At 34.0% G+C, this 72,089-nt stretch overlaps 5 protein-coding genes across 6 annotated transcripts; 4 read left to right on the top strand and 1 right to left on the bottom strand.

The window, feature by feature from the left end:
• The first annotated feature begins 23,668 nt into the window (after window positions 1–23,668).
• LOC131615695 (uncharacterized) lies at window positions 23,669–27,350 on the top strand. Of its 2 annotated transcripts, none has more exons than XM_058886844.1 (6): window positions 23,669–24,162; window positions 24,826–24,911; window positions 25,022–25,327; window positions 25,467–25,550; window positions 26,450–26,947; window positions 27,042–27,350. In XM_058886844.1, exons 1-5 carry the CDS (start codon window positions 23,788–23,790, stop codon window positions 26,910–26,912), a joined length of 1,314 nt encoding a protein of 437 aa, XP_058742827.1. In that variant the 5' UTR covers window positions 23,669–23,787; the 3' UTR covers window positions 26,913–26,947; window positions 27,042–27,350. The 2 variants fall into 2 exon arrangements, with proteins under 2 accessions (XP_058742827.1, XP_058742828.1); XM_058886845.1 differs by having other exon boundaries at window positions 27,019–27,350.
• A 3,618-nt stretch (window positions 27,351–30,968) lies between these two features.
• On the top strand, window positions 30,969–32,117 carry LOC131619644 (F-box/kelch-repeat protein At3g06240-like). Its single transcript, XM_058890719.1, has one exon. It carries the CDS (start codon window positions 30,969–30,971, stop codon window positions 32,115–32,117), a length of 1,149 nt encoding a protein of 382 aa, XP_058746702.1.
• A 1,697-nt stretch (window positions 32,118–33,814) lies between these two features.
• Window positions 33,815–34,807, top strand: LOC131619643 (F-box protein CPR1-like). Its single transcript, XM_058890718.1, has one exon. The coding sequence runs from the start codon at window positions 33,815–33,817 to the stop codon at window positions 34,805–34,807; it is 993 nt and encodes a 330-aa protein (XP_058746701.1).
• Window positions 34,808–35,451: 644 nt separating this feature from the next.
• LOC131617768 (red chlorophyll catabolite reductase, chloroplastic) lies at window positions 35,452–37,119 on the bottom strand. The gene is made up of 2 exons (XM_058889021.1): window positions 36,745–37,119; window positions 35,452–36,177 (listed from the first exon to the last, which is right to left on the bottom strand). The coding sequence occupies exons 1-2, from the start codon at window positions 37,105–37,107 to the stop codon at window positions 35,566–35,568; spliced, it is 975 nt and encodes a 324-aa protein (XP_058745004.1). The 5' UTR covers window positions 37,108–37,119; the 3' UTR covers window positions 35,452–35,565.
• Window positions 37,120–44,021: 6,902 nt separating this feature from the next.
• On the top strand, window positions 44,022–44,760 carry LOC131619642 (TPD1 protein homolog 1-like). Its single transcript, XM_058890717.1, has 2 exons — window positions 44,022–44,121; window positions 44,429–44,760. Exons 1-2 carry the CDS (start codon window positions 44,022–44,024, stop codon window positions 44,758–44,760), a joined length of 432 nt encoding a protein of 143 aa, XP_058746700.1.
• Window positions 44,761–72,089: the final 27,329 nt, after the last annotated feature.

Raw genomic sequence — 72,089 nt, 5'->3', positions numbered from 1 at the left:
TAATATGCTGACATTTTGAGCCACTTTCCAGGGTCTAATTGTAAATCTTCCAAATCAAAATATTTGATTAGACAAGAAATCACAAAGTAAATCGTAAAACCACACACGAAATTGATACAAAATCACAAGTGGAAGCATGAGTGAGTATGATGCACTGTTGCAGATGGAGAATACCGTGTGAGAATGAAAGGAAAAAACTAAGATTGGAGGTGGTGGTGTGGGTGTTCCGTTATCGACAATGGTGGTGTGGAAGTACTTAGAAGCGTGAAAGAAAATGAGATGAGAGAGTCAAGGGTTAGAGAGAGAAGGCAAAAATTAAATTATGAGAGTAAATTTGGGAGTGTTGGGCCTAAGGTGCAAAAAAAAAAAAAACTCAAGGTGGTCAAAATATGAAAATATTTTGATAATGGTGCAAATTTTAAAATTTTAAGGTGTGCGGGTGCACACTCTCATGCTACACTAGATCTACCCTTGTCTCTAATACCAAATGCCCATGGTAGTACACAAATATACCATCAACATCTATATAATACAAAGGCATAATTAATGTGGGGTCCCTAGGGATAGTATCCAAAACTCGAATTGCCTAAATACTTGCTCTAATAGATAGGTGTCATACCCCAATTTTTGACCCTAAGATCCTATATCATTCATATCCCAATCACTAATCAAGAGCTTCACTTGGAAGTTTGTTTATGGTGTTGCACTCACCTCATCAATGAGAGGGACCATCAAGCACCAATGATTGTTTATCTTTTATGCATATTATACTAACCCAAATACCAAAAATATTGCTTTGTTCCTTTGTAGGCTTTTGTTTTGTAGGTACCAAGCCAAGACATGCAATGAACAAGGCATTTTTCACTTTTCTGACTGATGAAATCGATTTCCCTACTGGGTAAATCGATTTCCCTGCAGCAATCTTCACCAAAATCACATTCTGGACAGCATGAAATCGATTTCCCTCCTGGGTAAATCGATTTCCCTAGTGTATTTTGCGCCAATTTCTCTTCTGGAACAGAGTGAAATCGATTTCCCTCCTGGGTAAATCGAGTTCCTTCAGGCAAAATTCAAAAAATATAAGGAGGGAAGCTTGACATCATTTTGGCACCTTTTTTCTTTGATCATTTTACCAATTTTCCACCTCATCAAAAGTAAACCCCTTCATTAAACCCACTTAAACCTCATTTTACCTTTTCTTATCATTTAAACACCACTTTAATCACCAATTAAACACAAGCTAATTACCAAATGCAAAAAGACCAAATTGCCACTACTCTTGCTCCAATTCTATAAATAGAGGCCTTGCCTCTCTCATTTCTCAAGCTTTGGAGAGCCAACAAATCCCTTGCAATTTCTCTCCTCATCCCTACCAAATTCACCAAAGCTCTTATTCCTTTCATAAAGTTTGTGAGTCACATCTTGAACCTCACAAACTTTGAGCTAAACCACCATCCATTTCACTCTTTTTTCTTCCATTGTTGAGAGATCAAGATTTGTGTTGGTGATTCTTGAAGTAGATCCAAGTTTGTGCAAGATTTGGTAAATTTTCTTCATCTTTTTTGTGTATCATGATGTAGATCCTTTGTGGTTTGTGTTCTATGCATCTTTGATGCTATATTGGTGCTATTTGTTGTTGATTTGATGGAAAATTCGTGCTCCAATTGATGATTGATCATAAGGTGTTTGTACATTTGTTCAAGTCAAGTTTTATGCCTCTAAATGCTGTTTTTGCTGGATTTTGCACTGAGGAAATCGATTTCCTTAAGGCTGAAATCGATTCTCCTGCTGAACGCAACTTGTTTTTTTTGAAAACTGCACTATGGAAATCGATTTCCCCCTGCATGAAATCGATTTCCTGCTGGCAGAATGTGGTTTTTTGCTTCTTTTATGCTTGTTTTGGTCTCCTACTTCCTCCACTTCATTAATATCATTGGATCTAGGATGTTGATAGGTTTGAAATGACCTAATCCATAATATTAGATGAATGCTATTAATGATAGTGTGAGTGGATTATCTTTTGTGTTTTCATTTCTTATGTTCATCTTATTTTTCTTTTGATCGATGAAAGTCTTAACATCTTGAGAATTCTATGGATTCCTTCTTGATCGAAGACTAGATCAATTTGTTTTCATTCTTATGATTATCTTTTGTGAATTTTATTCTTATTCCTCCATTTCATTAATATCATTGGATCTAGGATGTTGATAGGTTTGAAAGAACCAAATCCATAATATTAGATGAATGATATTAATGATAGTGTGAGTTGATTATCTTTATGCATTTATCTTCTCCTTCTCCTTTTTTTCTTTTGATCGATGAAAGTCTTAATACTTTGAGAATTCTTATGGATTCTTAGTGAAGACTAGATCGTTACCTATTTTCTTTTCGTGCGGTATTGCTTTCGGAAGGCGATCTACATATCGTTCTTCTCGCATACATTAGCACATAAAAGTTTTGACCGCGCCTCGTTTGTAGGGTGATTTCTACATAAATCACTTGGCGATCTGCTTAACATAGCGCAATATTTCGTGTCCCGAATCAAAAAGATCAAACATGGAAGAGAATTGTATGCGGTTGATTTAAGACTTGTGGAGGTTTTTATCGTGTAGTCGCTATGATTTTATCAAGCTTCTGATAAGCCCCATTGACTTTAAATCCGAGTACATCATTCACTCACCATAGATCTTCATACTAACTTTGATAACATACTTGACAAGTTTCAAGATGGTTATCTTTAACATTTAACAACTAACTTTAATTTCCGCACCTTTACTATACCGCTCTTTATATTACCGCTCTTTATATTTCTCGCTTTATCGCTTTATTTTATCATTTCATCATATTTACTTTCCGTCATTTTTCTTTTGTCCACTTGGACCATACTCTATTTTTCTTGCTAAAACACTAATAAATAACAAAAATCTAAAAAATACATAAGGCTCTCTTTGGACTATCAGTTACTATCCCTAGCGCTTTGGAGATTCGGACTTATGGACCTAGTACCTCTGGACTCATTCTATTGCTATCCTGTGATTGTTCTGTCTGTCTGGCATTGTTCTGTTGTATGTTTATGTGTGCAGGTATTTCCTTGAAAGCCCTTGATGGTGAATTCCAAGGCATTGAGATAAGGATTTTACCCCGAAAACAGCCGTTACTCTGCCCGATTTTCGTCAGAATCGTTAATATGTTTAATGCAAAAATGGTGCTAAGACAATAAGTTCATCTGGATCCCCAAGTGTTAATGTGTTGGTACTGATAAATCCAAAGGATGGGAAAACTACCTTGGCTCTTAATGTCAAGTGTTGCGCTTCTTATTTGGTTAGACCGTTTCTTTCCTTAGCTTTTATTTTATGCATTAGGTTAGCCTCTTCATCTCCTCCCATTCTTAAATTTTCAAAATCTTCTCCCTTTTTCCAAAACATTCTTATGTTTTGCAATCTTTTCAAAACCTTTTTCTTAAAAATATCTTTCGCCCTTAGTGGCTTTTCTTCAAAAGTTTAGACACCAGTAAATTGTCGAAACGAGTGGTTATACCCCACGATTTTGAAATTGATTGATGAATAACGAGATCTTTTCCGCGGTGAGAGAGCTAGTGGCATACTCGTTGATTTTATCCGAGTTGGAGCCCTTCTTTCATTTGCGATGCAAAGAACTTGTTTGTTCTCATGCTCAAGATCAATGGCTGAGTATTTCTCTCTAACGACAACAAAGTGTTTATTCGTTTTTAAAAACGTTTTTCCCAAAAGCGGAACTACATTAGCTCTGACTTCTCCATTGCACCGAGGAGGTATGTAGGCCCAAAGCTTAACGCTTTGCCGAGCTTATTTTAAAAATAAAACAAACTTTTTTTTAGCACCACACAACACAGATTTTCAAAAAGGTTCCCGTGGAGTACCACGGATATGAGGGGTGCTTTAAACCTTCCCCTCATATAATCAACACCCGAACCTGAGTTCTCTTTCTTGTTTTAAAAACAAAACTTTGGGTTTTTCGTTCTTTTCCCTTTTCCTTTGAAAAAAATAAAGCGCGGTGGCGATTTCAAAACGGAATATTGATTCGAGTCAATCCCATGGCTTCGATATTCAGATTTTCCCCGCTACAGAAAAATGGCGACTTCACTGGGGATCCAGTTTTAAGTGTGTTAAGCCTATTTTTGTTTATCTGTGTGTTTTTATCTGTATATATTGTTGTGTGCTTTGTTTGTTTATCTTCTTTTTTTTCTTTTTGGTGCTCGATGGTTCCTCTGTGATGAGATAAAGTTCTAACCCGAACTTTGGTGAGTAACTTGAGATAGGAGGTGGTAAGACCAATAGTCGCATGTCAGGAGCAATCCTTACCATGAGCGTCATATGGTGGAACCCCAATCAGTGGAGGGCCTCATGGAAGGTAGTAGAGGTTGTTACGAACCATCGTGATAACGCTATTACTTTCAATAGTGAGTGTCCGTAGAAGCTGAATGACCTAGAACCCTTTTAACCAATCTAAGCCTTTTTAGGATGTAGTGCAGAAACAAGATCAGAGTACCAATTTGAGCTTGTTGTCATGCGATACTACGCTCAGACGAGGTCTTTTTAGGCATATTATTGGCGCCCATGAGCAATTGTGCGTGCCGGTAATATCCGATAGAAGATTGAAAACTCTGGCAACCTTTGTAGAACCCGACTGGCAGGTACAAAATTCCCCTAGATCACTCCTTGTGGGATGGGTAGACCCATGGCTCCATGCTCGTGACGTCGAACCTTTGAACCTGGACTGTGTGATTTTGTGCGATTTGATGTGATCTTGTGTGCTCTTGATTGTGATTGGGTGCATAAACCATGCATTCATGCATTCATAAAAATGACATTCACAAATGGTTTTCAAGGAACTTAGAGACATTTTTTGTAAACATCACAGGTTCCATGGATCAAAAGAGAAGCATCAAGAAGTACACTTTCAGAAATTCAAGTGCAAAAGAATTGAAAGAGCTAGCAACTTTGGTTCCTAATCTTGACAACTTCAAAAGCCGTTATGGGAAATTGATCTCTATCTTGAAGACTAAAGTGGAAAAAGGGATTCTTGAGACTCTTGTGCAGTTTTATGACCCGGTTTATCATTGTTTCACCTTTCCTGATTATCAGCTTATGCCTACTTTGGAGGAGTATTCTTATTGGATTGGTTTGCCCGTTACGGATGATATACCGTTTAGTGGTTTGGAGAAAGAGCCTCAGGTTGATGAGATAGCAGAACTCCTTCATTTAAAAAATATCAGATGTAAAAGCAAACATGACCAAAAAAGGAGGAATTTGGGGGTTGACTTCTAAGTTCTTGATTGGAAAGGCTTCTATGTTGGCTAGTAAAGGAAGTATGATTGCTTTTGAGACATTTTTGGCCTTGCTCATCTATGGTTTGATACTCTTTCCCAACATTGACCACTTTGTCGATGTTAATGCTATTCGGATTTTCATGATTGGGAATCCTGTGCCTACTTTGCTGGGGGATACTTATCATTCTATTCACCATAGGAATGATAAGAAAGGTGGACTTATCAATTGTTGTACTCCTTTGCTCTATAAGTGGTTTATTTCGCACTTACCTCAAGCTAAGAGTTTCCTGAACAATCCTGATGGTCTCTCATGGTCTCAGAAAATCATGCCTCTTACTAATGGGAATATCCATTGGTACAATCCTGCTTATGACATTGGTGAGATTATTGGTAGTTGTGGAGAATTCCCTAATGTACCTCTTCTTGGTATACAAGGAGGGGATTACCTACAACCCCCATTCTTGCAAGGCGTCAATTTTGTTATCCTATGAAGGAGAGACCCGCTAGTATCCTTGTGTCAGGAATCTTCTATCTTAATCAAGATGGAAAATTCGGATATGAGAAATCGGTTTGTGCGTGCTTGGCACCATGTTGATAGGAGGAGACATTTAGGAACGAAACAATGTGTTGCTCTCAAAGACTACACTGATTGGGTTCAAGCTAGAGCTCATACTTTTCAGATGCCTTATTTGCTTGAAGAGCCTTCTCTACCCATTGTTCCATCTTTGCCTCTCACTACTCCTGTTGAAAGTAGTGAAGAACATCTAGAGCTCGTGGCTAAGTTGAGAGCGGAAAGAGATGCTTTGGAGTTTGAGAACAAAGAGTTGAAGATACACTTGAAAGAAAAAGATGAAATGCTTGATATCCAAGATGGTTGGTTGATGGAAAAGGAAGATCAGATTCGTCATCAAGAAGAGTTGCCTCAACAACATGGTGAAAAGCGAAAGAGACCACAAGAAGATTCAGTCGCATGGAAAGAAGTTGCTGATAAGCTGATGGTCGAGAATGCTCATTTGAAGGCCTTTTATGAAGATGAATTGGAGAAGCTCCGTAGGAAGCTGCAGAGAGGAGTTGGATCTTCATCAGAAGTGTTCCCCTTCTAGTTTTTAGCTTTTCTCCTTTGTTTTGTAATTTTGGATCTTTGAATCCTTTTGTATGCTTTTCCATGATTAATGAAAGAATATTGTTATGTTTTATGATGTTTTTTGCTAATGTTTACAATTAATGTCTTGAAAGTTCCTTGAAAACCAAAAATAAAAATCATTTGCATTGCATTTCATGCATCATTCTGCATTTTGGTCCTGCTTCCGAGAGTATTCCCGAGGTCTTATTCAGTGTTCTTCATACAGAATCAAGCTGTCTCACCGGTATAATACTCGAGCTAACTGCAAGAAGAAGATGGAAGGTCTTGAACAAGAGAATCGTGAGCTACGTGAAGAGGTTGTTACTTTGAGATCTGGTGTGGATCGTCTCACTGCTCTGGTTGAGACATTGATGGCTGCTCAGAATCAGAATCAGAATCAAGTTCCTCCCCCCCAATGCCCAAGCTCAGGGTCAGACCACTGTGATTTCTGAAATTGCTGCTACAACCATTCCTGCTATTCCTGTTGGTGCTACTCAGCAACGTATGCCTAATGGATACCCCTGGGGGCATGCCTGAAGGTTATTTGTCTGTTCCTGAGATGACTCGCCCATTGACTCCTGTTATGGTCAACACCTCTCCTATTGTTCATACTGGTCCTTTTGTCCCAGAGCCCATTTATGATGCTGCTCCAAGTGAAATTCATGACAGAATGGATGGTTTCCAAGATCAGTTTGAAGAATTGCAGAAAGAGATGAAAGCTCTCCGTGGGAAAGAACTGTTTGGAAAGAATGTGCATGATCTTTGCCTTGTTCCCAATGGTGAAAGTACCTGCTAAGTTCAAGCTGCCTGAATTTGAGAAGTACAAAGGAAATTCCTGTCCTCAGGCACACCTGGTGATGTATATAAGGGAAGATGTCCACTCACACTGATGATCAACGTCTGTTGATTCACTATTTCCAAGACAGTCTGACTGGAGCTACTTCTAAAGTGGTATATGGGCCTTGATAGCACCCATATCCGCACTTTCAATGACTTAGCTGAAGGCGTTTGTGAAGCAATACAAGTATAATGTGGACATGGCTCCTGATAGGGATCAATTGCGAGCTATGATGCAGAAAGAGAAAGAATCCTTCAAGGAATATGCTCAGAGATGGCGTGAGGTTGCCGCCCAAGTGATTCCTCCGATGGAAGAAAAAGAGATGACTAAGATTTTTCTGAAGACTCTTGGTCCGTTTTATTATGAGAGGATGATTGCTAGTGCTCCTGTAGACTTCACCGAAATGGTGGGTATGGGTGTCAGATTAGAAGAAGCTGTGCGAGAAGGTCGTTTGGTTCGAAATGACAACTCATCTGGTGGTGCGAAGAAGTACGGTTCTTCATTCCAGAAGAAGAAAGAGTCAGATGCCAATGCTGTTTCTCATGGGGAGGAATAGTCGAGTCAGGAATCAATCTCAACAAGTGGCGTCCAGTAACTCCTGTTGTGAATTCAGTGCCTGTAGCTCCTGTTAATCAACAACCAGCAAGGCGGAATCCGTATCCTCGAGTTAATGTTGATCCTATCCCTATGACGTACACTGAACTGTTATCCTGCTCTAATTCATAAGAAGCTGGTTCAACCAAGGTCACCACCTCCTGTTCCAGAGAAACTCCCTTGGTGGTACAAGGCTGATGCCAGCTTGTGCTTTTCATCAGAATGCTCCTGGGCATGATTTGGAAAATTGTTGGCCCCTGAAGAATGAAGTTCAGAGATTGGTCCGTTCTGAATGCTCTCTTTCCGTGATATTGGCCCAAATGTGAAGAACAATCCGTTGCCAAATCATGAAGCGTCTGCTGTGAATATGGTGTATGGATGCCCTGGGAAGTATAAGATTTATCGTGTGGAACACATCAGAGGATCATTGGTAGAGATGCATGCCACTCTGTGTGAGTACAGTCATTATGAACATAATCATGCTGCTTGTAGGATTTGTTCAGTCAATCCTCGAGGATGTTACATTGTGAGAAGAGATTTACAAGAGATGATAGATCAAAGGCTCATTGAGATTCTGAGGGATAGAGATGAAGATGATGTCAATGTGATTGAACCATGCTTTGAAATCCCGGAATGTGTAGAGATTGGTTATTATGGCAAAGCTGGCTGTGGAACCTCTTGTGATATGTTTGCCTGGATCTGTACCTTATAGTTCTGATAAAGCTGTACCTTACAGATATAATGCCACCATGTTGGAAGCTGGAAAAGAAGTTGAGATTAAGCCTCTGTCTTCTGTTGAGAATATAGCAGATGTCAGTAGAGTGACTAGAAGTGGACGAGTTTTTACTCAGCCCCAAACAGTTGTGGATGTCCAGAGGAATCCTACTCAAGTGCCTGTGAACAATAATGATGTGACAAAAGTGAATGCTGGGTCATCTTCAGAAAAGGAGATGGATGAGATTTTAAAGCTTATCAAGATGAGTGATTATAAGATCGTGGGATCAGCTGCATCGCACTCCGTACAAGATTTCTATAATGGAGCTGCTGGCGAATTCTCCTGCTCATAGGGATTCTCTGATGAAAATACTTGATCAAGCCCTTGTGTGGATCATGATGTGACGCTGGATCAGTTTAATGGGGGTTGTGAGTAATATCACCCGCATGTAATAATTTGAGCTTCAGTGATGAAGATTTGCCTGAGGAAGGAAGAAATCATAAATTTGGCTTTGCATATCTCTGTTAGTTGCAAAGAGGACTCAATGTCCTAATGTGTTGATTGATACTGGATCATCTCTGAATGTCATGCCAAAATCCACTCTTGCTAAGTTGTCTTATGGTGGCACACCAATGAGATTTAGCAATGTGATTGTCAAGGCTTTTGATGGATCGAAGAAATCAGTGGTTGGAGAGGTTGATTTGCCTATTGGTATTGGACCATTTGTCTTCAAGATTACTTTTCAAGTGATGGATATTTTCCCTGCGTACAGTTGCTTATTAGGACGCCCGTGGATCCATGAGGCTGGGGCAGTTACTTCAACTCTTCACCAAAAGTTGAAATTTGTGAAAGATGGAAAGATGGTTGTTGTGAATGGAGAACAAGCTTTGCTAATTAGTCATCTCTCTTCATTCCGTACCATAGAAGCTGATGAAGTGGTCATTGGAACTGCATTCCAAGCCCTGTCTGTTAATGATGAAATCAAAAAAGATGAAGCTTCCATTGCCTCCTTCAAAGATGCTCAACTGGTGGTTCAGGAATGGGGACATTCAGGAGTCTGGGGACAAGTGGTGAGTCTTCAAGAGAACAGGAATAGAGCTGGTCCTGGGATTTTCTGCCTCAGACAAGTCTGTGATGAAGTCTGAATCTGCTTTTCGTCCTTATCAAGAGATGTTTCATAGTGCTGGGTTTCTACATCCGACTCTTCCAGAGGTGAACGCTATTGTTGAAGATGAACCAGAGCCAGAAGTGCCAAGCTTTGTGACCCATGGAAAGATGATTAAGAACTGGATCACCATTGACATTCCTGAGTGTACTCATGTCTCAAAGTAATTTGCTTTTATGTTTTTCAAAATCCTTTCATTCTGCCCAAGATGAAAGTGAAGTTGTTGGGGCTGTTTTCTGTTTGTTTTAAACATTAAAATCATCAATAAAAGTCATTTTGTTTCTGCATATAAATGCTTTTTATCTTTTTGCTTTTTTCTGGAAAGTGGTAACACAAAAAACCTTAAAAAATGTTTTCAGTTTCCATAATCTGCACGATTACATGTTTGCATATATCTTTCCTTTTCCTGAAATAATAATCATTTGTGCAGATTAATCAATAAAACCGTTGAAAGTAATGACCCTGCGCCCTCTCCTAACTTCGAGTGTCCTGTGTATGAGGCGGAAGAAGAGAGTGATGAATGTATTCCTGATGAGATTTCCCGACTGCTTGAGCACGAGGAAGACACTATTCAGCCATATAAAGAGCCATTGGAAGTCATCAACTTGGGTTCTGAAAAGGATAAAAAGGAAGTCAAGATTGGGGCACTGCTTGGTCAAGATGTTAAGAAGAGGATGGTAGAGCTTCTTAAAGAGTATGTTGACATTTTTGCGTGGTCCTACCAAGATATGCCTGGGTTGGACACCGATATTGTGGAGCATCGTTTGCCGTTGAAACCAGAATGTCCTCCTGTCAAGCAAAAGTTAAGAAGGAGTCATCCTGATATGGCAGAAAAGATTAAAAAAGAGGTTTTGAAACAGATAGATGCAGGTTTCCTTGTCACTTCTGTATATCCTCAATGGATTGCCAATATTGTGCCTGTTCCGAAGAAAGACGGAAAAGTTCGCATGTGTGTGGATTATAGAGATTTGAACAAAGCCAGTCCGAAAGATGATTTTCCTCTACCTCACATTGATATGTTGGTAGATAGCACTGCAAAGTTTGAAGTTTTCTCCTTTATGGATGGTTTTTCAGGATACAATCAGATTAAGATGGCACCTGAAGACATGGAAAAGACAACCTTTATCACACCATGGGGGACATTCTGTTACAAAGTGATGCCTTTTGGGTTGAAGAATGCTGGTGCGACATATCAGAGAGCCATGACTACTCTTTTCCATGATATGATGCACAAAGAAATTGAGGTTTATGTGGATGATATGATTGCCAAGTCCCAATCAGAAGAGGGGCACATGGAGGATCTTTTAAAGTTGTTTCAGCGTTTGAGAAAGTATCGTCTCCGCTTGAACCCAAACAAATGTACTTTTGGTGTCCGTTCTGGAAAGTTATTGGGTTTTGTTGTCAGTCAGAGAGGAATTGAAGTAGATCCTGATAAAGTCAAAGCAATTCAGGAAATGCCAGCACCAAAGACTGAAAAACAAGTGAGAGGTTTCCTCGGACGTCTGAATTATATCTCCAGGTTCATTTCCAATATGACTGCTACCTGTGAGCCAATCTTCAAAGCTGTTAAAGAAAAATCAGGGATGTGTGTGGAATGAAGATTGTCAGAAAGCTTTTGACAACATCAAAGAATATCTGCTTGAACCTCCCATTTTGCTCCCTCCAGTTGAGGGAAGACCTCTGATTATGTACCTCACAGTGCTTGAAAACTCAATGGGATGTGTGTTGGGTCAGCATGACGAGTCTGGTCGAAAAGAGTATGCAATATACTACCTTAGCAAAAAGTTTACCGAGTGCGAAACAAGATACTCGCTGCTTGAGAAAACTTGCTGTGCTTTGGTGTGGGCTGCTCGCCGACTGAGACAGTATATGTTGAACCACACCACCTTATTGATCTCCAAAATGGATCCAATTAAGTATGTATTTGAGAAACCTGCATTAACTGGAAGGATTGCTCGCTGGGCAAATGTTGTTATCAGAATATGATATTGAATATCGAGCTCAGAAAGCTGTGAAAGGAAGTGTGTTGGCAGAGTACCTCGCTCACCAACCAATTGATGATCATCAGTCTATCAAGATGGACTTCCCAGATGAAGATATAATGTATTTGAGATCTCAAGATTGGGATGAACCATTGCCAGAAGAAGGGCCAGATCCTGAATCCAAATGGGGTTTGATTTTTGATGGAGCTTCTAATATTCATGGCCATGGAATTGGCGCCATTATCATCACTCCACATGGATCACATGTTCCTTTCACTGCAAGGATATGTTTTGACTGTACAAATAATATTGCTGAGTATGAAGCTTGCATCATGGGACTTGAAGAGGCCATTAATCTGAGAATTAAGATTCTTGATGTTTATGGAGATTCTGCACTTGTGATTAATCAGATTAAAGGAGAATGGGAAACTCGTCATCCTGGTTTAATTCCTTACAAAGATTACGCCAGAAGGTTATTGACATTCTTCAACAAAGTTGAATTCCACCACATCCTTCGAGATGAGAATCAGATGGCTGATGCATTAGCCACATTGTCTTCCATGTACAAAGTGAATTTCCATAATGAGGAACCTCAAATTACAATCAGGCGTCTTGATAGACCTGCTCATGTATTTGCAATTGAGGAAGCAACAGATGAAAAGCCTTGGTATTTCGATATTAAGCACTTCCTCCAGACTCAAGAGTACCCACTTGGGGCATCAAATAAAGATAAGAAAACTTTGAGGAGATTGGCTGGCAGTTTCTTCATCAATGCTGATGTTTTGTACAAAAGGAATTATGACATGGTTTTGCTCAGATGCGTGGATAGACACGAAGCAGACATGTTGATGCATGAAATTCATGAAGGTTCTTTTGGTACCCATGCCAATGGACATTCGATGGCTAAAAAGATGCTTAGAGCAGGTTACTATTGGTTGACAATGGAATCTGATTGCTACAAGTTTGTAAAGAAGTGTCACAAATGTCAAGTGTATGCTGACAAGATTCATGTGCCTCCGACACTTCTCAATGTTATTTCCTCTCCATGGCCTTTCTCTATGTGGGGTATTGATATGATTGGCATGATTGAACCCAAGGCTTCGAATGGGCATCGATTCATCCTGGTAGCAATCGATTACTTCACCAAGTGGGTAGAAGCTGCTTCATATGCTAATGTAACAAAGCAAGTTGTGGTCAGATTTATCAAGAACAACATCATCTGCAGATATGGTGTACCGAGCAAGATCATCACTGATAATGGCTCGAATCTGAATAATAGCATGATGAGAGAATTGTGTGAAAGCTTCAAGATTGAACATCACAACTCTTCGCCTTATAGGCCAAAGATGAATGGAGCTGTTGAAGCAGCAAATAAAAATATTAAGAAGATTGTGCAAAAGATGGTTGTCACGTACAAGGACTGGCATGAGATGCTCCCATTTGCTTTGCATGGGTACCGTACATCTGTTCGTACTTCAACAGGGGCAACTCCCTTTTCTTTGGTTTATGGCATGGAGGCAGTGCTCCCTATTGAGGTTGAGATTCCATCATTGAGAATTTTAATGGAAACCAAGTTATCTGAGGCTGAATGGTGTCAGAGCAGGTTTGATCAATTGAATTTGATAGAAGAAAAGAGAATGACGGCTTTATGCCATGGTCAGTTATACCAGAAAAGAATGAAGAAAGCATTTGATAAGAAGGTTCGACCACGTGTATTCAGAGAAGGCGACCTCGTGCTCAAAAGGATCTTGTCTTTCACCTCCGATTCAAGGGGCAAGTGGACTCCTAATTTTGAAGGACCATATGTTGTTAAGAAAGCCTTCTCTGGCGGTGCATTAATTCTTGCAACTATGGATGGAGAAGAGCTCCCACGTCCCGTGAATGCTGATGTAGTCAAGAAATACTTCGCCTAAATAACAAAAGAACAGCTCGCTAAGTTGAAAACCCGAAAGGGCGGCTTAGGCAAAAAAGAGCGTCTCGGTGGATTGAAAACCCGAAAGGGCGATCCAGGCAAAAATTAGAGACATAAACAGAATAAAATACCCGGTGGACTGAAAACCCGAAAGGGCGGTCCAGGCAAAAGTTAGGGATTCATGGCAAGTAACTACATCAGACAAGACTTGATCATCAGCAGTCCTCTGTTTATCATGAAAAAGTTCGACACTTCTCAACGGAAGCCTTTGCTCAGGAATTCCCAGTTGAGAGAGAGGATGGGGTCATTACATTTCAATGTACCTTTTCCACAAAATTACCACTTTCCAAACTTTGTAATAATCCATGGGGTCTTGCCTTTTGCAGACTACCATTCCATTAAAAAAGTTTGAGCCTTTATCTTTTATTGGCAATCTGATTTCTTTCATATCTCTCAAAATGTCATTTATTGTTGATAGTAATTTTTGAAACAAAGAGAAAATTGATTTCAACAAAATCCTTTTGAAAATTATAAAAGAATTTTTACTTTGATTCATGAGTGCATTACAAGGAATGGATATGTTGATGTATTCATATGCAGAAGAACGTATTACACTTAATATACCTTTGGCCTGGTTCGAGTTTGGTTTAGAACTCAACTACGGTGTTCTCTCAGCTTCAATGTTCCCCAGTGTTGGGTAGCATATATTTTTGAAACCATCAAAAGATTGATAGCAGTTTCTGCTCTGGTGTTCAGCTTGGGACATGCTTGATTATGTCATCTTTGTACACCATCTCTTTTATATCATCAGTGGTACGGTGGTATACCTTCTTCAATACCTTCAGTGGGACGTTGGTAGTTCACCTTCAGTGGAACGTTGGTGTATCTTGTTATCTTCATCGTCAGTGGTACGTCGATGTATATCTCTTTCTACCTCCAGTGGGACGTTGGTAGTTCACCTTCAGTGGAACGTTGGTGTATTTTGTTATCTTCATCGTCAGTGGTACGTCGATGTATTTCTCTTCAATACCTTCAGTGGAACGTGGGTATGTGTTATCGTTAGTGGTACAGCGATACATCTCTTTCTACCTCCAGTGGGACGTTGGTAGTTCACCTTCAGTGGAACGTTGGTGTATCTTGTTATCTTCATCGTCAGTGGTACGTCGATGTATATCTCTTTCTACCTCCAGTGGGACGTTGGTAGTTCACCTTCAGTGGAACGTTGGTGTATTTTGTTATCTTCATCGTCAGTGGTACGTCGATGTATTTAGTTCACCTTCAGTGGAACGTTGGTGTATTTTGTTATCTTCATCGTCAGTGGTACGTCGATGTATTTCTCTTCAATACCTTCAGTGGAACGTGGGTATGTGTTATCGTTAGTGGTACAGCGATACATCTCTTTCTACCTCCAGTGGGACGTTGGTAGTTCACCCTCAGTGGAACGTTGGTGTATTTTGTTATCTTCATCGTCAGTGGTACGTCGATGTATTTAGTTCACCTTCAGTGGAACGTTGGTGTATTTTGTTATCTTCAACGTCAGTGGTACGTCGATGTATTTAGTTCACCTTCAGTGGAACGTTGGTGTATTTTGTTATCTTCATCGTCAGTGGTACGGTGGTATATATCTCTTCATATCATCAGTGGTACGGTGGTATATATCTCTTCATATCATCAGTGGTACGGTGGTATATCTCTCTTCATATCATCAGTGGTACGGTGGTATATCTCTCTTCATATCATCAGTGGTACGGTGGTATATTTCCTCTTCATGCCTTCAGTGGAACATTGGTATGTGTTATCATCAGTGGTACGGCGGAACATCTCTTCAATCATCAGTGGTACGATGGTGTGATTTCTGTTAACGGAAGATTGGCGTTCTAATTCAGGATGCATACTTCCTCATCCCCAGTGAAAGAGGATGATCCCCTTTTCTCATCCCCAGTGAAAGAGGATACTGTAATCTCTCTGACGCGGAGTGTTTTTCCAGAGAAGTTTCTTTTCCCACCAAAGTTCTGTCTCTCCAACAAAGTCCTGCTTTCCCCAGTGGAGTCTCTACTTGCAAGACATTTGTTTTCCCAGCGGAGTTATAGCAAGACATTTGTTTTCCCCAGTGGATCACTTGTTACTCCCCAATCTTGTCATGCTGTATTATCATCGCATGCATTCATTAACATTGCATTGCATCTTAGGATCAAAAATTGTGTCTTATATATTTAAGTCTCTTCGATTTTTGTCAAAACGAAGATTTCCAATCATCGTATTTCCAGATCGAAGAAACTTAAATAGGGGCATCTGTCATACCCCAATTTTTGACCCTAAGATCCTATATCATTCATATCCCAATCACTAATCAAGAGCTTCACTTGGAAGTTTGTTTATGGTGTTGCACTCACCTCATCAATGAGAGGGACCATCAAGCACCAATGATTGTTTATCTTTTATGCATATTATACTAACCCAAATACCAAAAATATTGCTTTGTTCCTTTGTAGGCTTTTGTTTTGTAGGTACCAAGCCAAGACATGCAATGAACAAGGCATTTTTCACTTTTCTGACTGATGAAATCGATTTCCCTACTGGGTAAATCGATTTCCCTGCAGCAATCTTCACCAAAATCACATTCTGGACAGCATGAAATCGATTTCCCTCCTGGGTAAATCGATTTCCCTAGTGTATTTTGCGCCAATTTCTCTTCTGGAACAGAGTGAAATCGATTTCCCTCCTGGGTAAATCGATTTCCTTCAGGCAAAATTCAAAAAATATAAGGAGGGAAGCTTGACATCATTTTGGCACCTTTTTCTTTGATCATTTTACCAATTTTCCACCTCATCAAAAGTAACCCCTTCATTAAACCCACTTAAACCTCATTTTACCTTTTCTTATCATTTAAACACCACTTTAATCACCAATTAAACACAAGCTAATTACCAAATGCAAAAAGACCAAATTGCCACTACTCTTGCTCCAATTCTATAAATAGAGGCCTTGCCTCTCTCATTTCTCAAGCTTTGGAGAGCCAACAAATCCCTTGCAATTTCTCTCCTCATCCCTACCAAATTCACCAAAGCTCTTATTCCTTTCATAAAGTTTGTGAGTCACATCTTGAACCTCACAAACTTTGAGCTAAACCACCATCCATTTCACTCTTTTTTCTTCCATTGTTGAGAGATCAAGATTTGTGTTGGTGATTCTTGAAGTAGATCCAAGTTTGTGCAAGATTTGGTAAATTTTCTTCATCTTTTTTGTGTATCATGATGTAGATCCTTTGTGGTTTGTGTTCTATGCATCTTTGATGCTATATTGGTGCTATTTGTTGTTGATTTGATGGAAAATTCGTGCTCCAATTGATGATTGATCATAAGGTGTTTGTACATTTGTTCAAGTCAAGTTTTATGCCTCTAAATGCTGTTTTTGCTGGATTTTGCACTGAGGAAATCGATTTCCTTAAGGCTGAAATCGATTTCCTGCTGAACGCAACTTGTTTTTTTTTGAAAACTGCACTATGGAAATCGATTTCCCCCTGCATGAAATCGATTTCCTGCTGGCAGAATGTGTTTTTTTGCTTCTTTTATGCTTGTTTTGGTCTCCTACTTCCTCCACTTCATTAATATCATTGGATCTAGGATGTTGATAGGTTTGAAATGACCTAATCCATAATATTAGATGAATGCTATTAATGATAGTGTGAGTGGATTATCTTTTGTGTTTTCATTTCTTATGTTCATCTTATTTTTCTTTTGATCGATGAAAGTCTTAACATCTTGAGAATTCTATGGATTCTTGATGAAGACTAGATCAATTTGTTTTCATTCTTATGATTATCTTTTGTGAATTTTATTCTTATTCCTCCATTTCATTAATATCATTGGATCTAGGATGTTAATAGGTTTGAAAGAACCAAATCCATAATATTAGATGAATGATATTAATGATAGTGTGAGTTGATTATCTTTATGCATTTATCTTCTCCTTCTCCTTTTTTTCTTTTGATCGATGAAAGTCTTAATACTTTGAGAATTCTTATGGATTCTTAGTGAAGACTAGATCGTTACCTATTTTCTTTTCGTGCGGTATTGCTTTCGGAAGGCGATCTACATATCGTTCTTCTCGCATACATTAGCACATAAAGTTTTGACCGGCCTCGTTGTAGGGTGATTTCTACATAAATCACTTGGCGATCTGCTTAACATAGCGCAATATTTCGTGTCCCGAATCAAAAAGATCAAACATGGAAGAGAATTGTATGCGGTTGATTTAAGACTTGTGGAGGTTTTTATCGTGTAGTCGCTATGATTTTATCAAGCTTCTGATAAGCCCCATTGACTTTAAATCCGAGTACATCATTCACTCACCATAGATCTTCATACTAACTTTGATAACATACTTGACAAGTTTCAAGATGGTTATCTTTAACATTTAACAACTAACTTTAATTTCCGCACCTTTACTATACCGCTCTTTATATTACCGCTCTTTATATTTCTCGCTTTATCGCTTTATTTTATCATTTCATCATATTTACTTTCCGTCATTTTTCTTTTGTCCACTTGGACCATACTCTATTTTTCTTGCTAAAACACTAATAAATAACAAAAATCTAAAAAATACATAAGGCTCTCTTTGGACTATCAGTTACTATCCCTAGCGCTTTGGAGATTCGGACTTATGGACCTAGTACCTCTGGACTCATTCTATTGCTATCCTGTGATTGTTCTGTCTGTCTGGCATTGTTCTGTTGTATGTTTATGTGTGCAGGTATTTCCTTGAAAGCCCTTGATGGTGAATTCCAAGGCATTGAGATAAGGATTTTACCCGAAAACAGCCGTTACTCTGCCCGATTTTCGTCAGAATCTTAATATGTTTAATGCAAAAATGGTGCTAAGACAATAAGTTCATCTGGATCCCCAAGTGTTAATGTGTTGGTACTGATAAATCCAAAGGATGGGAAAACTACCTTGGCTCTTAATGTCAAGTGTTGGCTTCTTATTTGGTTAGACCGTTTCTTTCCTTAGCTTTTATTTTATGCATTAGGTTAGCCTCTTCATCTCCTCCCATTCTTAAATTTTCAAAATCTTCTCCCTTTTTCCAAAACATTCTTATGTTTGCAATCTTTTCAAAACCTTTTTCTTAAAAATATCTTTCGCCCTTAGTGGCTTTTCTTCAAAAGTTTAGACACCAGTAATTGTCGAAACGAGTGGTTATACCCCACGATTTTGAAATTGATTGATAATAACGAGATCTTTTCCGCGTGAGAGAGCTAGTGGCATACTCGTTGATTTTATCCGAGTTGGAGCCCTTCTTTCATTTGCGATGCAAAGAACTTGTTTGTTCTCATGCTCAAGATCAATGGCTGAGTATTTCTCTCTAACGACAACAAAGTGTTTATTCGTTTTTAAAAACGTTTTTCCCAAAAGCGGAACTACATTAGCTCTGACTTCTCCATTGCACCGAGGAGGTATGTAGGCCCAAAGCTTAACGCTTTGCCGAGCTTATTTTAAAAATAAAACAAACTTTTTTTTAGCACACACAACACAGATTTTCAAAAAGGTTCCCGTGGAGTACCACGGATATGAGGGGTGCTTTAAACCTTCCCCTCATATAATCAACACCCGAACCTGAGTTCTCTTTCTTGTTTTAAAAACAAAACTTTGGGTTTTTCGTTCTTTTCCCTTTTCCTTTGAAAAAAATAAAGCGCGGTGGCGATTTCAAAACGGAATATTGATTCGAGTCAATCCCATGGCTTCGATATCAGATTTTCCCCGCTACAATAGGGGTACATAGTCAGTGAACCAGATGCCAACCATCAAGAGTACTGACAATATAAAATAAAAATTATGTTTGACAATGCTCGTCGTAATGGGTGAAAGAGATGTTTTCCACTAGAATATGGTCAATAATAGTTGAAGCGCCCCCTATGTGGATTAGTCGGGCAAGTACAAGGTAAATTTATTTGCACTCAACAACAATTTGCCACTAAAAAATTTCAACAAAATGATTGATGATCTAGGACTAAAAAAAGTTCAAATAAAAACCATTAGTATTTATGTACAGAATTTTCATAAATAGTATAAAAGTATTAAGCTACATGTATATTACCTGAAAGAGACGGTTGTTTCGTAACATTTATCTTGTATTCCACTAACTTGTTTTATCTAGCTTAAAATTAAAGTAAATTAAACAAGATGCTCCCCAATTATACTCATAAATTCTCTCAAGGTCTATAAAGTAACAAATATATAACATCTACCTAGGTCACACTTTTTCCATTGATGTGCCAACCAAATATATAAAAAAATTCCTCAATGCATATTGTCTATGTGAATAAATCAATGCATCATTATTGGAATTGATAACAATTGTAGTCGTGTGGCCCACTTATGTTTCCTTAAAAAATTAAAATCACGATGTTATTATCATGTATGTGATATCTTGCGCTTGACCTTACCTCGATTAACTCTTAAGTATGTAACCATTAGGTACAACGCCTCAAATCTCTGAATGGTAGAGTGATCCAGCAATTGACTTGTGATAGGAATACGTAGAAGGCATGATACATTGTCCAAATTGATGCACATTACACCAATGGGTAGATGAAATGACAATGTTTCTAAGGGTCATCTCTTAACAAATGCAGAAAGATGTCCGTCGTCTATGAGTTGGAAACAAATCCTATAAACATCCTTAAGTCTGGATGCTACTAATATGTATTGAAACCATGGTTCATTGGACTGCACTAAGTGTGTTATCTTACTACCATGTTTGATACACTTCAGTGTCTCATAGAATTGAAAATTTTAATTCTTAAATGTCAAATGATTAATGTCATTTTAAATATGATAAATTAAATGTTTTAGGTCAATACAAATATGATAAATCAAATGTTTTAAGTCAATATAAATATGATTCATTATAATTATATATTTTATTTACCTATTCGTTCCAAATGTGAGCAGCAATATAGTATGTAAATAGTGGAAGAAGTGGCATGTGTATTGGCTCGAGGAAATCCCTCATGTGTTGGAGTAATTACATGGACATAGGGTATGTCATGAGACCAAGACCACAACTATGTCATGACGATCCCTTAACGATTTCATAAACTTGTCTTACTTTAAGAAAAGAGATAAGATCACACACTAACTGAGTTATTAACATAAATATTTCTTATTAAATTCAAACCCTAATTTATGTATTGCTACTTGATCTTAGACATAAGTACACATGATTGAAATATATCAAAACTATACAAGAAATAAGTCATATCAAAACAACACCAAAATAAGGACATATAAATATTATATCATGTCATGGTATTTGCGATGTTCAGAACTTAACATTCGGATCGATGAGGTATCCATATAGTGATTTTTGGACGTACTCGAACTAGAAATGCATCCAACCAACCTTAACCCCAAATATAACATAATCTCAAAACAATCAAACTCATGAACGTACTAATCTTGAGTAATATAAGGAATATAATGCACATTAAGTCAAAGATAAAAAGGACATGAATATAGGTCGAGGCTAATCAGAAGTGATGCGAGGAAGTGAGGAGATTAAATACTACAACCACATGCAAGGAGTGTTCGAAATTGATTTCATATGTTATATCAAGTAAATACTCAAAAAGTTACTTTCTATAAAATGTATTTACATATTATTATTATTATTATTATTATTATTATTATTATTATTATTATTATTATTATTATTATTATTATTATTATTATTATTATTTTTATTATTATTATTTTTATTATTATTATTAATTAATTATTTTTTTTTATTATTATTATTATTATTATTACTATTATTATTATTATTATTATTATTATTATTATTATTATTATTATTATTATTATTATTATTATTATTATTATTATTATTATTATTATTATTATTACTTACTCATTTGATCTTTGTCTGATTAAATTCATATGTACAAAATTATACAAAGTACGTTCAAAGATACAATTTGAGACGTTCATAGAGAAAATTTTGTAAACTCGCATATTTAAAAAAAATAAGTTAAAGTTTATAGTCTAACATGGCTTTTTTTAATTAGTGAATTTATTCACAACATTAATTAGTGGATTTTATGCAAAAAAATATTTAGAAAATATATACAATTTAACTTATAATATTTTTTTACAAATCAAAGAAATTTGAAAATTTCAATTAAATAAAGAAATACAACTATAACAAATAAATAATTAGAGGCTAAAATTACATAGAATAATTAAAATTGAGATAAAATTTGATCACGTAACATTAATATACATTATTCTAGATTAATACATATTCATAATAATTAAAAAAAATTAAAAAAAATTTCAAAAATAATTTTTACCAAAAACTTTTTGAATTAACTTTAAATTTAAGCGATATTTTGAAATAAAAAATAGTAAAATAATAAAATACTTAAAATAATAATTTAATTCAATTTTCGATTTAAAGTTTTTTTAAATTTTTTAAATAGACAAAAAATCATCAATCATTAGTTAGTTAACTTAGTTTAGTGATAATAAATGATAGACTGATACCGAAAATCATAATTTGATCTAACAACTCTAAATTGGAGGGAGTTGAAACTACTTAATATTAATATATTAAAGTGTCTTCCAAACTAGATTAATTTAGCAAGATAAATATTGGTGGTGAAAAAAATAGACAAGGATCATTTTTAAAAAAGGTAAAATAAACCGGGACAATATTTACCCCATTTTACAATTTAATTAGATTAAAATAACCATGATTATGTCCATTTACCTATATGGTTATGCATTTATATTATCACATATGAAAAATAGAAAGTAATAATACGCAAGTGAGACATATACAATTAGGATGATAAAATGGGTCGTGGCTCGCCGGACTGACCCGTCCACACGCAAAAAAATGATAGGTTGGGTCGATATTTTAGATCTGCCGTTCGCCATAGTCCGTCTCGCCAAAATCTGTCGTCCGCCATAGTCCGCCCCGTCAAAACCTGCCACCCGTCAAAATCCGCTGCTCCGTCAAAATCCTCTATTTTTTAAGTTAATTCTACTGATTCTAATTTTTGATGGTTTTATTTTATATATTTATTTGTGAATATATATTTCTAAATAAAATTTTTTAAAAAATACTTTATAAAAAATTATTCTAAAAACTATGTGAAAAATTTAATTAAAATATAAAAAAATCTATTAAAAAATAAAAAATAGACGGGTAAGTCTGCCGTCCGTCAACCCGCTACCTTGACGGGGCGGGCTAGGTTTTTATGTCCATTTTAATTTGCGGGTTTGCCCGTTCCCGCTCTTTTTTTTTTTGCAAACATGACGTAGTTGGACGGGCCGCCCGTTTTACCATCCTTATATACAATTAACTAGATCACATAATTAAAAAATAAAATCAAAATTGTATTGAAAAATAAAAAATAAAAAACATTTTGAAATATTTGTTTTTTAACAAGTATAACAAATATTCTAGAACAAAATAAAGTAAAATGGGAAATAACATAATGGTATTGGATGATTTTAAGCTGGCCGGCAGATTAAACAATAAACATACTCATCTAACATCTTGCAGGACATAGGTGTCTTCCATTATTTTAATTTCTTTTTCCTTTTTATACTCAAAAGTATTTCTACATTAGAAAATTAAATAATTATACCTTATATAAAAAAAAGAAGAAGATAATTATACCTTATATAAAAAAAGAAGAAGATATAATAATTAGACCATAAAATAAGAATAATAACAAGGCCCCACTAGAAATATTAATAAAATGAAAAAGTGTTAAAAAAATATAAAAAACAATTTGAGTCAAATAAAAATATAATATAATTTTATTTTATTTTAATACTTAAATAAATAAATCAAGATAAAACATAGCGTGGGTTGATTAGGCAAAAAAAGCTCATATGGTCGGTGATTAGGTAGTTTAATTAAAAATAATCTCATAAATGCCACGTGTCATTTGACCCGATAACTGACCCGATCCCACAAACGAGTAAAATAGTTTCGGCAACAGAGTAACACGATCTCTTCCAACAACATCATCAAACCCCTCGAAAGAGGAAACAAAAAAACACTCACACTCACTTTGTTTCTCTTCTTCTTCTTCATTTCACTCAAAAAAATCGAAACTTTAACGCTATAAACGATGATGGGTATTACCAGAGACAGAGACGAATCCCTCACATTCACAATCCCTTCATCTTCTTCTCATTCTTCTCCCATCACTGTTTCCGACACACTCGACAGTTACCTAGTCGACCCAAGAAGTGCTTCTGGAAGTTTCCAGAACGAGGGTCTTCTTTCCGGCGGAGATGTAGCCGATGCTGAGTTCGGTTTCTCAAGACCTGATTTCCGACAGAGTTCGCTTGTTGGTACTGTTGAGTTGTACGAAAGACACGTATTTCTGTGTTATAAGAATCCGAGGTTTTGGCCTCCGAGGATTGAAGCTGCTGAGTTTGATCGGTTGCCTAGGTTGCTTTATGCTGCTGTTAAAGCGAGGAAGAATCATATGAAGAAAGAGGTAGTGGTTTAGTTTGATTTTTGAAACGTTTGTGTCTTTGTTTTGTTGTTATCTGTGTTGAGTTTGGGGTTTGTTTTTGTGAGATTGTGGTGATTGATTGGTTTAGCTTGTAAAAATTTAAGCTTTTGGTTGTTTTTTTTTGTGGGGTTGATGAACTATGAATGAATGATAAGCTTGAAATTAGTGAGGTTTGAATTCTTTAAGTAAAGTGTATGATCTGTTTAGTGCTAGTTGGATGTGTTGTGAAAATGTGGTAAATTGGTAATTGATTTTGTGATACTTTTGAGTTTATGTTGATTGATTGGTTAATATCTTGTAAAATTTTAAGATTTTTTGGGTGGGAAGATGAATTATGTATGTATCAGTGTTGTCGCGGATGGGGCTCTCCATGGTGGAGAGCCAAAATCCCGCCATACCAGCCGCTTTGCGGCGTCACTATAACGGATTATGGCAGAAAAACCCGCAATATCGGCCGCTATTTACTATTGCAGCAAGTCCAAAAACTGCCATGTATATCTTCGATAGCGGCCATGGCGCCGCTATTCGATAATACTGATATGAATGATTCACTTGGACTCGGTTTTGTGCTAATTGAATGTGCCGTGAAAATGTATGATTTTTTTTGTTTTGGAATTTGTGTTTTGATGATTGTTTCTTTACTAGACCCGGTTGACGATATGCGAGGGTCATGACGGGACTGAAACATCTAATGGGGATGTGTTAATTTTTCCTGACATGATCAGATACAGGTTAGTGTGAGTTTTTGTTTTGCGTTTTTTTATTCTCTTGTGAAGGTTTTTCTGATGTTTTCCTTAACCTAGATTGTTGTCGGCTACAAAACCTTGTGTTAATATTGCAGGAGATTGACACATTTTGATGTTGAAACTTTTGTTGAAGAAGTTCTCGTGAAGGATGGAGAGTGGCTACCAGGAACACCTGAAACGTTGAAAGGTTCGTATGTTTTTGTGTGTTCACATGGATCGCGTGATCGTAGATGTGGAGTTTGTGGACCTGTTTTGATAAGTCGATTTAGGGAAGAGATTGAGTTACATGGTCTACAAGGTAAAGTATTTGTTAGTCCGTGCTCGCACGTTGGAGGACATAAATATGCAGGAAATGTCATTATATTTGGATCAAACATTAATGGAGAAGTCACTGGCCACTGGTAAGGAGAAGACCTACACGAATATCGAATTTCATGTTTGTCGTAGAAATTTATGTTTATTAATTTATATATTGAAGTATCATTGTTTAGCATTTTGATTATTTAGCTGACGTAAATTCTACTCAATTAATATGACCAGGTATGGATATGTTGCTCCGGAGGACGTACCGTTATTGCTTCAACAACATATCATGAAAGGGGAGATTATAGACTCATTATGGAGGTGATTATTATTTTTTAATTCCTTATTTTGTTGCTGTTTTGGCTTAAAGTTTTTGTTTCTTTAAAAGTTTTATCCTATAATAGCTGGTTGCTCTCCCCTGCCAGATTTTTGCTTGTTTGTCGGATTAGAAGTTAATTTTACACAAGTTTGGACGAGTAGGCCAATAAAAGTGAAGTTTTAGTTATATTCATAAGGCTTATTGCCATTTCAAGTAAATAATCTAGAAGTTCTAAAACAAATGAAAGATTAATACTTGAGCATGATATGTCTAGTCATGGGCGTGACGGACGTGTGTTATGAGGTCCACGGTCCACGAAATGACTGGAACATATATTTATAAGTGGAGACAATCTTTGTCTTACTAGCCTGTTTTATTAGGTCTGAGTTAGACCCAACTTAAAATTTAATAATTTTTAAGACATATTTTCTAGTTGAAATTGTGTTCGAACACCAACTTACATGTTCATTCATACCCTTTAGCGGATGGTATGGTGGTATGAATTGACAGCTTTGCTCCGGATGCATTTAAGTGGCATCTTTCGCTTGCGAGTTTTGTGGACTGCTTTCAAGTTATACTTATGGTGGGCAATTCAACTCATTGGTATTGCTCATGATCATGAATTTGAGATTCAAATTCGGAATCAGAATACCTATTTTCCAAATTGCAAATTGAATCTTATTATGAATTGTAAAATACATTACCAATAAAAGTACGACATTTTTTAGTAAAAACAAATGACATATCATATCTTTTTGCCGCCTTTCTTGTGTCTCCAGTCCCCAACTTCCGAAATAGGATATTTGCTGACTATAACCCGTGATTAAATGTCAATACGCATCTGGCCGATGAGTATAATCCGATTTGTATTCATTGTTACTTCTTTGAATATTTCCATCAGGGGCCAGATGGGTTTATCAGAAGACGAACAAATAACAAAGCAAGAACAAAGACTTCTGCTGAATGGCATAGGAAAACTAGAAGAAACCTCTGCATCGAATGGATCTCGAGACAATTTTGCAAGCTGCTGCCAATCAAATGGTGTAAGCTGCTGCCAATCAAATAGTGTAAGCTGCTGCCAAGAAAACGGAGACTCTTCATATTGCCAGAGTCAAGTGCAAGTGGATAACAAAATGATCCCCGACGTCATCGAGACCGAGGCAAATCTTTCGGCTGCTAGTAATAAGAGCAATGGTGCGGTGATTTCTCGGATCAACAGCGGGAAAGGAACTTCACGCAAGTTTCATACCATGACAGCATGGCTTGACGGCTGGGAGCAAGAAGATACTTATGCAGCTCTCGCCGTTGTATGTGCTGCAGCATCGGTCGCCATTGCCTATAACTGCTACAAACAGCTGACATAATAGGAATCAGCTATTGCATTGTTATTATTTAATCGGTCAGTTTACTTAAGCTTTAACATATTCTAATATCGCCTTCATGTTTTCTGACACCTGTGCTGTTATTTAGATGAATCCTTATTCGACATGCAGGGAACGAGTGTGATCTCAATCATTATTGTGAAAGTGCGTGCTTTACCGATCGATTGTGGAATATTATTGGCTGTAGCATTTATTATTTGCCAGTTAGCTTAATCTGTATATATGAAACATTAGCCTCAGAATTTGATTTGTAACATTATGTAATGTAATGTAAAGCTTTGGTGTTTCCTCAAACTTGCTAGTTAATCCAAGATTTGAGGTGCACACAGAAAGAATATTCAGAGAGTACCTTACTATGTTCCTAAAAGAATAGAAAGCAGTTTCTTATGTGAAGGGTAACAAAGAATCCTATTCTCTCTCTACCATTGTCCAAGTATTTTGTAATTTGTAGCCTGTTGTTTAAATTAATTTATCTCACATTTTCTTAAAATTTTTGCAGATGGTTTTAAATTTATATACCAAATAATATTTTCAGTCAGTCTAATGTTTAGCAAATAATAGTCGATAAATTAATTAAACGAAAATAATTTGAGAATTATGAAACAAATAATTAATTAAAAGAGTGATTTTTTATGAAACACTACAACAACATTTAATTATATGTTTTTGAGCTTCCATGGAACCAGGTCATATTTAGAGAAAGCATGTGTACTAGTAAGGAGTCTGTTTTTAGCCAAATATGTTTACAACTTTTCTGATGAGCAATTCTTATTCCAAGCATAACTCTTTGAGTTTAGCTTGAAAAGCATTACTATGACCAATGTGATAAGAGAAGCTACCCAAATAGTGAGCGTTTGAACTTCTAAAATTGTCACCACAGACAAATAACATATGTTGTGCCTAAGGATCCAAAATAAACTTGGACCAATTGACAGGCTGTCTAGGCTTGGAAAAGAAGCAATAGCCAATTTTTAGGGTCAAAACACCAGAGTCCAAGGGCCCTTAACATCTTTGGTTAGAAATCTCCACAGTAAAGATGTGGCAAGAATGAAAAATATTGCTGAGGTTAGAAAAAACCAAGAGGAGATTGTCAATAAGATTCCACCTATTATTGCAGATGAAGTCACAAAATTTGGAATTTAGGATGGAATGGTTAGTGTTATGCATGCCGAGAGTTTGAGAAATTGATTGACCACATCAACTGTCCATCAAGAAATTTATGTACTTACCATTACCAAGGATCCAAGCATAATTATTGGTTACATCATTAAATTATTTTTTTAGGTTACTACATAAAGAAGAGGGGATGTTGTGGTTGATTGATCTTTCATGTCAGTCATACTTCAATTTTTGACCCTAAGATTATACATCATTTGCATTTCAATCGTCAATCAAGATCACAATCTTGAGGTTTCATTTTTTTGGTGTTATGCTCACTTCATCTGTGAGGGGAACCTTCAAGCACCCATATTTGTTTAATTTGTTTTATACTAACCAAGATAAAAAAATATGCATTTTTTGCTTCTGTTGTTTGTGTTTTACAGGTAAAAGATCGATCCAGAGCCAAAGCAATTCAAAAGAATTTTTTTGGAAAATTGGTTAGGGAAACCGAATTCTCCATATAGGGAAACCGATTTCCATCGACGAAAATTGAAAAAAAAGAGTAAAGCATGACATCATTTTGACACTAATCCCATTTCTTTGATTATTCTTTACCATTACCAATATTCCACATCATTACCATAATTAATTTCCTTCATAAACCCCATTTTAATCTCATTTTTACCAATTAAATTCAAATTAATCTCCAAGGGACAATTACCAATTTGCCACTACCCTCACTTCCAATTCTATAAATAGAGGTCTCTTCCTCTTCATTTCACAAGCTTAAAAAATCAAAAAAACTCTTGCATTTTCTCTTCTCATCCCTTCCCAAATCACTCAAAACTCTCTTATTCCATAAAAAAGTTAGTGAGATTCACATTGAATCTCACTAATCTTTGAGCTAAACCTCCATTCAAACACTCCTTCTTCACACATTTTGGTAGATCAAAGCATTTGGTGGTTGTTCTTGAAGTTTGTTTAAAGTTTGTGCAAGAATTGGTAAATCTCTAGATCCATTCCATATTCCAAGATGTGATCCATTGTTGTTTGTGTGTGATGCACCTTTGGTGCTATATTGGTTCTATTTGATGGTGATTTGATGGTATTTTCGTGCACAATGGTATCCAAGATTATAAGGTGTTTGATGTTATGTTTGAGCAAAGTTTTCTCTCTTAAAATGCTGAATTTCTGAAAATTTCGTGCAGGAAATCGATTTCCCTGTTTGTGGAAATCGATTTCCCTAACTGATTTTTGCAAAAAACGTGTACAAGAAACCCCTTTCCCTGTTTTGGGAAACCCGTTTCCTGACAACATTATGTTGTTTTTGCCTTTTAAACTTGTTTTTTGTATCTCTTCTCCCTCTACTTCATTAATATCATTGGATCTAGGATGTTGATAGGTTTGAAAGAACCAAATCCATAATATTAGATGAATGATATTAATGATAGTTTGAGTGATTTTATTTTAATATATCTCCATCTTTCTTCTTCTTCTTCTTCTTCTTTTTATTTTGGTCGATGAAAGTCTTCAATATCATGGGAATTCTCTTGGATTCTTGATGAAGACGAGACAGCTGCCTATTTTTTTTCGTGTGGTATTTCTTTCGGAGAACAATATACATATCATTTCTCTCGCATGCATTAGCACAAAAATTGTTGACCGGCCTCGTTGTAGGACAACTTCTACATTAGTTACTTGGCAATTTGCTTAACATAGCGCAACATTCACTGTCCCGAATCGAAAAAGATCAAATATGATAGAGATTGTATGCGGTTGATTTAAGACTTATGGAAGTTTATCGTGTAGTCTCTATGATTTTATCAAGCTTCATTTAAACTTTCATTAAATTTAAATCCGAGATCATCATTCACTCACCATCGATCTTCATTACTAACATTTTAATGATATACTTGACAAGTTTCAAAATGGTCATCTTGCTAACAATTAACAATTGACTTTACTAAAATGAAAATTATGCAAGACCTCTTGATCCTATCAATCACATTTTGAAAAGGGTTGAAGAGTACAAGCAAACTATGTATTTGTATAAGAAAGTTAGAGAATAGGGGAGTGGGAATATGCATATAGGTTGGAAACCTCCTACTAGAAACCTGATTAAACTTAATACGAATGATGCAAACAAATCTGATAATGTTGCTAGGTGTGGGGTAGTGCTTAGGGATCATAAAGGTGAATGGAGAGGATGCTTCTCTAAATATGCGGGGAGTTATAGTGCTATCTTGGTGGAGTTTTTGGGAGTTTTGGAAGGATTAAAGCTTACAAAGTTATTAGGCTATAATAAGGTGATTAATGTCGATTCTATGTTGATAGTTAAAGCTATTGGGGATGGTGAAGTTGGGCATGTTGATTGTGTCTCCATTCTCCAACGGATTATTTGAGACAATTTCCATGATGGAAGTAATAGTGATTTTGCATGTTTACTTGAATGCTTATGCAGATTGCCTGACAAATCGAGGGTGCATGGAGTAGAAGTTCGCGTTATATATGATGAGGCGCCAAATTCCTTGAAGCCTTGCTTGAATTCTCATGTTTCTGAGATTGTTTATCCCATTGTTGTTTTGTTGTAGTTGCTTTTCTGTTTATGCTTAAACCCTCTGCATTATACCAAAAAAAAGCCGAATTAATTTAATAAAAAAACTAAGATGATTGTTAATTAAATTATAAAAAATCAAAAAGTTATTCACTTGATAGAGATATAGATATAGTTGTATGTTATATTATTATACTTTGAAAATAAAAATTTTAAAATATTTTATAACTTTGAAAATAAGAGATATTTATATTTATAAAATACAGTTTTATACTAATAAAATAAAACCAAAACTTGATTCCCTCTCCACGAGAGTTAAGAGATATTTATATACCATTAGAATTTGACCCAACCCTTGCTGCATCAAAACTCTTGACGTTAGGATGGAGAAACATGTTGCTGAAGTTTTGAAAATCCAAAACCCAAAGGTAACATCATATATACACAGTGATATTGCATTCTCAATTCTTTTGAAATCATCTATTAAATCTTTGAAACGTTTTGCATCTGTCTGTAAACCATGGTCTCTCTTGTTTGATGATCCTACTTTCATGAGTGCCTACCGCACCACTTTCTTATCAAAGGACCATTCCTATTATTCTGATAAGTCTCTTCTTCTTCATAAAGAAAATGGCGACACATGTCAGTTGTATTCAGTTTCTGACGAGAGGTTTGAGAATATAGTTCGATTAAATTTGCCACAAGTCACGTTGAAGTTGGATCCATCAACTTATGATCTTGAAATTTTAGGTCCAGTTAGTGTTAATGGTACTCTTTGTCTTACTTGTCCGAGGCAGAAGAATATGGCCTTGTGGAATCCATCTACCGACGAATATAAAGTCATTCCTCCTAGCCCTTTTTTTTATTCAGGATATAGGGTATATCATAGTGGATTTGGTTATGATAGTGTCACGGATGACTTTAAAGTTTTGCGTCATTTGAGAGTTTCTCAAATAACTAAAAATAAGTCAATATGGGAGATATATAGTGTAAGAAGTGATTCTTGGAAGAAACTTGATGTTGATATTGATATGTATCATGATCGGATGGAATGTCATAATTTGTACATTGATGGTCTTTCTCATTGGCTATGTATGACTACTCCGGATAATAAAGCATGTTTGTTGTCATTTGACTGGAGCAATGAAGTTTTTCTTACAACACCATTACCCTCAAACATGGAAGTTTTTACTTGTTCGGTGAAGAGTTTCTTGGTGCTATTAAATGGTTCTATTGCTTTGGTCATACGTTACAAAAAGACCGATCCATTTCACATTTTAATTTTGGGTGAACCCGGTGTAAGAGAATCATGGACTAAGATTTTCAATGTAGCGTCATTACCCTACTTTAAGCGGGTAGGTGGAGGTGGAAAAAAGGGCCGTATTTTGTTCGAAAAAAAAGGCCAGCGTCTAGCTTGGTTCGATTTAAATACTCAAATGGTTGAAGACCTTGATCTTTCTTCAAAGGATATTAATTGCAACATATTATTTCATAAAGAAAACCTTCATCCATTTGAAGGAAAAAATCTTTGATTTTTTCTTCTTCTTACTCTCACCCTGGAGTTTAGTTAATTATTCTGAGAGTAGCAGTTTTGCATTACATATCTAGTGGAGGAATAAGTTTATGTTTATCTGATCTATTAAAATTTGCATTTGTTTGGTAAGAAATGAATTTGTATTTTAAGAATACATTGGGATTCATGTTTTATTTCCAGTTTTCTCGTAATGCATAAATTTGATTGTTTATGAAATTATGTTTGAGTATACTACTGTTATAACCAAAATTTCTCAAACTGTTGAGTTTTGAGGATGTTTTTTTTTGCCAATATGTATGCAAGTGCATAGGAATAAACAAGGCTTTTATAGAAGTTCAGAGCCATTCGAAGGGGTAAGGATTGTTATAGAAGATAGTAACAATTAGACCGTTCGAGTAGAGCATATTTCTTTGGCTAATAACAAACAGTTTTGTATTGCCCTTTATGCTATTGCTAGCCGAATTCCTTCTCATTGAGATAGTTTACGGTAGCATCTTTGTAATGTTAAACGCGGCTGGAGCGGCCTCAAAGGCAATATGGTGCAGGGCTGGAAATATGAGTTCACTACTCCTAGTCGGGGACAAGTGATATTGTGGGAGCGGTTAAGATGGCGGGCACTGCTGCAGTCTCTGTTCATCTTCATCTCTTCATCCAACATTCTAAAATAGTTGGGGATTTCATGTATTCTATGCAAATGTTGTTCAATTTTGCAGCCCTCACACACTTAACGAAGAGACACACACATCAGTGTTTTGAAGTAATTCTTCTGATAGCTAGCATTTGAGTTAGTTATCTACAAAGATAGAAATTCTCTCATGATGGTAGAAGTTTAACACCTATGATGCATAGGTACGGGTACGGTACCCGGTACAGGTACCGGTACGGTATACGACATTTTCTAAAAAAATCACGGTACGGGTACCTAGTACCTATACTTCACCATTTTAAAAGTATGCTTCAGAGTTTAAGACACAAGCAATAAAAACCACTTATAAATATGAAAATGTAACTCACTTACACAACTCTACTATTACTAGAAGCAATTCCAAATAATTTTTCTATCTTAGACAGTAAAATACTTCTTGATGGCATCTAGTAACTTATCAGCTCCTTTTGGACCAAACAACCTTGGAAAACATGTACCCAGATCAACTTCAATAGTCTTGTTTATAACAAAACCATCTCTTTTTCTCAGATAAGCTCTTTCTTTCTAACATAAAGAAGTGACATATTTTCATGTGATTCAAGTCAAATTATAACTGTGATTCGAGTAATGAAAGGTCATAATTCGAGTCATATAGATACTGTGATTTGAATCAAATTGGACAGCTCCCAACAGGAAACTGTGTGAAGCTCTGGGATTCGATAAAATTGGTTCCTGATTGATTGTTAGCCTAAGTGTAGATAATATACCGTTATCATTCATATTGCATTGAGTTATGGTATCAAGAAACAAGTTAGCAATATTTATATCTATATGGTTGCCTCCTTGTTTTTCATTAGAAGATCTGATTAAGTTAAAATCCCCACACAGAATCCAATCATTGAATTTTCCAAAACCCAAAGGTAACGCACAGATCACATATACACAATGATATCGCCTTCTCAATTCTTTTGAGATCATGTATTAAATCTTTGAAACGATTTGCATGTGTCTGTAAATCATGGTCTCTCTTGTTTGATGATCCTACTTTCATGAGTGCCTACTGCAACACTTTCTTATCAAAGGACCATTCCTATTATTCTGATAAGTCTCTTCTTCTTTTTTGTCAACATCTTGACGACACATTTCACTTGTATTCAGTTTCTGACGAGAGGTTTGAGATTTTAGTCCGATTAAATTGGCCAAAAGTCACGCTTGATCAGCCAGGTCCACCTGCTTATTATTCTGGTTTTGATATTTTAGGTCTGGGTAGTGTTAATGGTATTCTTTGTCTGATTAGTAAAACTCTGCAGGATATGATTTTATGGAATCCATCTACCGAGGAATTTAAAGTCATTCCTCCTAATCCCTTTGATTCCGGAGTTTGGGAAGATCATACGGAATTTGGTTATGATAGTCTTAGGAATGACTTTAAAGTTATGCGTCATATGCATGATTTTCAAAATAATGACTTTAACGAAATATGGGAGATATATAGTGTAAGAAATAACTCTTGGAAAAAACTTGATGTTGGTATGCGTCATTATCCGATGGAAAATAAACAATTGTACATTGTTGGCCTTTCTCATTGGCTATGTAAGACTAAACCGGATAATAAGCCATATTTGTTGTCATTTGACTGGAGCAATGAAGTTTTTCTTACAACACCATCACCCTCAAACGTGGAAGGTATTTTTACTTGTTTGGTGGAGAGTTTCTTGGTGCTATTAAATGGTTCTATTGCTTTGATCATATGTTACAAAGAGACTTATACATCTCACATTTTAATTTTGAGTGAACTCGGTGTAAGGGAATCATGGACTAAGATTTTCAATGTAGGGCGATCATTATCCTACTTTAATAAGTGGCAAAACGGAGGTGGAAAGAAGGGCCGTATTTTGTTCGATAAAGATGGCGATCGTCTAGCTTGGTTCGATTTAAATACTCAAATGGTTGAAGACCTTGATATTTTTACAGAGGATTTTTGTTGTTTCTTATTATTTCATAAAGAAAACCTTCATCCATTTGAAGGAAAAAATCTTTGATTTTTTCTTCTTATTTTCACCCTGGAGTTTAGTATTACTCTGCAGAGGATATAGTTATTATTCTGATCTATTAAAGTTTGCATTTGTTTGGTAAGAAATGAATTTGTATTTTAAGAATACATTATATTGTTGGGATTCATGTTTTACTTTCAATTTTCTCCTATTGCACAAATTTGATTGTTTATGAGATTATGTTCGATCTGTGAAAAATCCAATACGGAATAGTTAAAATTTTCAAATATACTATTGTTATAACCAAAATTTCTCAAACTGTTAAGTTTTAAGGATGCTTTTTGCCAATAAGTATGTGAGTGCGTAGGAATAAACAAGGCTTTTATAGAAGCTCAAAGCCATTCGAGAGGGCTAAGGATTGTTATAGAAGATAGTAACAATTAGAGCATATTTCTTTGGTTTATCACTTAGAAGTAAATAACTTATGTTATAAGCACTTAGGTTAGTTACAGAGACTTGTTTGACTTAGTTATGGAGCCTTGCTGAAGAAGGAAGACTGTGATTGAGTAATGTCTGAATAATGCCGTTACTTTCTTATTGTTTCCAAGTGGTTATGTTAAGGTTATAATTAAACCAACCAATACTAAACACCATTTCATTATTCCTGAACTTGTCAATATTAGTAGAAGAAGTTTAACACACAAGCACTAAAAACCACTTAATAAAAATGAAAATGTAACTCACTTACACAAACTCTTTCAGAGTACAAACTATTACTATATGCAATACCATATAATTTTTCTATCTTAGACAGTAAAGTACTTCTTGATGGCATCTAGTAACTTATCAGCTCCTTCTTGACCAAACAACCTTGGAAAACTTGTACCAAGATCAACCTCAACAGTCTTGTTTCTAACAAAACCATCTCTTTTTCTCAGATAAGCTCTTTCTTCCTCTCCAACTTCTCTCTCAGCACAAGCACAATGATCCAACCAGATCCCCAACACTTGCTTCGAAATCGGGCCGATATGATCCCTAAGGATCTCGTCTAACCGCTCTCCTCCATCATTTTCTGTCTGAACGCGAACATATATTGCGGTGGGAGATGCAAAGGCACGGATGAAAAGTGAAGAAGAGAAATAAGGTTGAACCTCGTGAACTTTCTCCAAAGCCTGTCTATGTTTATCAAGTTCAGTGTCCTCGTAGAACGTTTTAAGATACTCTGGCGAAAGAACTAGGTCTTTTCGTGGCGGTAAATCGAGAACAAGAAGTAGCATAGTTGGACTGCTTCGGATCAAGTCGAACGCGAAATTTGGTGCATCGTTTGAAGTTTTGAGATAAGCTGAAATAGATGTTATATCTAATGATCCTCCTGTTGGTAGCTCAGAATGCACCCAGCTTCCAAGCACAAAATCAACCTGAGACATACAAATAAAATGGACAAAGAACAAATTCAGAATAAAACAATAACAAACCCTCTCTGAATAAACAACCAAGGTTTTAAATAACGGTCGCAGTCCCATAAAGACTTTCGTGATTTCAGTCAGTAGTACACATGCTGCGATACTTACAACACTAATTGCGGTCATTGCAGTGTAAATTAATTATAATTTATTCATTATTATAAAAATGGTGAATAACAGTAAGTATCGGTATCGCCACCTTCTGATACTATTTTGTCGCGGTAAGAAACTGTTTAAAACCTTGTAAACAATTGAACTGAACATTAATAGACTTATCGCATAAGTGCTTATTAAATAAGTGCTTGTGTATAAGTTAATTCTATAATAAAACATATAAAAAAGTAAGATTTTTCCATAAGTTCTCAGAAATAAGCTCAAATTAATTAATCAAATTCATCATTTTTCTTCAACATAGATAATTAAGTAAATAATTTCCTTAATAAGTAACTAACATAAGCCAAACAACATACAGAACAAAACCCAAAAATCATGATTAAGGAATTGGAGAAGAAGAAAAATTACAGGGGAGTGAGTGTTGCCTGGTGTAATATGCAATGAAATCTGAGAACTTCCACTGTTGTTTTTGTAGTATTGAACATCAGGTGGAAGTGAACAAGGAAGAAGATGAGATTGAAGTCGATCTTCAAGTGTTGAAACAAGATCAAGCATGAGATTCTTGTGTGGTGCTGAAACGAATGGAAGTTCCAAAAATTTGCTACGTCCTTGGTTGTTGTGGGTATCCATCTGAGAGCAAGAGATAGAAAAACGAGAAGAAGAAGAAGAAGAAGAAGAAAGTTGGAGTCTTGAAGAAGAAAAGATGGAATGTGGTGTGTGTAGGAAATTGCCACAAAACATCATCACTTCAATTGTGTAGCCAAGACACATGTTCTTGTTTTCTTCTTTCAATGTTGTTTTGTTTTTGTTAATAATGTTTTTATTATTTGATGGATAAAACATGAACAATAGGCCCAATATCACCACCATTTGAGCCTTATGCACCCCTAACAAATATACTTGCACTCTTACAATTTACATGATTGTTCTATTTTGCTTTCATATACATCTATATTATATTCTTTAATTCAACTATTTTTTAATTAATTTTAATATTTTATGGACTATATTGAGAGACTTTAAGAGAGACTAAATAGGTGGGTGAAAAAATAGATTAAATATCTTTTAATTAATTTTAATAGTTTATGAATTATATTGATAAGAAAGCAATAGTTTAAGTTAAATGTATTGGCGGTTTTTTGTTTTTTTTAGTGTTTTAGACCCATTACATTACCACTTTCAAAGATGCAATGAGTTTGTTAGAAAATTGGTTAAGTCAACTGTATTTTCTTCTTCTTTAGTGGTTTTAAATCTATTGGTTTAAATGTTAAGTCAATCTTTCTCTTTCCTAACACGGTATACTCAAATCAACCTATAAATTATCCGAATTTGTTTATTTATGGGTATACTCAATCCAACCCACAACAACCCATATAGTTTTGGTTCAGATATTGGATTTGAGTTTTGCAACCCGCAGATCCGTTGACCCAACTCATTGACGTGACATTAGTAATTTTTTATTTATTATTATTATTTTAAATAAAAATATAAAATTATCATCTCAATACTAACCATAATTTTTTTTTAAAATTATTTTATTCTCCACCAATAATACTACTAGATCAATGAGTTTACGTAATTCTAAGACTAAATGTTAATTCTTATTTTCTTTTGTATTATTTCCAACTTACGTATTTTATTAAAATGTGTCTCATGGAGTTTTATACTATTATTCCGTGTTGTGTCATGTTAATGAATAATATTAGATATTATATGTTGTGTTTCATCCATTTTGTGTGTTAGAAATGAGTATAAATGTATTGAATTCTGTTACAATATTTTTAAATTGAAAAAAATTATTATTTTTTAATTTGAAACACAACCCATGAACTCAACCCAACCTAACCCTAAATGAACGGGTCGGTTCAGGTTGGTTTTGATAGCGAACTCATCCCATTGAAGTTTGGACGGTTTAGGCCAAACTCAGTCCAACCAACCCATGTACACCCCTACACAGATGTGATTTACATAAAAAAAATGAGTTTTCACCATTTCAACTTTTTTTGTTGCACAATATCAACATGATATCAGAGCATGCATGCTCGGGTAGTCATTGTTATCCTTCTTCAACCCTTATCTATTTTCTTCTAACTCTTTTATGGTTAACCCGAGCTACTATAATTTCTCAACTAATTCTGCAAATTCTTATTACCTTCCCCCAAATAAGAATCCAGCTCTGGTTCTAGTATCACATTTTTTCGATGTCAAGAATTATTATACATGGTTAGGATTGATGGAAATTCCTCTCATTTCAAAGACCAAACATCATTTCATTGACGAAACCCTTCCTACACAACTCCATACCAATCCACTACATGCACCTTGGACAAGATGTAATACAATGGTTCTTATATGTCTTTTCCGCTCAATATCTAAATCCATCGCAAAACCTTTGCTTTGGATCAACACTGTTGTTGGGATTTTGGAGAATTTGCGCATGCGATTCTCTCAAAGCGACATTTTTCATATTTATGCCATTCAAGAAGATCTCTACAAGCATCAGCAGATACTTTAACCATTTATTAATATTTCACTTAACTCGATTTTTTTGGGATGAATTGGAGACTAATCCACTCTTGTTCTTGCTCAATACCTTGCTCGTGTGGAGCTATCACATTTGTAAAAAATTATCGAGAGCAAGATTATGTGATTTGATTTCTAAAAGGTCTTAACAAAAATTTCTCATACTCTAAGTCACAAATAATGATGATGAATCATTTACCAAATATTGATTATGATTTCTCTTTTGTTATTCAGGAGGAACGAAAAACAAATCCTCCTCCATATATTGCCTTTCCCTATATTGATGAAGTGGTTCTTACTTTTTGCGTTGCATGCTAAATCTAACTCATCCCATGGTAGAAAAAAATGTTGGAACCCTAATTTCAAAGGGAAACCCCATTCTTAAAACCTACTCGTGTCTACACTCATTGTGGTCGTACCAATCACACAATTGAGACATGTTTTGTCAAACATGGATATTGTTGAAAGTATATTGGAGTACTTTTTTAATTATCGTTTTCACACGGATTGGTGAGATATTACCGTCGTTCTACATTTTACAATTGTTTTGAGCATAAGTTTCATAAAAGGTTTTGGTGTTGGTTTTAGTAACGGAATGGTTTGATCTCATAATAGTATCGATAAAAGAGAGTTTTGGTTTTAAAACGATTGGTAAAAGCATGTCAAGATTAGGTTTCAATAATATTTTTCATATATATTTTCTTAATAGAGCATGTGAACTCATCAATGATCAATATAATCACATATCATCCCAATATGTTTCATCTCAAAACCATATTGTGAATTTTACCATTTTGATCCTTAGACGATCTCTCAATCTAACTATCAAAATGATAACATTCAAAGCTTGATATTAGTGAATATTAACTCACAAAGCTATTTCTACATTTTATTTGTTGATAGATGAAAAGCCTAGTTCAAGACTTGAAAACTATTTCAACTCAAATAACATATATGTATAAACACAAGGTTTTTCACCATATATTAATCATCATTTGTTCACATACAAAGTATAAAGAGAAATACATATTACAAGAAAGATTATATACCTCTAATCTTGACTCCAAGAAGGATTTAGCCATCCATTTTCATAGGAAAGTTCACAAAAATCTTCTACTTGCTAATGAAGATAGTGTCTAGCTTGGATGTTAGCAATCTTTACCTTACAAAATTACATCTTTTATCTTGAACGTCTCTCTTGTAAGAAATGACCACCTCTGAGCGTACATCTTCTTGTCTCTGCACTCATTCGGTATTAAAGTGAAGAAGAAGGTTGTGAAACCTGCTGAGTTCCCCTTTCCGCGTATTGTTTTTTCGTTGTCCCATTGAAAGTTCTTCCTTGTGTTCCACCTTCTGTTGATGACTTTCTTCCATTCCTTTTCTAATTTTCCCTCTATGCTCTTCCATAACATATATTAGTATTGAAATTAAATGATCATCGGGTAATTAATTAACCAATTTGTGGTATCACTCAATATTTACTAAGGACGACAAAATTTAAAAGTGCTCATCATATAATTGTTTTTTGATTTCGTATCATGCTACCAATTTGAAAATAATTAGTATCACTCCATAATTTGAGAAAATTTGTTTCCTAAAAAAAAAACATGTAACGAAAAAAATTAGAATAAAAAGTAGGGATTAGAGAAGTCTCTTAATACTCAATTTCTTTTGTTGGGTGAAACATGCGTAACTCTTTCATTTAAAAAATAAGTCTTACATAAAATAATATTATGACATACATGTATTTTGTATAAAAAAAAGTATTGGAGAGGATTGAAAAAAGAGTTTAATTGTTATGCGTGTTAAATTTTTTTTATAATCATTGCATCATGACCATTCAATTGTATTACTTTTAAAAAATTAAAATAAAATTCAAACATTACTAATTAATCAACGGTTGTGATTAATTAACAGTGTAAAACTTCTTTACACTATCGGTGCATTTTAATTAAATTCTTGAAAAAAATGTTATTATATATATATATATATATATATATATATATATATATATATATATATATATATATATATATATATATATATATATATATTCAATTATGTTTCATCATTCTAATAAATTAAATTTAAGGGCTCGTTTAAAAGAGCTTTTGTTTTTAATTTTTAAAATTATTTTATAAAACTATTTTAAAAAATTGTTTTTAAGAAGAATATAGAAAAAAAACATGTTTGATGAGTATGTTTTTAAAATATGTTTTATACTTGAGTCTTGATTTTTTTTAATTTGATTATGATTACATATATTTTTAATAAATTACTATTCATTATATTAAATAAAAAAGATAAAAATGATTTAGCAAATATTTTTCAGTGAATCCATATTTAACATTTATATGCCATGCTACTTAATTAAACAAAATTAGCTAAAAATGTTTAGATGAATAAAAAAACTTCTAATTTTTTATTTGTATGAATGTATGACATAAAAGTTTCATTGTACCATCAGAAGAAAAAATAGTTACACTACATAATACATTTAAATTTTTAATATATTATTGCATTAATTTTTTTAATAATAATACTACATAATTTTTTTATGAACTAATATTATTCTTGTTAAAAAAGAGAATATTATTTTATTTGTATTTGAAAATCTGAAGTCTTTTTATTTAAAAAAAAATGAAGCCTTGTCATTTTTTACTTCCAAAATCCATTGAAATTTGGGAATAAAATATGCACCAGATTTCTTTTAAAATTGCAGTAACAATATGTGTATTTTTTTCTTTTCAAATTGAGAAATATTTCAATTATGCCATTAATAAGAAGTACTTACTTTTCCGTGTTTTCTACGAAAGTTAAAATTGGAAAATTTAAAACCAAAACTCATTTAAGCTGTTTCAGTATTTTAGTTTTTAAAATTAAAACAATAAAACTACAAACAGTTTTCGAAAATAGATTTACAAAATTTTATATTCAAACGAGTTTTTAATTTTTTAATTTTTAAAAGCTAAATTTTTTTTTTTGAAAAGTAATTCAAACAGGCCAAAATCTCCTCATTCACTTTTTTTTTTTCAAATTTTCTTTTCTAGGGTTAAGAAGGAGAAAAAGTTTATCTATTAAAAGAAGTTTTGACCATGCCGCATTGTTGGGATTAATATAAACTAATTGTATTTGCTTAATCAAATATTAATAATAGTTAATAAATATTATTACAGTTTGCTAATAAGTATTATTACTTTTGTTAATAGTAAAATGTAAATGAATTGATATTACAAACTATTCTATTTTTATATGTAATATTCGTGTTGCAAACTACTCTACTTTTAGATATAACAGATTTCTTAAATTATGGTTTCTTAATATGTGCTTGTGATATTCAAACTACTCTGTTTTTAAAGTAATGATTTTCTTTTAATTATTGTGTGTTATAATTTACGGTTCCTTAATAGCAGTTTTATTATAATAGAATCCTTAATGTATGGTTCTTTAATATCAATTTTTTATTTCTATTTCTATTTCAAAAATAAAATAAAAAATTATCATAAATTAATTATCATTTGTAATCTTTTAAATTCTCCCAACTTTCTATATGTGTTACAATTTTTAATGATTGAGAAATTAAAAAATATGAAATGATGGGTTATATTTTTCTAATATATAGTATTTTTTAAGAGAATTTCTTTTCTGACCTCCCAACCTTCTTGGTCACCCCTAGCGAAAATACTAAAATATCCCTAAATTTCGGAAATGCATTTCCGAAATTATTTTTTTTAAAATTTTTCCAAAATTCGGAAATGCATTTCCGAAAACATCAAATAGGGGTGTTTTCGGAAATGCATTTCCGAAAACACCATTTTTTAGAGTTTCGGAAATATACTTCCGAAAAAGCTCTTGCTTTTCCCTATTAAACACTCGCTATGTGCTCCCAGTTTCCTTTAACTGATGCTTGTGCCCATTTAATCTTTTTAGTATCTCTCTCAAACCAGTGAAAAAATCATTGAATGTAGTATTACAGTAGTTGATAATAAGTATTAAAGATTATATCCCCTTTTTCTTCTTGCTTTGTTTCTTGTTTTTACTAATTCTGTATTTATTTTTTTCCTCTTCAACAGACAGTTTCTCATAGCAATCATAGCAATCGGTAAAAAAAATTCTATTAAAAAACTTTTGGACATGGAAGCATATATAGTCTCCTTTATACTTTATGAAAAAATAATTTAGAAAAGGTATTTCATAGTGAGGTTCAGGTTTGGTGAGGAAGAAAGGTTTGTTACTACTTTTTTTTCCTTCGGAAGTATACTTCCGAAATTTCCGAAATTTAAAAAAAGGGGTGTTTTCGGAAATGCATCTCCGAAAACACCCTTCATTTGATATTTTTCGGAAGTGCATTTCTGAATTTTGGAAAAATTTTGAAAAAAAATTATTTCGGAAATGTATTTCCGAAATAGGGGTATTTTTGGTTTTTCGCGGGAGGTTACCCCCATAGGGAGGTGAATAAAGAAATTCTCTTTTTTAATTAATTACAATTAAAAGTCTCCACTTGTTATAATTTTACAAACAATTATTTTGAGAACTTATTGAAAAATAGTATAAATTATTTTAAATGTATTTTGCTATATATTTAAAAGAATATTTTTGCTATTTATTTATTATACATTAGAATATAAAAACCATCATAAAGGATTATTTAAATGGAAAAATAGTATTATATATATATATATATATATATATATATATATATATATATATATATATATATATATATATATATATATATATATATATAAACTTAGAGTGAGTAGAATGTGCATGTATATATTATTCAAACTCTACAATCCTTTACTTTTATGGAATTCCCTTCGATTCTCTACTCAAAATATACTTATGTCATTATTTATTTATTTTTGGATAACATTGATTTACATAATTATATACAATTACACATTATGTTCATTGTGATTTTGGTTAATGATAACAACTAATTATGGTGGAAATTGATTCTTAACAATAAAAAATTGATTAAAATTGAATACAAAATGGAATATTTTACCATATTTCCTTTTACATAGTCAAAATTCAAAATTAAAGTCTATTGAGATTCCTATATATACATGAATACTGCCAATAGTTATTTTACATCTTTTGTCACAAACTTAAAGTTGATTCTAATTTGAGTTTTGTTGAGAAATATGGTTTCTACCATGAATTTTGTGATCTTGGGTTTCTTGATGATAGCTGTCTTGATTCCTACTAATGTAGTAGGAAGGGATTTGTATGAGACCTCATCAATCTCTAAAACAGGTCCATTTTCTTTATGTTTTTTTCACAGATTTAAACTTGCTTTATTATAGTTGAAAGTTGTTAGCAAAATTACTAATTGAGCTGATTCAACGAAACAATTTTTATTACTTTTTTAATTTTTTATACAATTTTAGTTTAATACAATTTTATTTAATAATAGTATTTTAATTTGCATTTGCATTATTTATGAGAAATTATATATAAAAATATTTGTTGTCATAAGATAATATTTTTATTATAAATTTTTTTAATATCGGTTAAAATGTAAAATTATTTAATTATTTTAATTTTTGATTTCTTTATGCAGCAAGTGTATCTTCACATCTTGATGAAAATTGCGGCAAGTCTAGTATTCAAATAAATCAATCTCCAACTGAACCACTTCCAAGTGGTATTCCAACATATACAGTTGAGATTGCAAACACATGTGTCTCTGGTTGTTCCATCTCTAACGTTCATGTTGCATGTGGCATGTTCAGTTCTGCGACACTTATCAATCCAAACACCTTCAAGCGTCTCAGCAACAATGATTGTTTAGTTAATGGTGGAAACACTATTCCTAATGGAGGTGTTATTTCCTTCAAATATGCTAACACATATTCTTATCCTCTTTCTGTCTCATCTGTGGATTGTAGTTGATCCTCTATCATTTATTTTAAAATGTAAGTTAACTTATAATAATGTTTATCATAATAAACATTTTAATGTCTATGTTAGGGTTTTTAACATGATTGCCTGAGTCATGTTTAAATGTTTTCTTATAGTAGTACTGAATAAAGAGACTATAATTTGTGGTCAATATCAAAAATTTAATTTATTTAGGAAAAAAATTATTTACCATAAAAAGCTTAAAGAATTTCATTTATGATGATATGTTGAATATCAGTCAGAATATCAATAAAGGTATTGGAACTAACTAAAAATAAGGTCACATTTATAATAGAATGAGAAACTTAATTAACTTATCTCCAAACAAATTCAGCTTGATAGTTTTTAAAATTGTTTAAAAAAGATATATATGTATATAATTCAGTATGATTCACTCAATTGTAAGTTGTCTGAATTTGAGAGTGACTTTCTCATATCTAAAAATTTAATATTGTCTCTAATAGGATTATCCATGAGGAACCTCTTAGGAACTAAAGTTGATTGATGGCTAGAAATGATGTTATTCATGACTTTTTTCAACCGATTTGCAAGAACTTTTGCAACCACCATATATAAAACATGTACACAAAAATTGGTCTCCAATATTTCATTTAAGTTTCAATTTCAACTTTAAAAATCAAGGCAATGTTTGTTGGATTGAGATTAACAATAAACATGATTCTAGCAAAAGTTGAAATCAGATTATCATTACCTTCAACAATGATAATATTTAATATGGCATGAGTATACTAGGTCACACAAGCTACTATGTTTTTGAAAGAATTTTAAAAAAAAAAAATATGGAGGCAAGGCAAACATTGTTTTAGGCGTTAGTCTAAAACTTTGATCCGCTCAACATCTTTTAAGATTAAATATTAAATAATATCTTGTCAATGTTGTCACCTGCAAAAATACATGTAAAACAGGCATGTTTGTGTCCTGTGCATCGGACCGGCTTTGTCACCCTAATTACACATACCTCCAGAAGTGTCGCAAACATCTCCATTTTTATTCACCAATGATGTGACTATATTTACTTTTTACTAGTAGTGGTGCAGCATCAATGCATCATAGAAAAACCAAGTATCATTTACTATTTATTAATCTATTTCTTCTAATTTGTTTATTTCTTATTCACCTATTATTAATGAAAAATAAACTTTGTAAAAAGAAGAACTCATAATTTGTTTTTATCATATATTAGTAACTACCTTTTTTTTTTAATTTATGTGAGCTTATCAAAGTGACCAATAATCTAGAACAATAATATATTATTATGAATAATATTTTAAAGGTTAAATACATTTTTTAAAGATAAAATAATAATAATAATAATAATAATAATAATAATAATAATAATAATAATAACAACAACATTAATAAGGTGAAAAAATTTTAAAGTACAAATAAGTTAAGATGATACAAGGAGTACCAAAATCTCTATAAAAAAACCAACCGACAACAACAAAGAAAACTAACTTCAAGAGAGACTTCCACCGAGAATCACAAGCCAAAGGAGAAATAAACTAGATCTCAAACTCACAAAAACACCAAAATCAGATCAAAACAACCAAGAAAAAGAAAAGGTACACAACATTCCCAATCGTGATCGAGATCTCGACCCGCTATTGTTGAATCTAGATGATATGGTTCTGAATCTAGTATATGAAAGTGCAAGAGCTCTCTCTGATCAGCCCAAAAACCAATTTCAATCCAAAAAGACACTCCTTTTTTCACTTTTTTCACGTTTATTGTAGAGACATAATACTCAATCTCATTCCAGGCATTCCATATGGTCCACATCATGATATCAAAGATTATAAAATACCCCCTAGATCTCGCTCTACCTCCTAAGGGGAGAAAAGTCTCGAAGAGGATTTTAGAATTCTTGTGAAGGACTAAATACCAACCCAACCAAGTAGAAATCATATATCAATCAGTGCTAGCTAAATTACACGTGACAAACAAGTGTGGCGCCAACTCAACAAAACCATCACAGAAATGACACAAAATAAGACTGGATCAACAATCACATTTCTCTTGTGTAAGTTTTATCTAGTAGGGAACCTATCCAGAAGAAGCTTCCAAGAAAACATAAGATATTGATAAGTGGAGGATATATAGAAGGAATCATCCTTAGCAAATTTTTAAAGCCATCTGCCTCTGACCAAAGAAAAAGTATGCCTTTGGATAACTGAGGGAAAGTCAGCAACAATTGGTTTCTCACAAATGAAGAACGACCCCCTCCACCAAAAGTCCCAAATAAGAGTCTCATTATCCCACCTACTTATCTAACCCACACTCCCTTCAGGATAATCAAATATTAAACAGCCTAGGGAACCTATCCTTGAGGGGAATATTTTTAACTCTAGGGTCAAGCTAAAAAGAAGTTTGCAAACTAAATTCAACTTCCTAGAGATACCATCCATAAACGAGTCATATTAACCTTGTATCTTAGAACCAATAAGGGATATTCCTTTCCACCATGCTAGGCAATTCTGAAAGCTTGAATTTATGCCGCCCCTTAGAGAAAAGACAATAGAGTTGTCGTATTGGGTACAAAGGATATCTCTTCCAAACCTAAGACGCCTAAAATATGGGGACACCTCTATTTAGTCAAAAGAGCTAAATTGACCAGGCGAAGATCTCTAACTCCGAAGCTAGCTTTTCTCTTAGACATACAAACATCACTCTAACTAACTTAAGAGATTTTAGCTTCACCCATAATGCCAACCCACAATAAACTTATTTGACTACGAATATTTTCCTCTAAACCTTTACAAGCATTTTCAAAAAGACAAATAGAAAATAGGGATAGTGTTAAACACAAAATTGAGCAAGATCACCCACCCCGAGCTAGCATATATATGTTTCCAAGAATTAAGCCTCTTATTAAGAAGATGAATAAAGGGATCCCAAGCCGCTTCACGGATAGGAGAAGCTCAAATTAGAATTCCTAAGTACTTAAAGAGGAGGGGAATTTATTTTGTAGTGAAGGAAATCACCAACAGAAACCAAAAAAGTAGGATCCATATTGACCTCGATCAAACTACTTTGGAAAATGTTACCTTGAGACAGAAGTAGGGATGGCAAGAAGACCTAAACCTGCGGGGCCCATACGCACTCAAATCCGAGTCAACGAGTGAAAACTCAAGTTGACTGAGTTTGGGTTCGAATTCGGGTGCGGGTTTGGGTAGTGTGAAACCCGCGCTCGAAACCTAAAATCACACCCGATATATATATATATATATATATATATATATATATATATTGTGGAAAGTGGTAGAAAAAAATATATTTTATGTATTTTGCTGCGGGTTCGGGTGGCGATTTCAGGTGTGGGTTTGGGTAATATGAAATTCGCACCCGACCCATTGTCATCCCTAGACAGAAGCAAGCTCGAATCGTCTAAGGATAGCCCAGAGATTCGGAAAGAATGGCTCAACTAAAATTAGAGTGTCATCCGCATTCTGCAAATAAGAAACCATCAAATCTGAGGCAACTATCCTAAACCCTATGAGCAAACCCAACTCAATGACCTTATTAATCAAGCCACTTAAATCCTCCGCCATAAGAAGAAAAAAGAATGAAGCTAAGGGGTCCCCTTGCTTCAGACCTCCTTTGAATGTTAATTTTTTAGGTTGGACAATCATTAACCAATACCAACACCGCAAGATTCCTAAGGAAAAACACAAGTCCTAATCCAAGACCTCCACTACCATTTATCTAACAAATAGTTAAAATTTTCAACCCTCCAAACAATATAATGAAATTATCGACCTCTTAATTTTTTTTGAAAAAAATGCAAGTTCTCTATTCTTTATTCTCCAACACACAAATTATGGAGCAAGCTAATCTCTATTCTCTATTCTCTATTCTCTATTCCATCACACAAATTGTGGAGCAAGCTAAATATACAAGACCAGCAAGTAACATTAGACAACTGTACGAAAACAATATTGAGAAAATATTGTATTATCTAGACTTAAGATTCGAAAAAATTTCTTGTCTTAAAAGAAATTTCAAAAACATTATTTAATTCGAGACACTAGTTTACCCATATGTAAAACACGTGATGCAGGGTCCACAGTTAAACCATTAAAGGCCCAAAAACTATAGCAAGTGGGAAAATAAAATGTGAGGCACAACAAATATAATGTAAGGATCTTGACTTGATTTCATATATATTTGTAACTCTTGTAAGTTGTATATAAAGGGTTTTGTTTAAGGCATGTTTTTTTTATTTTTTTTATTTTTTTATTTATTTATTAATATGTAGTTTGTCTCAGACACTTTAATATAATATAAGAAAATAATAGGAAACATTATTTTGCCTTTATGTTATAATTTGACAGCAATGTATACTAAGGGTAAAATTGGTCCAAATTTTATTTTATTTTCTAACTAGATTGAGCTACTGCAGCATAGAGAAAGAAAACGTAATAGCTGGAGAGAGAAAATAATATCTGGGTCATAGTGTGCTGTGTAATAGTTACATTCGGATTTTTATAAATTATTAAATATTTCTTTTTTTTTTTACAATTCATCATCATTTATATTATTATTATTATTATTATTATTATTATTATTATTATTATTATTATTATTATTATTATTATTATTATTATTATTATTATTATTATTAGTTAAAAACAAAGATGTAGTCAGTAGTGTTTTGTTATTTATTCCAAATAAATTTGAAACTGTTAAATTCTGTTTTGATTTCAAAACATGTCAACAAAAAAATTTAAAGTTTAATTTTGGTAGAATTATTTTAATTAAAATTAAAATGAGTTAAAAAGTATTTAAGATTAACTATATATTTTTTTAAAATTTGTGTATGCACTAAAATATAGGTAACAAATTAGGAGTGCTTGTAAGAAGAGAGATGAGCTTAATTTTCTCACAATATCTTATTTTAATGAAATAGAAAAGTAATATTTTGATGTTGATCGTTGTATATTCATATATTTATTTATTGTGTGTTCTTATGTTGACTGTTGTATATTCTATTATTCTTTTTTATGTTGTTTTTATATCTGATTATTTTGGTGTAAATGCTAAAATAATTAACTATTTTTGGTTTCTACTGATATCCCACAAAAAAAGTGGTTTGGTTCTCATATTAAATAATTTAAATCAATAATATAGTAACATTATTTTTAATTTTTTGTTAGAAACCTTAAATGACAACAACTTGGATGATTTTTTTATACAAATATGTTAATTATATATGATTGAGTTAATTAGTCATAGAAAAGAAAATTGATTTCAATATATATACTGATGTATATATGTCGGGTAAAAAATACACTTTTTGAGACGTGTGGGGCAAGAGCAGTATGCTATCATATATGTGTGACCCGATGTGGTATAGGATAAATGCCTTTTGAGAGATGTAGGTAGGTGTGTTGTATGACAGGAAGATTTCTCTAAAGCTTTCTTTTCTTTAAATGATCTTTTTTTTAAACCAAAAAGAAAATAATATTAAAATGAAAGGAAAAGAGATACGAAAGAAGAGGGGGACCAAACCAAAAACTTCTTAGAGAAAAATTCTAGTCCTAGGAGTATCTTCCATATCTAACAAATAATCTTTTCTAATGCTCCTATGAACATGTTGAAACCAGTTAGGGGAGTTACAATCTAAGCCAATGCTAGCGAGAATATTCGCACAAAAATTGGTTTCTCTAAATATGTGTGTGATCATAAATTCAATGTTCATCATATAAGACTAACAAATAAGCCAACGAGATCGGATAGTCCAAGGAACAAGAGCATGGTTATAGAAAGCTTTAACTACTAGAGTGCAATCTGATTCCAACCAAAAATTCTTTAAATGTAATTCCATAGCTTTTGCCATGGCTACACTAGCAGCAAACAATTCAGCATTCCAAAGGAATGCTGAAACTAAGAACATGCCTAGCTTCACTATCCCTAAAAATACCACCACAAGCTGATTTCCAAGGAGAGCCAATAGCTACTCCATCAACATTGCACTTAGTCCAACCATGAAGAGGAGGAGACCAAAGAACATCAGAGGTAGCTGTGTTTCGAGGATTTATGTTGACATAGAGAAACTTGTAATTGAAGAGTTTGATTTTCTGCCAGTAGTGTTCCCAGCAAGCTTTGCCTGGGCAGCAATAATTGTAGCACAAAATTTCTAATGTATACTTGCATTCTCTTTCCAAGCCTTGTTGCGAGACCTCTAAATGTGATAGAATATACCAACAATGATTTCAAGAACGTGAAAATTTTAAATTAAATGAAAGAAAGTATGGTTTTTTTTCTAGCAAGATAAATACAAATACAATAATAAAATAGGAATAAAATAGAGCAACTCTAACCCCACCCCTTTCTCTCTTTGGCATCATGCGCGTTGTTGAAAATGTCCTCCTGTTTATGTAGATGTACCTCCGAAAGTACTTTTTTTGTTTCTAAATTATTTTGTTCCGTAGGTGCATCTTCCATAGATACATCTACAGAAGCATTTGATGTTATATTCGCGTCAGACTCTTCTTCTCCCCCATTCTTCACTTTCTTCTTTTTCAAACTCTCAAACTCTCTCAACCTCAAAAATCAAAATCCATCAAAGTTGTTTAATTTCTTTTGAGTTCGGTGGTAAACGTGTGCATCTACGATCAACACATTCCAACAACTTCAAAACTCAATTTAATTGGTAAAATTTTGAGTTATTTTCGAGTATTTTCCTTAATAGAGTTTGAATACACTTTTAGGTATAAAAATCATTGGTTAGTTTTAGAAACATAGTTTAGAGACAATGTAGGTATTGTTTGATGTGTAAAAAGACGATCAAGCCACCAAAATGGGGTTTTTAAGCCTATGGAACAGTGATATACGCCATTGTTTGTTGCGTCTTTGAAGTTTCAGAACGTATCGTAGGATCATCTACGGAACAAATGAAACGTTAGGTAGTTCTGTAGATGCACCTACGGAACAACCCCAGTTTTTTGAAATGTTAGGTAGTTTCGTATTTGCACCTACGGAAGTAAATTTATTTTTTTGTTCTTTTTTTGTTATAACTAAATTGTATCTAAATCGATTTTATTTATAATACAATGCAAATATTATGGCGATCATCCAGACCGCATTATATCTGGAAGGACTCCACAACATGTTTCCTTGCGACGTGCACGAATGCAGGTACTGTCATAGGTGACTGATGAATCCGTCGTTCCAGCAAATGTACCTGATACATCTGTTGTAGCAGAGGTACCTGTTACATTCGTTCCAGCAAAGGAGTCTTCCACATCTACTACCTCATCCTGAAAGCCTCGAAATGTTGGTGAGGGCTTCTCACAGACGCCCTCCGCCTGCAGACGTCATCGGGACACTTCTTTTACTCCGCTTTCGGATATCACTATCTTTGTAATATTATTATGATTTATTTTATGTGTAATAATATTAATAATATTATTATTATTTTGTATTATATATCAAAATACAGTTTATTATGTATTAAAAGTTATAGTATTTATGTTCATATCTACACATTCAAATATAATTATAGGTAACAATTTATGCATAGTGCATATAAACAAATAAATTTAAAGAAATACAGGAGACAAAACAAAAATAATTTATATATATAGAAAAAATGTACCATTGATCAAAAATATTTTTATAAACGGTATTATTTGTATACGCAGAAAAAATTATACAACTGACTCAAATACATTTATAACTTGTGTCAAAATAAAAAACAATATTTATATACAGAAAAATTACAACTGATCCAATGACAATGACAATTGAGAATATTTCAATATTTTCGGATGTAGTGAGTCAAACATAATAAAATTTAAATAAACTTTATTTTTTTATATTATAAAAGTTATATGAAACAGAAAAAAATAAAACTATTAATTAAAATATTAAAAAAATAAAAATTTATCAACTATTTTTTAAAAGTATTTGAAAAATATTATAGGAGTTTATAATTATAATAAGAGTGTAAGTAGATATTTTAAAAAGAATTTGACATAAGTCCAGCTCACTATATGATGATTTTTAACGCGTACCTCAACACTATCATAAATAATGCTTTTCATGACGAAGCTTTCACGTCATCCGAAAAAAATTGAGATATTATTTCAAGGCTCTCTCTCTCTCTCTCTCTCTCTCTCTCTCTATATATATATATATATATATATATATATATATATATATATATATATATATATATATATATAAGGTGATATACTATTCAGGACATGCTTCGAATATCAGTTAATGCACTTTATGTTTTTATTTTTTAACAATTGTAAAATAAAAGATAACCCTTCGGTTTCTTAGATAAACCGAGAGATAATATGAACAAATTTTACTATAAATACTCGCTGAACATATTTTACCCTAATACTATTTTATTTGTAGTCGCCCCACCGACAAATACATTTTTTTATGAGTTGCAAAACTGAAAAAAAAAAAAAGTTCTTCTACCTTAAGCAAAATATTTTTTCCAGCTTTTGCAATCCATCTCAAACAATAGTGTTGATGTTGTTGAAGGTTTTGAACAACTATGATTTATTCTTAAAATTCCCTACTGATGGATTACAAGTACTGAAAAAATATTTTTCAATTTTTGGAACAAACACCTGATTAGAAGTTGGATGCATTTGAAACATGCAAATTGTATAAGCTAGTGAAAGCAATGACAATGATAGCATCAACAACCAATTTTGGTGAAAGCATGTCTGACATTCAAGACAGATTTCTACCACCTTGTATGGGACCTAGACATGATGCATTTTTGATATTCTAGGTAAACAATCTTGATATTCTGCGAAAATTTGTTGCATCAATGTATTTTTTTATATTCTAGGTAAACAATGTGACCATTTAAAAAAAACTATAACCCTCGGTTTTGTTTTAAAACCAAGGGGTTAGAAATAATTATTTTTTTACAAAAAATGATTACATTGTTTACCCAGAATATTAAAAATACATTACATGCAATAAATATTGTAGGAGGCCTTTGCTTAGGCTGTAATTTTATTATTCTGGGTAAATAATTTGATATTATGCGAAGATTTGTTTCATACAATGTATTTTTAATATTCTGGGTAAACAATGTAACCATTTTTGAAGAAAAAAATTATTTTACTCTAACCCCTCGATTGTTTTAAAAACCGAGATGATAGTTAAGTGTTTTTTTTCATATTTTCACTCAACGGACTTAAACAAAACTTTGTCATCATTTAAAGGTTATCAACGCTTAAGAATCCACCATAAGTGATCCGCGTGAAACCTGAGGGACATCCATTATATAAGTTCTCTTACGAATATGACATCTAACGTTTCTTAGTCCATCCACTTAGTTGAATTATCTTCCATTATGTTCCCAGATCTTGTGCTGGAGTTATCCATCTTAGAATTTCAACCAACACACAAAAAAGAACTATTATGGGTATAAGCACAAGAATGAGATTTCAACCACCGCCTCGCTTTGTCGTCTATAGGTTCACAACCAAAAGAACAAAGGTGCAATTTGATATAAGTCTGAGCCTTATATTCTTGTTTGAAATCATCTACAATTGTTGGGTTTATCAAGGCAAAGAAGGAAAGGATAAACCACCAACAACCTCTCTAGGAGATAAGCTACCAACTATCTTTCCATTATCATCAGCAGTTGGTTCCTTCAAATCCTCCATTATACCTTATCAATAAAACCTAATAAAGGAAAAATAGGTAGAGAAGGGAAATAAATTTCAGGTTGTTATCTTGAAAGATATGAATTTGATGATTTACGCAAGGTAATATACACCATAGGAGGTGGTGCAAGGTAGGGCTGACCATTGGGGAAAGCCACCAAAGCTAGGGCCTTAGGCCCCCTAATATCTTTAGGCCCCCAATTTTTTTATCAAAATAATTAATGTAAGTAAATTGAATGTAAATTAATTAAATGTAAATTAATTAAATGTAAATTGATGATTAAGGCCTAGAAAAAGGAAAAGGCCTTTTGTTAGTAACGTCACTTGCATGAAAAAAGAAAAGGAGTATTCCATTTTTTTTACTGTTCTTGAATCTTGACTCTTCTTCCTCTTCCCAATGTTCCTATAATAAATTAGTAAAAACTTCCTACCATTAAATCCATAAATTTTTTTAAAAATTTCTCCTATCATTTCCAATTGAACAATTTTTCAATAGCAAAAAACTTTGCAAGTGCAATTACACCAACTCTGCGGATTTATATATGTGATTTGCCGATTTTACAAACTCTAAATCTTTGTCTGTGATATTGTAGCGCCGCCGCATCACATCAGAGTCACTTCTACAGAGACAAAGACTACTTATTCTCCATCTCCAATCGCTGGTTTGTTTTGTTGTTTCGGTTGACGACAAACTAGTTGTTCTTTCTTTTATTCTCTTGTTGGATTTTTTTTTGTTACTATTTTCGTAATCTATATTTTTTTTGTTATTGTTTGATTGTTTGATCATTGTCTTGTTTGTATCTATTGGTTTATTCTCTTGTCTAATTTTGTCGGCAAACATCTTTTATTCTATTTTTTGTATATGTTAGATCATGCAATTATATTATTTCGAAGTAGATTTTAACAATTTAAAATATATCAACATATTTTTTGGTTTTTTATTTAGTATTGAGAAATTAAGGTCATTGGAAATTGAAAATTTAAAAGAATATTCTCTTAGTTAAAACATAAAGACAACTCTGATATTGATGGATTAGACTTGTTTTCATAATTGAAAATATTAAGAGAAATCATACATGTTCAAAATGATACACCAATTGATATACTTAATTATATAATAAGACTTAACTCCTTCCCAAATGTGTTAGTAGCTTAAAGAATAATGTTAACGATTCCTATAATTGTTGCTTCAGCATAAAGAAGTTTTTCAAAATTAAAATTAATAAAATCTTATCTAAGATCAACAACGTCTCAACAAAGATTAAATGTGTTAGCTTTATTATCGATTGAAAAAGAATGTTAACTGAAATTGATTATAATAGTTTAATAAATGATTTTGCATCTCAAAAAGCTCATAAAATAAATTTTAAATAAATATTTTATTTATTTATTTTTTATTAGAATATAAAATGCTTCATTTCAAAGTCTGCCTTAAGCCTCATGTAGTGTTGGGTCGGCCCTGGTGCAAGGACGTTTGAATGGCGGCTGAAGGGAGACTGTTTACAAAGACAAGGAGTCACTCCATAAAATAGGGGAAGATGGGTAGCCACTTCAAAAAACTGTTCGATCCACGACATAAGGCGTTGGAAAGTGTGACCATGCCACCAAAAGCGTGATTTCCTATTGAACTTTTCATAACTCTTGAGTACCATAAGATTAAAAGGTATCATTACTATCAATCCTAGGGTCATGCGTAACAACCCTCAAGCAAAGTGTTGCAAGTTACAAGGAAGACATTCAATGCGCTTGTTCCCAATGTTACCAGAGACACCACTATCTCACTCCCTTCAACCACGGGCATGACTGGAAGCCAATACAACAAAATCTTCTTTACGTCAAGCATAAACAAGGATTTAGGGGAACATATTATGGGTCGCTCACAACGCCCACACATCAAGGCCCAAAATAAAGTGCTACAAAAAAATATGAGGAATAGGTACAACCTTACTCAAACTTGGATCACATAATTTTGACCTTCTGTCAATCTTCCACCGCTAGATCTAATTAGACAGTGATTCGCATAAAATGCAAGATTAAACGGAAGCAATTCCAACTTCCCTCTCTCTATATATAAAGCTCTACAGTTGCCAAGATTCGTGTATTCTACTCATTGTCACACACAAACTACTTGTAATCAACTATTTCTAATTCTTAAATGACAAAAAATATATATAAATCTTAATTTCTACATTTGCATATTCTTTTGGAAGACAAAAATATATAGAACACACACACACACACACACACAGAGAGAGAGAGAGAGAGAGAGAGAGAGAGAGAGAGAGAGAGAAGCAATGTTACGAAAGATGCATAAGATCCGAGCAAAATCATTAAAAAAAGTCATAATAACAATAGGAACAAATAATACTCATTAATCCTACAAAGAAACTAATAATAGAACGATAAATAGATATAAGAAATTCCACTAACAACCACACCACCATAATCAATAGCCTAGCTCTAGCAACATAAACCATCGTCGACAAAACATAATCCTTCAAAAGCAATACTAAAAAAAACACGTCATTTAGAAAAAATTGATAGAAAACACTCAAACTGCTATTAGCTCAAGCATATAATAAAGTTCTCAAACTAGTTGAAGAAAGTACACGAGTAAGCGAAAAACCTACAAAGATACAATTTTGCAGGTAAAGAAAATGATATTATCTTTGAAGTCCTCTTCGTTTATAGATGTACTTGGAAAAATAGAAACTTCTAAAAATTTTTGATAGACCGGACCACTGAATGACAAATCATAATAAGATCACCTCTAATCCTAGCCAAAATCCCTAAAGAAGAAAATTTCTCAAATAGGGATGTAAGATCCGTAAGTAGGACAAAAGATCACCCAGTCCATTTGAAAATCCTATACCACAAGTTAGCCACCACATCACAAGTACCAAAAAGGTGGGAAACTGACTCAACCTGACCAAACAATAACCATAGGAAAGACCGCTCGAATCAAGAATGACCTATAACCAATCGATTATATTAGAGATGCTGGTTCGAGTAACGGATCAACTTGTATTGAAAGTCTTCCACACAAGGTAGTGGTCAAGCAATGTGTCTTGTTGAAGTATTTGTGGCGTGGTAAGGGTGTCCATGGCATTACAACTGTATATGAATGAAAGAGGTTTCGTTTGAAGGGTAGTATATAAGTGGTTGGACACACACTTGTGCGAGATTATATATTGTGATATAAGTGTAAGTTAGAAGTTCCACATTGTAAAATTTGATCACTTTATAAATGAAATGACTCGTATACCTAATGCTTAAGATCTTAGTTGAATAAGTGGTACATCTCTTATTTGATGGTTGCTCTTTATCTAATATAGATGTTCACTCTTCCAACCCATCGCGAAGAGTTGTCTAAAGAAAACCACTACTTAAAAAAACTCAACAGCCTAAAATTAAGGGCAAAAAGCTACTTAAGGGGGTAAACGAGACTATGATTGGCTTTCAATTAGAGAGATGTAAATCCATGCCACATAGTAAGAACCGTCATTCCTATGTAGTCTTTCTCTCCAAACTAGCCAATCTACCAACTTCTACCTCGTCACTTAATTCCCATGTTGTCTTTCTCTCCAAAGATTTCTCCAAAGATTTATTTGTTATGGTAGACCAAATGTAGATAGATAGATCCACTAGCCTACACACCATATTTCACACCAATTAACCCCAATATACGGTTAAACTAAATTGCGTCTAGTGTGTACAATATCCTCCCTTGGTTATCTTCCAAAAGTCAATATTGGCAACCTTGACAAACAATATTATACTATCAACTATCCAAAAATAAAAACACATAGAAATTAATGTGGCATGTGATAGGTCTTAGAGAAGTGGTAATTTTCCCAATAGAGTGGAGATATGAACGTGTTTCTATGGCCATGAAGAAGAAGGAGACACATTAAGTGCGAAAATTCAAACAGACAAGACATGCAATGTTGATAATGATAAATAAAAGCATGTAAAAGATAAATTTTCTCTTTCTGGATTTTATTGTAGAAAATTTAGGTTCAAAGTCAAGTCTGATACAATATTTAAAAAATAAAGCAAAACGTATAGACCCTATTAAAATACTTATATGGTATCTCATAAGAGAATTTCTTTGCCAACCTCCCTACCTTCTAGTCCACCTCTGGTGAAAACCCCATACTACCCCTTATTTCGGAAATGCATTTCCGAAATGCAAGAAAAAGGTTTTTTCGGAGATGCATCTCCAAAAACGCCTTTTTTTTTGAAAAAATTGTCTTATTTCGGAAGTTCATTTCCGAAAACAGCATTTCGGAAATGAACTTCCGAAATACTGCGCGTTCTGCAGATTTATTAAAACATTCCCCTTCCCCCATTCATTTACCCTAACTCAAATAAAAAACAAGCAAAGGCGAAAATTTGTGCAAACACACTTCCAAGGCTGCATCAAGGCTCCAATCACATTGCTATACAACATTCAAAAGCCCACAAATCACTCAATTTGTAAGTTTTAAATTTGTTAGATTCATTATTCAAATGCATCTTATTTAGGGTTTCAATTGCATAAATGATATATGGACTGGTTGTTAGTAGTATTTAGGTTGTTTAGAAGCTTTTTGAATTGGTTTTATGTTTGATTTTGGGGTCTGCCATGGAAGTTTCAGAAAACCCCATCGCAGGGATGTTTCGGAAGTTCATTTCCGAAAACACCTCCATCCCAGTTTTCGGAAATGAACTTCCGAATTGTATCAGAAGTTCAAATTTTTTAGTTTTTTATTTTGTCTCGCATATTAATCGATTTCAATTATTTACAGGAACATGTCAGGCAACCAACCAGCACGCATCAGACAGGGTAGGGAGACCCAGACTGCGTCAGCTACACAGGGTAGGGAGTGTCCGTTTTAATTTGCAAGTACTTTATTTTTAACGCCTTTGTTTATTGTGCCTGTTTCTTTGAAGTTTGTGTGCATGCGTTATGCTTCACCTCCTTTGTTCTTTAATGACTTGTCCGTTTCCCAAGCGTTTTTGTCCGCTTTCTTCTTTTATAAAAGGAGATCTCATGGACCTTTCTTTCTTCATTTTTACGCAGGAATGGGTGGCGTTAAGGGAAAAAAGGAGGTGAAGGAGAAGAAGAAGGTTTCAACCGGCTCTACTTCGTGCTCTCGCGGAGTGAAGGAGGTGAAGGAGAAGAAGAAGGTTTCGACCGGCTCTACTTCTCGTTCCCAGGGGGGCCGGGGCCCGGATGCTCAAGCTCAACTATCTGGCGTGAGAGTCGTGGTTGATGTTGATGGTTCTGAGACTGAGTGGGATGAGGATTGGTATCAGTATCTTCATTCGGAGGAGTTCGCTCGTCGGGCAGAATAATGTGTTTTTGTTTTGTTTGATGTGTATTTTGTAACGCTCGTCGGGCAGAATAACGTGTTTTTGTTTTAATTGACGTGTTTTGTTTTGATTTCGGATTGTATCTTTCGCACAGTGTTTTTGGATTTTATTTATCATATTAGTATTTTCTGTTTATATGTCGCTTATTTTATTTGCCGTTTGCGTTTAATTAAAATGCGAGACTGTTTAAGAAAAAACATAAAAAAAAAAACACAGTTTCTGCATAATTCGGAAATGAACATCCGAATTCACCCCCATGAGGTGTTTTCGGAAGTTCATCTCCGAAGACACCCCCCATGAGGTGTTTTCAAAGATGCACTTCCGAATTATGGAAATTTAAAAAAAAAAAAAAAAACGCTTCGAAAGTTCATTTCCGAAGCAGGGGTATTTTTCGGATTTTCGCTGGGGGTGACCCCCATAGGGAGGTGGCTAAAGAAATTTTCATCTCATAAATCATAATAGTTTATGTTAAAAAAGACTTTGACTTTATAGTTTTAGTTAGTTTTAGTTTATAGTTTTAGTTATAGTCTACCAATATTCTATTATATTTTTCAATTATATTTCACGTAAAAATTTGATTTTTATAATAAAAATGGAATATTAAATTATTGTAAATCAAAGTAGTGTATTTGAGGTTTTTCAATTACTTTGATTTACTATAATTTGACGAAATGTTTCGTTTTTGTTAAAAAATTGGAGTTTAGTAGTGAAATGTAGTTGATTTGAAAATATAACAGAATGTTCTGTAGTATATCTTCGGAACACTCTATTTTCAAAACTTTCCATAAATATAAGTACGGAAGATTTCATGAACTGAATTAATTTGAATTTTTTAAAAGTTCACTATGTTTTTAACGCTTTCTTAGATGAACCTCAGAAAAAAGCTGAATTTTAGAGAAAAAAATTATGCTTTCGTAGATATATTTACAGAAACAAGAAAATATTTTTGGCATTGCGCATACACACATAGGATGAGATAAGAGATTTCCGTTAATACAAATAAAGTTTGCTAATGTTCTTTATTTTAAAGATTTTGCTATTAAATTTTCTAATTTTATCGTGTAAAATTAAAATTCTAAGTGTTAAATACGCAATTTGTCTCTATAAAAAAAAAGTTAAATTTTAGTTTTTCAGCCGGTGTCTTTCTAAAGACGTGCTAATATTTATTTAATTTTAGTTAAAGGTTGTGGGTTGTTTAAGGCTTACCAATTTAGTGGGTGGCCCCAACAAAAAGTGACGTTTATAATGGAGACATAGAAACTTGGCTTTCCATGGAGACAAATCATCATCTTGCTTGATTGTAAACAAAAAATTCCAGTTTTCTCTTTCTTGGAAATTTAAAATTATTTTTTCCATGTTCTTTTTTCTCTCATTTTATCTAAAGAAAATCTTTATTGTTCAAAGTGGTTTGCAAGTAGGGGTGATCAAAACCAAACCAACCCAATAGAAAACCGCAAACCAAACCAAACCAAACCGAAACCGCAAAAAACCGCATTTGGTTCGGATTAGTTTGGGTCATCTTTTAACAAAACCGCACGGTTTGGTTCGGTTGGCGGTTTGTATTTTGTAAACCGAACCAAACCGAATCAAACCGCATTATGTTACAACCTAAATTTTACTTAACTCACATCCAACCAAAAATTAAACCTATTATACCTTATCCTTATGATTACCAACAATTTTCTCATCCTTACACATATAATTTTAGTCCCGATCTTCTCAAATCTCTAATAACATTATCGCACCTTCATTGCCGCATACATCTTCCTTCTTCTTCTTCTATAATCTCTACTCTCTTATATTCTTTCTTTTTCACCTTCTATTTTTATGTAAATGTTCCGTATTTTAGTTTCGTTTTTATCACACATTTTCTTCTCTAATCTCTCAACACATTTTTTTTCTTTTTCACCTTCACTAATCTCTTGTCTCTTATATTATTTTGTTTCATTATAATATTTTTTATATTTTTTTATGTTATTATTTTATATTTAATATTCCACTTTTTTCTAATTTAATTTTTACATATTAAATGAAAAATTGTTGTCAAAATATGACGAGTTTTGTTGTTATTTGATAGTGTATGAATGTCTAAAAACAAAATTATGTTGTCATCTATATGTGTATTATGGCTCAATAAAATATTTGTAAAAAAACCGAACCAACCGAACCGAACCAAACCGCATTAGTTTGGTTTGGTTTGGTTCGGATTTTTTTTAAAAGCCAACCGAACCAAACCAAACCGCACGATTTTTTCTCTTGCGGTTCGGATGATTTTTTTCTTCAAAACCGCCCAAACCGCACCGCGAACACCCCTAGTTTGCAAGTACCATAGAGACCAAATTTCGAGTAGAAAGACACATATAATAAGTAGACATTCGTTATAATTAAAAGGAGACAATTATATTTTCTAATGCACCAATCACTGTTTGATCCAATCTGACAGTTGTTAGCACAACACACCACGTCACATGTGAACAATTTCAATCTGACAGTTGTTAGCACAACACACCACATCACATGTGAACAGTTTCAACTGCTCTTGATATATAAGAGTAAAGCGTAACATTTAAGGTATTTAATTTTATTCTCACTCATATATTACTTCTGATTTCTCTCACTGATTTGGGCGTCAGAGTGTTAATCTTGCAGTTTTACCCCACTTTGTCGTGCTAGAAGTAATGCTCTATTGCAGCAAGACACAACTCCACCACCTCATATTTCATTTATAGTTCCTAACCGAACAACGACACTGTGTATTCGAATTAACTTTAGATTCCTGCTAATTTTCACAAAAATCATCATTTCTTCACCAAAGATCCAGATCACTGAACATCTTTCTCGAAGTTTTGACCTCCTTCTTAGACAGATTTATTTTCATATTCATCTAGCATGGTGAAGTCCAAAATCACTCAATTTGCCATTCAATGACAAGTTGTTGTTGTTGTAGTCGCTAAAGCTGCCAAAGTTTTGCCTCTTCCTCCCCTCCTTCTTTAGTAGACAATTCGGCTATGGTGGCATATTCATTTGGCCCTACGCAACAAGATTTTGCCCTTCCAAAAGTTGGTCAAGGAGCATTTCAAGTTCTCCCATTTTTCAGATCTACACAACAACCTTGCCATGGCGAACCATCGGATAGACCTCTTTCACAACCTGTTATACCTATATAGAAAATTCTCTCAAGCCTTTAGTTGTTGCAAGGAAAACTTGAAGTATTGGGAACCACTGACTTGTTGAACAACATTTACAACCAAGTCCACCAATAAAACTCATAATTCTAGGCTGATAGAATACTCAAGATTGAACAGAACATTCAATACACTCCATTAAGGGATAATTTGATACGGGAGGCGACCTCTAGAAGAATTCAGGTCCTCACACTAGTGCTAGTTCCCGTTGACATTAGGGATGGCAAGCACACCCAAATCCTTGGGGCCCACCCGCACCCGAACCCAAGTCAACGGGTGAAAACCCGAGTTGACTGGGTTTGGGTTCAGGTGTCACCCGATATTTCGGATGCGGGTTTGGGTAGTGTGAAACCCGCACCCGAAACCTGAAATCACACCCGCTTATATATATATATATATATATTGTGAAAAGTTGTAGGAAAATGTATTTTATGTATTTTGTTGCGGGTTCGGGTTTGGGTGAAAAAACCCGAACCTAACGTGTGTGGGCGTGGATGTTATTTTTCCATCCGAACAACCTTTGGGTTCGGGTTCGCGTGCCGATTTCAGGTGCGAAACTCCATCCGATCCGACCTGTTGTCATTCCTAGTTGACATAGCTACGCCATAGACAAAAGTCTTGAGCTCTCCAGCTCGTAATCAGCACCGAGGACATAAAACTTCCCTGCTCTATTCTAAAGGAAGGAATTATAGTCATACTCCTTTCGAGGTTAGTTGTCCTTATCATTCACCGACATGTTATTCTCGAAGAAGGGAAATATATGACACATATGCTCCAACTCCAAAGCGAAAGAAGAACCTGTTGTTTATCTGCATACTCGACAATAGAAACTTAAGGTCTCTAGAGAATCCTACAAAGATATAGAGTTGCGGTTGAACCAAATATCCAAAGAAATATGTTGAGCATGTAGATTCATATTGGATTATTACCACGTTCAAAGGACAGTGAAGTGTAAGATTTTTGCCTTAACCCTTACCATATGATGTGGCTCAAAACCCTTATATATGTGAGTATAGATTTGTGGAAGCATCTATGTGATGCCTTCATTACCAAGTTTACCACCCAAAAGAGGTAAACCTAACCATGGATGTACTCAGTGGGGTCACTCTGGAAAAGAAAGAAACCATGTGTGACTATACTGGTTGTTGCACAAAAATGGAAGTAGAAGTGTGGGGGAACGCATAACATACCAAAATGATGGATGTTCAAGAATGTGATAAGGTTGTATTGCATGTTCTGAGAAAAGTTGGGCCTCAAGGGAGCCTGTAATCTAAGTGATTTTTTTAAATAGGGAACAACCATATATCAATTACAAAGAATAGCTCCTGATTGAAGAAGGAAAAGAGGGCGGGGAACAGGGAACTCCAAATACGACCAGGTATCAGAAAGAGATAATAGACACCATATAGAAGACAAATTACATACTTCGATCAAGTTTTTCTACCTACACCCTCTTGAATACTTCAAATGAGAAAATCTGGAAAGGGTGTGCGAACATCAAGTTTAAGGAAGTCGGGATCAAGAATCCTTTCTCGGTAAGATAATCATTCAGGATGGACCAATCCAAATATTATCATTTCCACAAAATTTACGTCCATAACACCAATGAATGCGTCCATTTGAAAAATGCAGTAGAATATCAGATTAAAAAGAAACTGCTTATTAAGTACACTTGGGATGGTGATCGGAAAGGTGGTTAAGACCATAAGAGAGTGTATAAAGGATGAGAAAATTATCCAAAGAATAAACACTGTTATCTCTAAGAGAATTTATCCCCTAGAAAGTTATTGAAGTTATGATTATAGTCAAGGTAAAAAAGACAACAACAATGAATAAAAGGAAGACCAGAAAGGAAAACACAAAGAACCCCTTCCAAGGGGATGATGAAGAGGAAAAGTGATGACCTAATGGTTATAAGCAAAGAGGGGGAAGGCTTCGATCAGGGAACCAGAAAGACCTATCCTCAGATTCTGAGATAGTGAAAATATGGTAAGATCCTGAAAAAGATCTTTCCTTTAGTCATAATGGATACCATATCAAATTTGATGTGTCCAAGATTCTAATTGACGGTGGAAGCTCTTGAGATATCATGTACGTAAAACTTTTTGAAAAGGTAGGACCGAAAGAGAGAAGTTATGGCCTTACAAGGGATTTGACCTATAAGCTTTCAATGAAACTGTAACCTTTCCCTGGGTATATGTAGAGTTGATGTTCACCTTAGGAGAATGGAGAGACATGAGGAAAATTTACCTAATATTTATGGTGGTTCCTTACAAAATTGTCTATGACTGTATTTTTGGCAGACCTTTTGCACTAATCTTAGGCATAGTTACTTTTCTAGTCTATATCAAGTTGATGCTTTCACAATGTCTAAGACAAGCCAACGACAATTGCATCAACTTTTCTGGGGAAAGAAGATTACACAAGGTCCCCCAGTGTGATAAAAAACAGAACAAAAGAAAGGTGATGAAAACCAATGTTGCCTCCTACATCATGTAATTATGAATCATGGGTTGTTAAGAAACTTGTCTGTTAAGCCCTTAATATGCAAAATGAATTATAACTTAACAACTATAGGGAAATATTTAGGATGGGAGTTGAAGTCGGCCACCATGCACCCATCATATTCCTGAAGTGGCCAATAAGCAGTGGCTACAACCGTTTGATTAAATTTCCCCTTATTTAAGTAAAATGCACGTATTGACAGGATCAAATGCCTTTTTTTCTAGTAAAAGTAAATGAATTTTACTAAACTCTTTTTATTATGATTATAAAGTATAGCCAAGAGTTTGGGTGTTGCCGACAGCACAGACACACGACTAAAGTAGTCAAAACTATAACATCTAAGGCCAGCAAGGGTGGGGAGTGGTTGTCGGTGCACGAGGCATGACAATGAGGTATTCCCAAGGCCGGAGAGGGCAAGGGGGTCGCCACATCGGAATGAGAGGGATCCAGAGACGCTGAAGTAAGGCTTATAAGGATTGGTTGGTACTATTTATACCAACAAGATTCATCTTATTTTCGGTAATCTGAAAGATAAGAACTTCACAATTAAGCGTGCTTGATTTGGAGTAGTATTTATTACCTTCTGAAAAGTTTCCTAGAATCTATGTAAGTGAGGATAAAACACGCTGAAAAGATATGTGTTGATTTGTGGAGTTAGTTGATAATCCTAAAAGTAGATTGAGACGTTACAAAAATCCTATAGTGCAAGTGCACACATAAAGACAACCTACCATAATATAGTGATTATGGGCTCAACCCCTCTTGATAGCTAGTCATTCTATAGGGAGAGGTGAGTCTTCATCAGGTCAATCTCAAACTAGATTTTTACTTAAGAAGGGAAGAGAATAGACCCTTGGTTCTTGAAGAACGGGCATTGTCTAACTTTTTTTTCATTATATTTACCGATGCCACAAACTATTGTTTTATTATAAATGACACAATAGAAATAGTTTCAATAGTATACTTTTGTTCTAGCTGAAACTAACTCTTTTTCTTCTAAATTTAAAAAAAAAAAAATCGAAAGGTCATAGAAAACTCGCATGTCCATTAATTGCTTTTGGAGCTTTGGCTTTGAATTTTTTTAATTTTTTTTACTGAAATGGATGCAATAATTGAAAGCTCTTGAATAAAATATTTGGAAGTTTATGAAATTTATTTACATTTTAATGAAATTAAAGCATGTTTTCTATTTCTGAATATAAAACAAAAAGAGAATAGTTTGTTCAATGTGATACGATTGTTTATTCTGAGATAAGCTACGATTGGAAGTTTATAAAATTTCTGAAATTTGTATTTATTATAATATGTACGTTTTTGGTTGTAATCGAAAAAAGAAAAGAGAATTTTTCTATTATTATTATTATGAATTAATAGATAAAATAAATTACTCGGTACATATTAAACCTTTGTATTTTTTTTCTATATAGTATTAATTACTAGTACTGTTTTTGAGTTGTATGAAAGTGTGAAGACATTGATGAATATATGCATATTAATAAGTGGTGGAGTATTTTTTTTCTTCATGATGGAGCATGTGAGCTAGGTTGAAATTATAGACCATTTATTCATTAAGTGCTCTTTATCTTTATAGTACGTGGATGTCAATTTATAGGTGGTTGAGTTTCGAGATGGACAGAGAGAATCACATTTTGTTCAATTTGAAGTTTCTTTATTTAGGTAAGAAGAGTAAAAGAAAAGGGTTATTATTTCAATTTTTAGTATAAATTGCAAATAGAGTAAGAGTGAAAAAAGTGATTATTTCTTTTTAGTATAAATCGTATTTTTTTAGTATATTGAATAGGACAAAATTCTCGATTAACAAGTTAATAATATTTTACTCTTAAGATGAATTTATAATCTCTAATTAAGATAAATATTTAATTATTATTGGTTTGGTCTATTCTCTCACTTCCATAAAAATGGAGTGCTTTTTTTTTTAAGAATTAGATGTTTTGATAAATAAAAAATGTTGAACATTTAAAAATTACTACTATTTTGGTTATATTATAAATAAAAACTTAATACTTAAATTTAATTAATAATTGATAATTGTTCTCTAAATAAATTACATACATCAATTATGCAGTGAAGAATATATAAAAAAAAGTTAAATGATTTTTTTATAATCGTTGATTTATAGATATCATCAATTTATTTATAATAATATATAAATATAAATCAATATTATCAATGAAATTATAAATCAACCGCTTACATCATTTAACCCACTTATCTCATATCACTTGAGCTATCTAGACGAGACCACCTTCTTTTAGATATTTTTTTTATAAAATGTTATTTTTTTCATAGAATTCTATTTTAAGTATTTCATTTTTTATTATAATATTTTATCAATATTTTAAAAAATTATTTAAATTTAAAACTATTTTAAATAATTTTTTATAAATATCATTTTTAAAATATGTGTTTGTGAAAAATTATATAATTTTAATTTTAATAATTTATATTTATATTAGTGTTATTAGTTGTTACAATTTTCTCTTTTAAAATTAAGAATAATGGACATTACAATTTTCTCTTTTAAAATTTGACATTACTATGTATAACCTTTGATTAAGTGAATGAGATCTCTTATCATTTAATTTAAGTATTCATGAATATATTTTATTTTATTTAAACACACAAATAAATAAAAATGAAAATAAGATTCATTTTTATTATTAGTGAAATGGTTAAATGATTGTAATTTTTGTGTGTACGGTGTGTGCCTAACTAATTTATGTCTATGTTCAGATAAGAATCTTCCTTTGTTATACGAATCATGAAGAGTGATCAACGTGAAAACATTTATTATTTTTTTAATTATAATTTTAGTTTTGAATCTGTGGAATATTTGCATTTGTGGTGATAGTTCAATGTTAGTATGTTACTAGCTTAGTTCCTAAAAATTTGTTTGAAACTTTTTTTTTTTTTTTGTGTAAGCAAGAATATATTAACCGGAGAACTAAGGGTTCTTCAACCTTGATACACAGAAAACGGAATTAAACCGTCAAAATACAATATTACACACCAATTACAATTACGACATACAAGACACCGGGTCCTTGACAAAATCGTAAAAACAACAATTGGAATGAGCAATATCGCCTATAGAAGACCATCTCCATATCAAAATCTTGATATTCCAAATCATATTATTAACATTCCATGCCTCATTCTTAAAGCAAAACCCATTTCTTGTCAACCAAATAATCCAAGAAGTGGCTAACCAAAACACCCCCAATTTTCCTTTTTTAATACCTTTCCTACGGCTCATCGAATACCATTCCATAAAAAAAGGAATACACTCCTCCGAGTTCCAACCCGGAAAATCCACCCACTTAGCAATTTCATTCCAAACATACTTAATCACAACGCATTTGAAGAAAAAATGGTCTCTATCTTCCAAATGCAAATCACAAAAAACACACTTTAAATTAGTAGAAGTTAAGTTAATACCTCTATACACCAAAAGATCCTTTGTGGGGAGCCTATTCACAAAAAGCCTCCAACCAAAACTTTTAATCCTAAAAGGAATCTCCAACTTCCAAATCAACTCCAAAGCCTCATCGTACCTATTAACCGGGCCAAAGGGAATGCGCTTTTGAGCATAAAGGGAATAACAAGAAGATACCGAAAATCCTTTCTCCAAATCAAGAGACCACAAAACACAATCCTTCCCTTCTTGAATTCCAACAAAACTCTCCAAAAGATTGAGCAAAGCCGAGTACTCCAAAGCAATTTCGGGCTCAAGTAACGCCATCACCGATACCCCTAAATCCCCCCACTTCCAAATCCCCTCACACCATCCTCCCATAGCCGCTACCGAAACTTTTTTCAAAGAAGACAACACAAAAAAATATTCGGAAAAATCTCCATCAAAATACAATTGTTTAACCACCGCACCTCCCAAAATGGTGTATTAAAACCATTTCCCACTTTGAAACAACAATTAGCTCTCAACGGATCGGCGGAAGAAATAGATGAAATAGATGAATTAAAATAACCAACCTTTAAAATATCTCGCCACCAAAAAGAAGATGATGAACAAACGTGAGCACCTCCTCCACAAAGAATATGCATTGATAAGTCACCGTAACGAGCTTTCAAAATCTCATACCACAAAGCATTAGATCCATTAATAATCTTCCACCTCCACTTATTTAAAAGAGCTAAATTGAAGTCGGTGATATTCTTGATAGCTAAGCCCCCTTTGGAAAACGGTAAAGTCACAACTTTCCAACTAACCCAATGAATTTTCCTTTTATCCTCCGCTCCTCCCCATAAAAAATTGCTTTGAATCTTATTGAACTCCTTTACCACTTTAACCGGCATCTTGTAGAAAGACAAGGTGAAGATAGAAAGAGAGCACACAATAGATTTCAAGAGAGTGATTCTACCTCCAAGATTGAGAAAACGATTCTTCCATCCCGCCAAACGCTTTTTTGACTTCTCCAAAAGCGGGTGCCAAGAGGAGACCTTCCTAGGATTTAATCCTATGTGAATCCCAAGAAAAACAAAATTACTTTCTTCCATTTTGCAAGAAAGATAGAAAGCGGCGGCCTCCAAAAAATTATGCGACACATTAATTCCAATCAACTTGCTTTTGTGGAAATTAATTCCAAGACCCGACACCAACTCAAACGCTCTCAAAACAATCTTAATTGCTTTCACATGATTCCACGTTCCCTTACCCACCAACAAAGTGTCATCCGCAAATTGAAGAATATCCGCACTACACCTTCGATTAATGTCAAACACCTCAAATCCCCCTAAATCCTCGGATTTTCTAACCATCCTAGCAAGAGCTTCCGTCACCAAAACAAAAAGAAAAGGTGATAAAGGATCACCTTGTCTAAGCCCCCGTTTGACAACAAATTCCTTGGTTGGGCTACCATTAACCACCACCGACATGTTGCTATTAAAAATTAATAACTCCATCCATTTCCTCCATTTATCACCAAACCCCATTTTAACCAACAAAACCCGAAGAAAATTCCAAGAGACTTTTTCATAAGCTTTCTCAAAATCAACTTTAAAAAGGAGGCAAGAATTACCTACTTTTCTAGCAAAATCTACTACTTCATTAGCCACAAGGACTCCGTCTAGAAGTTGCCTTCCCGGAACAAAAGCGCTTTGACAATGAGAAACTATCGGATCCAACACAAGTTTCAACCTTCCCGCCAAAATTTTTGCTATCACCTTGTACATACATCCCACCAAACAAATAGGCCTATAATCATCAAGATCTAACGGATTAGATGATTTCGGAATCAAAGCCAAAAAAGAGGATGTCACCGCCTTGGACAATTCACCCCCCACAAAAAAATGATCAAGGTACCGCATGAAATCGGTTCTAAGAAAAGACCAACATTTCTTGATGAAATGAAAAGTGTAACCGTCGGGTCCCGGGCTTTTGGAACCCCCACAACACGTTAAAGCTTCCACAACCTCTTCTTCTTGAAAAGGCCGTTCAAGCCACCTTTTGTTCTCTCCACTTATGCTATCAAAATGAATCCCTCCTAAAGACGTACCGAGGCTCCCCTCATCTTCGAATTTGCAAGAAAAATGCCGAACAACTTCATCTTTAATCTCCCTCACCGAATGCAAAGTCCCGCCCGGAGAAAATAACGGCCCAATATGATTATGTCTCCTTTTATCTTTCAAAACTTTGTGGAAAAAACCGCTATTGGAATCCCCCTCATTTAGCCACTTCAATCTAGATTTTTGTAACAACATGTTCTCTTTAATTCTCAACTTTGTCCAAAACCGACTAGTAGCCTCACTCCTATTTTGTAGAAACTCGGATTGAAAATTTCCCTCCAACTCATCCAACACCTCATCCCCATAATTTATGTCCCTAACACCCTCCTCAATCTCCAAATCAATTCTACCAAACACCTCTTTGTTCCACCAAACAAGTCTTCCTTTAAGGAGCCGAAGTTTTTCTTTCAAGACAAAATCCCCTCTACCTTCTACCTTTAAATCTTCCCACTCCTTCTTCACAAAAGGAAAAAAAGAATCGAAAGAGAACCATTCATTGTTGAATTTGAATGGTTTTAGGCCCCAATTTTTGTTATCCACCTCAAGCCATATCGGACAATGGTCGGATAAATCTCTATCTCCCACAAATTGACCAACAATCCCCCAATCATTCACCACTTTGTCCGACACCAAGAATCTATCAATTCTACTCCTCGATCTATCATCACCCCCTTGCCAAGTAAATTTTTTTCCTTTACAAGGAATATCCACCAACAAGCTCTCCGAAATAAAATCCGCAAATTCCTCCATTTCAATTGAATTAGACATAACCGTCCTACCCTTTCGCTCACCACTCTCTTTAATAGCATTAAAGTCCCCTCCAATAATCCATTCTCCATCATTGAACACCTCCTTTAAATCCAACAATCTTCTCCAAAGAGTTCGTTTCTTAGACAAAATACAAGAGGAATATATATTGACTAAGTAAAAGAAATTATTGTTTTTCTTAAATTTGATGCCGAGATAACCTTCGCCTTTGAAACTAGTAATAACCTCCAACGCCTCCTCTTTCCACATTGTTAAAAGACCCCCGGATCTACCCGTCGCATTAGAAAAC

The sequence above is a fragment of the Vicia villosa genome, linkage group LG7 (assembly GCF_029867415.1).
Source record: "Vicia villosa cultivar HV-30 ecotype Madison, WI linkage group LG7, Vvil1.0, whole genome shotgun sequence".
Classification (NCBI taxonomy): Eukaryota; Viridiplantae; Streptophyta; class Magnoliopsida; order Fabales; family Fabaceae; genus Vicia; species Vicia villosa.
Note: the sequence above shows the minus strand (reverse complement) of the source record. Positions and strands in the feature narration are given on the sequence as shown.

Coding starts and splice junctions, on each gene's coding strand:
- LOC131617768 (XM_058889021.1), bottom strand. CDS start 37,107: ATGTGTCTTGGCTACACAATTGAAGTGATGATGTTTTGTGGCAATTTC. Junction 36,178..36,744: donor CAGGCAACACTCACTCCCCT/GTAATTTTTCTT, acceptor TGTATGTCTCAG/GTTGATTTTGTGCTTGGAAG.
- LOC131619644 (XM_058890719.1), top strand. CDS start 30,969: ATGGAGAAACATGTTGCTGAAGTTTTGAAAATCCAAAACCCAAAGGTA.
- LOC131619642 (XM_058890717.1), top strand. CDS start 44,022: ATGAATTTTGTGATCTTGGGTTTCTTGATGATAGCTGTCTTGATTCCT. Junction 44,122..44,428: donor CTCATCAATCTCTAAAACAG/GTCCATTTTCTT, acceptor TTCTTTATGCAG/CAAGTGTATCTTCACATCTT.
- LOC131615695 (XM_058886844.1), top strand. CDS start 23,788: ATGATGGGTATTACCAGAGACAGAGACGAATCCCTCACATTCACAATC. Junction 24,912..25,021: donor CCTGACATGATCAGATACAG/GTTAGTGTGAGT, acceptor TTAATATTGCAG/GAGATTGACACATTTTGATG. Junction 25,551..26,449: donor ATTATAGACTCATTATGGAG/GTGATTATTATT, acceptor TATTTCCATCAG/GGGCCAGATGGGTTTATCAG.
- LOC131619643 (XM_058890718.1), top strand. CDS start 33,815: ATGAGTGCCTACTGCAACACTTTCTTATCAAAGGACCATTCCTATTAT.